Source organism: Leopardus geoffroyi, chromosome A2 (assembly GCF_018350155.1).
Source record: "Leopardus geoffroyi isolate Oge1 chromosome A2, O.geoffroyi_Oge1_pat1.0, whole genome shotgun sequence".
NCBI lineage: Eukaryota > Metazoa > Chordata > Mammalia > Carnivora > Felidae > Leopardus > Leopardus geoffroyi.
Genome location: NC_059331.1, coordinates 151,794,972 through 151,867,060, shown reverse-complemented (window position 1 = coordinate 151,867,060; position 72,089 = coordinate 151,794,972). Strand labels below are relative to the sequence as shown.

The following is a 72,089-nucleotide window of genomic DNA, read 5'->3' as shown; positions in this document are numbered from 1 at the left end:
TTGAATATAAAAAATTACACATAATTCAGAACCAAGAAATGCAAAAGTCTTAGAAGAGTAAGTGTTTACAAATAACAGTCTACACAGTAAGTCTAAGCTCCCTTATCTCAACTAAATGTCTCTTTTTGGTCAAGTTGACTTACCGTCTTCCTTAAATGGCGCATCTCCTCTCAGCTAAGCCAGTCAGAGTCTGAGTCTGCTGTTGCCACCATGATCCTGTCCTTGGAAGGACTTTCTGAAGGATCAAAGCTATAATTTCCGGGCCCCTGATGTTCATCACCATCCACATTGAGGCCACTTAAGTCTCAGCTCTAAAAATGGGTCTAGATCCTTTGAAGCAGAAGGACCTAGGCAGCTCTAGCATCACACTCAATCACTCTGGTTGTGTGTCCATCCCAAATACAGCGGCCTCCAAGATTCATGGCCACACACACAACATGGCCGGGATGCTGGTCCTCTGACCCAGCTCTGGTCTTGGACTATTGCTCACTGACTCATCTGCACTTGCTGCCTGGAACTCAGTGCTGATACCATCCATTTATTTTAGAGGGCTTAATCAGGACACGTTGAAGCACAGGGTTCCTTGAATCTTCATCTTGAAAGTGTTTAAACTGTAAGGGTCCTAGCTGTTCATGACACTGAATCTGCATGAGGCACATGACCTAAAGGAGAGCTTGAGAGAAGCAAGAGAAGCGGGAAACTGAATTTTATGCTCAGGTAGACACTCTGTGTGAGGCTAAAGTCATGTTAGTGCTGTGTTGTTCTTCAGCACTGCATTTTCACATTTGAAAAGTATCAGGAAGAAAGCAAGAAATCAACCATACTCCCACAACTCAGAGAATGACACGATTAATATTTGATTCCTTCCAGTATATTTTTCGAAGTGTGAGTATATACATAGACATTTACATATATGTGTATGCACATACACACATAATTAAGGGTTCTGCACCCAATTCCACCATTTGTGTGTCACATGGAGTTTGGGGTGGAGGGGTGCTCTCTGTACCAACGAGAAATGTTTGGACACCAGCTAGATGTCCTACAATTCAACTCAATTCGGACACTGTCTACCCAGAAATGGCATCAGATTCCACACGTTAAGGGTTTAGTCCTACAAAACTGTCCCCTCAACACACACGTACAACTTCAGACTCCAGTGCAAGCCCAGGGGGTCACTTGTGCTTCTGACTGGCTATAAATTGGAGGGTCCCACGACCCCCTCCTTTGGTTCAATTAATTTGCTAGAATGGCTCAGAGAACTCAGAGACACGTTCTACTCTAGATTACCAGTTTGTTATAAAATAATAAAACTCCGGAACAGCCAGATGGTAGAGCTGCAGGAAACAGAATGGGGAAAAGACAGAGAGCCTCCATGCCCTCTCCAGGTGTACCACCCTCCCAGCACCTCTGGGAGGTTCTCGTCCTCAGACTCACCAGCCCAGAAGTTCACCAATCAAGTCCTTTTGGGCTTTTCTGGAGGCTCATTACACAAGCATGGTTGACTAAATCATTAACCATCGGCCATTGATTCAACCTTGAACCCCTCTTGTCTCCCCAGAGGTCAGAGCTCAGCCACAAGTCCCATCCCTCAGTGGGGTCCCCAAACACCTCGTTAATGTAACAAAGGACACCTTTATAGCTCTCATCCCTTAGGAAATTCCAAGGGTTTTAGGAACTCTGTGCCAGAAACAGACAAAAACCAAATACATACTTCTTATAAGTCACAATATCCCAATAATACTCTCACAGATCCATTTTTACTGTCTCAAATTAAAGGTGCATACTATAGGGGCACCTGGGTGGGTCAAAGTCAGTTAAGTGTCCCACTTTGGCTCAGGTCATGATTTACAGTACGTGGGTTTGAACCTCGCATCGGGTTCTGTGCTGAGAGCTCAGAGCCTGGAGCCTGCTTCAGATTCTGTGTCTCCCTCTCTTTCTGCCCCTCCCCCCTCCACTTGTTCCCTCTCTCTCTCTCTCTCTCTCTCTCTCTCTCGCTCCCTCTCTCTCTCTCAAAAATAAATGAACATTTAAAACAATTGCATACTATAATTCACTATTTCTGCAGAACACTATTGGTGGTAATCTACAGGAAGTTAAGAGGTGTGGTTTAAGAGAGAGATCACGGACTGCAAGAAAGGGTATTTTCACATTTTACTCCACATACCATGATGCTTTCTTAAAAATTTAAAAATAAACACACATTCGTGTATTGCTTTTGTAATATGAAAATAAAAGGACATGGTCCCAGTTAAAATTGTCATGGCCCCCTTCAAGATTATGATTTTGTGTGTGTATGTTGAAGCAGGTCTCAAATTCTTTTAAAAAACTATTCAGACCCTGTTTGCATGCGTTGTCTTGGCTCACCACCATGAAAAAGTGCGATGAGTATCTATTCAGGCATGAATCTTGGTTGTTAGTTAAGGTTCTGAATTATACTAAGACAATTAACCCATTCGATAATTCAAGAAATATTTTGAGCACCTGCTAAGAGCCAGTGTAGTGATAAATATTCAGTATATAACTTAGAGCGAGATAGACAAGGTTCTTGTCCTCATTAAGCCTATCTTCTAATGCAACAGGCAAACAATAAATTGATGTTCTATTCAGAATATGCTAGATTATTCTGTAATGATATACAATCCCCCAAATCTTAGTGGCCCAAAACAAAAGGTTTATTTCTCACATGCCACATGTCTATCACAGCTTGGCAGGGGAATTTGCTTCTAACAGATACTCAAAACCCAGGTGGAGGGTTGCCTGTTGGAAAAAAAATACATGGGAGGAGGTCAAAATGGCATTTAAATGCTTAAAAGTTCTGACCTAGAAGTGATTTCATATCATTCATGTTCATAACTCATTTGCCAGAACTAGTCACGCGGGCCCATGTAACTGCTAGGGGGACAGAAAGTGCTCCAGAGTGGAAAGCATGCGCAGATGAGACTAGTGACAGCGGCCTGCCCTTCTGATCATTCTTCCCATGTGCAAAATATATGCATACCCTGCGCAGGGAAATAACCCCAAAAGGTTTATCACAGTGTCAAGCTCAAAGTCCAAGATCTCACAGTACTTGGGCCCAGACATATCTTCTCTTGATCTGGAGATATATCCACTAAATAAAATGTCTGCACCATTATTCCCACCTCCCCACCCCTCCCACCCCACCCCATCCTATTAGGAATAGGATAACCATCATAAATACTCCATCTGAAAGCAAGAAGATGATTATAGCCATCGTTAGTCCATGGCAGTTGTGGAATTCTGCCAGGCAGACATTGAGGTCCTAGACACTAGGGTGAGGAATGTTCCTTGGTGAAGCACCAATTCTGATCCATAGTAGTCTTTCGTCTCCCATTGCCTTGTCTCCTGTGGTCGTTAGTTCCACCTTCCACCTTCTAGAAGCCTTCTTTTCCATTACCCTCCATGTCCTTAGATTAAGTAAGCATTGGATGGGGCGCCTGGGTGGCTCAGTCAATTAAGTGTCTGTCTTTGGCTCAGGTCATGATCTCACAGTTCGCGAGTTTGAGCTCCGCATTGGGCTCTCTGCTGAAGGGTCAGAGCCTGGAGCCTGCTACCGATTCTGTGTCTCCCTCTTTCTCTACCCCGACCCCATTTGTGCTCTCTCTCTCTCTCTCTCAAAAATAAATTTAAGGGGCGCCTGGGTGGCGCAGTCGGTTAAGCGTCCGACTTCAGCCAGGTCACGATCTCGCGGTCCGTGAGTTCGAGCCCCGCGTCGGGCTCTGGGCTGATGGCTCAGAGCCTGGAGCCTGTTTCCGATTCTGTGTCTCCCTCTCTCTCTGCCCCTCCCCCGTTCATGCTCTGTCTCTCTCTGTCCCAAAAATAAATAAATGTTGAAAAAAAAAATTTTTTTTAAATAAATAAATAAATTAAAAAAAAATTTTTTTAAAGATTAAGTGAGCATTGAAGAATATGTCCTTCTTGGTTTTTGAACAGCTTTCTCAGACTACTTCCAGCCCACAGAAAGTTGAGGCCCAAGGGTCATTTAAAGTCTCATTTACAGTTTCCTTTAGCACTCGCTGCTCGATATTTCGGCACCACCCTAAAAATTGTGGCCAATTTCTCCTACATTTGATTCAAGTCCCTTCCATGTGCTATCATCACAGCCACTGTGCTTTCTGAGACACAAATTTTTCTCTTGTTTAATTTTTCTATTTATTTAGGTAGCTTGAGCCCATCAGGCTTTGTCAGTGAGAAGCCCTGTGCCGTTTTATTCAAATGAAAGGCTTTACTGGGTACCACTTTAATCTACTCAGAGGCTTTCGTCATGAGTGTGACTGTCATATCCTTGATTTGATCCTTGCCACAAGGCTGAGGTCTAATCGGCCTTTTTGCTCATCTCAGTTTTAGATGAGAACCATTTGTATCTTCCAAATGCAAGCTTCCAGATCTCTGGACACTATGATCTCTTTCAGTTGTAATTGAAAGCTGGACAATTACTTCTGTTTCATGTCTTCCTGTAGTATCTTATGTATTCAGGAGTACCAACACCCAAATGGACCTATCAGACACATGCAGAATATCCCATCTGGCAGCTGTAGGATATGCATTCTCATCAAGTGCACATGAAACATTTTTTAGCATAGATCCTACGTTAGGCAATGAAACAAGTTTCAACAAATTCAAGAAGATATGAATTATATGAAATATCTTTTCCAACCATAGTGGTATGAAACTATAAACAAAAAGAAAGCTGGAACAGTCACAAATATATGGAAATTAAACACACACTCTTTTGTTTTAATTTTTTAATGCTTTTTTTATTCATTTCTGAGAGACAGAGAGAGACCGAGCGTGAGTGGGGGAGGAGCAGAGAGAGGGAGGGAGACACAGAATCTGAAGCAGGCTCCAGGCTCTGAGCTGTCAGCACAGCGCCCGATGCGGAACTCGAACCCACGGACTGTGAGATCATGGCCTGCACCGAAGCTGGACGCTTAACTGAATGAGCCACCCAGGCGCCCCTAAACAACACATTCTTGAACAACCGATGGATGAAAGGAGAAATCAAAAGGGAAATTAAAAATAATCTGAGACAGGGGCACCGGGGTGTCTCAGTCGGTTAAAAGTCCTACTTCAGCTCGGGTCATGATCTCACGGTCCGTGGGTTTGAGCCCTGCATCGGGCTCTGTGCTGACAGCTCAGAGCCTGGAGCCTGCTTCAAATTCTGTGTCTTCTTCTATCTCTGCCCCTCCCCTGCTCACTCTCTCTCTCTCAAAAATAATGAATAAACATTAAAAAAATTCTGAGACAGATGAAAAGGGGAACACAACATACCAAAACTTATGAGATGCCACAAAATCAGTTCTAACAGGAAAGTTTATAGCTATAAATACATAAATTAAGAAAAAAGAAAGATATGGGGCACCTGGGTGGCTCAGTCAGTTAAGCATGCCTCTTCAGCTCAGGTCATGATCTCATGGTTCTTGAGTTCGAGCTCCACATCCGGCTCTGTGCTGACAGCTCAGAGCCTGGAGCCTGCTTCCGATTCTGTGTCTCCCTCTCTCTCTGCCCCTCCCCACTCGTGCTCTGTCTCTCTTTCTCTCTCAAAAATAAATAAACATTAAAAAATTAAAAGAGAAAAAAGAAAGATCTCAAATAAGCTGAACATTATACCTCAAGGAACTAGAAAAGAAGAACAAACTAAGCCCAACATTAGAAGGAAGGAAATAAAGACTAGAGCATAAATAAATTGAAAACAATAGAAAAGATTAACAAAATAAGAGCTAACTCTTTGAAAAGATAAACAATTTGTGGGTCATAAATACATACAAAGGGTCATAAGAGACTGTTATGAACAATTACATGCATAGGTTGTTCTAGGACAACTTACAAGAGTGGATAAATTCCTAGAAATATACAACCTACCAATACTGAATCATGAAGAAATAGAATATCTAAACAGACCAATAATAGGTAGGAAAGTAAGAGATTTGATAACTTATCAAAAACCTCCCAACAAAGCTTAGGACCAGACGATTTCAGTGGTAAATTCTACCAAACACTCAAAAGATTAATTACAATCCTTCCCAAGCTCTTAAAAAACAAAGAAATGAAGAGGAGGGAATATTCGCAAACTCATTTTACAAGGCCAGAATTACCTGGATACGAAAGCCAAATGAGCACACTAGTAGAAAAGGCAGCTACAGGTCAATATCCCTGATAAATATAGATGCAAAAATTCTCAACAAAGGACTAGCAAACTGATTCAACAGAACATTAAAAGGCTCATACACCATGATCAAGTGGTATTTATCTCAGGGTTACAAAGGATGGTTCCACATACACAAATCAGTAAATGGGAAACATCACATCAGGAGAATGAAAGATAAAGATCCTGATCATCTCAATCGATGCAGGTGAAGCACAAAATTCAACATCTTTTCATAATAAAACTCTCAACAATTGGGTATTACAAGAATGTGCCTCAACATAATAAAAGTATATATGACAAGCCCACAGCTAACATCACAGTCAAAGGTGAAAGATTGAAAACTTTTCCTTTAAGATCAGGAACCAAAACAAGGATGCCCACTTTCACCAACCAGAAAACTCAGGCAAGAAAAAGAAATAAATACAAGACATCCAAATTGGAAAGGAAGAATTGCAAGTGTCTCTGGGTGCATATGGCATGATCTTACATATAGAAAACCCTAAAGACTCTACCAAAAATGGTTAAAACTAATGAATTCAGTAAAGTTGCAGGGTGCAAAATCAACATATAAAAATCAGTTGCATTTCTACACATTTAACAATGAACTGTCTGAATAAGAAATAAAACAACCCTATCCCCAATAACATCAAAAATTATATAAAACTTAGGAATAAATTTAACCAAGAAGGTGAAAGATCTGTATACTGAAAACTAGATGACATTGGTAAAAGAAATTGAAGAAGATACAAACAAATGCAATGATGCCCACGTTCATGGATTGGAAGAATTAATACTGTCAAAATGTCTATACTACTCAAAGCAACCTTTACATTTAATGCAACTCCTATAAAAATTCCAAAGGCATTTTTTACAGAAATAGAAAAAAATCCTAAGATTAGTATGGAACCACAAAAGATAGCCAAAGCAATCCTGAGAAAGAAGAACAAAGCTGAAGGCATCACACTTCATGATTTCAACAATATTACAAAGCTATAGTAATCAAGACTGTATCATACTGGCATAAAAACAGACACGTAGAACAGAATAGAGAGCCCAGAAATCAACCCACACATGTACAGTCACCTAACATTTTAAAAGGGATCCAAGAAGATGAACTGGGGAAAAGATAGTCTCTTCAATTAGTGGTGTTGGGAAAACTGGACAACCACACGCAAAAGAGTGAAATTAGACCACTATCTTACACCACTTAAAAATTAACTTGGAATGGGGCGCCTGGGTGGCTCAGTCGGTCGAGCGTCTGACTTTGGCTCAGGTCAGGATCTCGCAGTTTGTGAGTTTGAGCCCCACGTCAGGCTCTGTGCTGACAGCTCAGAGCCTGGAGCCTCTTTCAGATTCTGTGTCTCCCTCTCTCTGCCCCTTCCCCGCTCATGCTCTGTCTCTCTCTGTCTCTCAAAAATGAATGAACGTTACAAAAAAAATTAACTTGGAATGGATAAAAGACTTAAATGTAAGACTTGAAACCATAAAACTCCTAAAAGAAAACATAGAAAAAATGCTTCTTGACATTTGTCTTGGCAATGATTTTTTGGATATGATACCCAAAACACGGGGCGCAAAAGTAAAAATAAACAAGTGGGATTACATCAAACTAAAAAGCTTCTGCACAGAGAAAGAAACAATCAACAAAATTAAAAGACAATCTACAGAATTAGAGAAAATATTTGCACATAATAGGGGTTGATATCCAAAACATATATGGAACTCATACAACTTTATAGCAAAATAACAAATATCCAACTTAAAAATGGGCAAAAGACTTGAATAGGCATTTTTCTAAAAAATATATACAAATGGTCAACAGTTACATGAAAAGGTGTTCAACATCATTAACCATCAGAGAAACGCAAGTCAAAACCACAATGAGCTCACACCTCACACCTGTTAGAATGGCCATTTTGAAAAAGACAAGAGAGATAATAAATGATGGCAAGGATGTGGAGAAAAGGGAGTCCTTGTACACTGTTGCCAGGAATGTAAATTGGTGCAGCCACTTGGAAAACAGCATGGGGGTTCTTCCAAAAATTACAGATAGAACTACCATATGATTCAGCAATTCCACTTCTGGGTGTATAGCCAAAGAAGACAAAATCACTATCCTAAACTGACATCTGCAGCCCCATCTTATTGCAGCATTAACTAGAATAGTCAAGAGATGGAAACAACCTAAGCATCCATTGACAGATGAACGGATAAAGAAAATGTGGTATATGCACCCAGCAGAATATTATTCAGCCATGAAAAAGGAAATCCTGCCATTTGAGACAACATGGATGAATTTGAAACATATTATGCTAACTGAAATAAGTCAGACAGAGGAAGACAAAAACTGTGAGGTCTTCATCTTACTTATATGTGGATCTAAAACACCCAACAGGAAACAAACAAGCAAACAAACACACAGAAGATTGGTGGTTGCCAGAGGCTAGGGGTTGGGGCAAATGGGTGAAAGTGGCCAAAGGGTACAAAAATTCTAGGTATAAGGTCAATAAGTTGTGAGGATCTGATGTACAGAATGCTGACTATAGCTAACAATACTGCATTGCATCCCTGAAAGATACTAAGGGAGTAAAGCTTAAAAGTTCTCACCACACACACACACACACACACACACACACACACACAGTAACTTTGAGGTGATGAACGTATTTACCATCCTTACTGAGGTAATCATTTTGCAATATGTGCATACATCAAGTCATCACACTGTATACCTTAAATTTACACAAAGTTATATGTCAGTTATATCTCAGTGAAGCGGAGAAAAAAATTAAAACATGCCCCCCCCCCACCATACGCACACAAAAAATAGTTACCAACACATGCCACCAGCTTTCCATTTTCCAGTCTCTTCCACTAGAGCTCCAAATGTACAGGGTACATTAGCTGCCTTTCAGGCTTTACTTTGCTACCGCAGGAGATTGTTTTGCCAAAGGTTTCACTCCTGTAGGTATGATTCATCATCCTTATGGCTTCTAATATCACTTCCTTTGTTGTGTACTACCTAGCCCTTAAGTCAATGCCATCTATTGAGGTGTTTTGTTCTAGTAACAGCTCTCTTCTGACAATAATTTCTGTATCAGTCAAGATAGGCCCAGTGTTGGCTGCGGTCGTAAACACCCAAATTTCAGCAGCTGAAACGTTTAATTATTATTTTACTACGTATCCATCGTGGGATGGTAGGGGAGCTCTCCTCAATATAGTCACTCAGGGATGCGGGCTGACTATAGCCACTGCCTTCAATATTCCTGGTTGCCGTAGCAGAGGGAATAAAGAGCTCTGAAGGGTCTCGTATTGGCAAGCATGGAAATGACTATTACTTCTGCTCATAAATAATAGGCCGAAATTAGTTACATGGCATTAGTCAACCACAAGGAAGCCAGGGAGATCAATTCTCTCTTATGCTCAGGATGGTAGACAGAAGGAAATATTTGTTGAGTGCCATGAATACCTACCAAAATAGGTAAATAACAACAACGAAATAATGCAAAATCCGTGAAAAGCGGGGCAAAGGGGGGGGGGGACTGGACTATCTGGCTATATTTGCATTGAGACTTCAAAGTTCAGAAGGAGTAAGCAAGAAGGAAAAGAATATTCCAGACAGGAAACAAGGACAACGGCCCTCGGGTGGAATGAGCTTGGTTTTTCCTACAACTGATTAGAAGACAAGATTTTTGAGGAACTGAAGAAGCAATACGGGTGGGAGGGGAGTGTCATAAGATGCGAGAGACATCAGAGTCAGATCACAGAGGACCCACCATAGCAAATCAGTAGAATTTTATCCTAAATGCAATAGGAAGCCATTGAAGGGCCTTAGGGCAAAAAGTGTCTGTTGGATTTCTGTTTGAAAAGGTACCTCTGGCTAGGTGAGGGATTCCTGGGAGAAGGGTAGGAGTAAAAATGGGGAGACCAGCTAGGAGGCTACTGTGGCAGTGCAGACAGAGATGACGGGGCTGGGAAGGGTTGTGGCGGGTCATCAGTAGTGAAGATGGGAAGTGGTGAACAATTTAAGATACATTGGGAAGGACTTACCAATGGATTGAATAAGAGAGAAAGATTGGGAATGATAGGGGTTATTTATGACTTCCAGTGTCCAAGACGATCAAAGCTGCACAGTTAACATGATAAGTGGTAAGGACAGATTTTTTTTTTATCAGTAATAACTTGTTAAAATCAAAGACAGAGACCAGCCTTGAAAATTCCCTGAGCAGACAGTACCAGTTTAGTGATATGAACAAAGATTAATTTAACGTATTTTGTAAGCCTAACTTGACCTCTGAAAATCACAAGCAAAGCTTAAACTGTCTCCCAAGGTTGATATGAGGTAACCCACTAACCGGTATCTTATCATTTAAGCAAATTCTAATACGATAACCAGTCACTGTGAGGAATAAACAGTCTGCTTTGCCACCATATAAGCTGCTTTATACAATATACCCCTGAGCCTCATTTCATGTTTTGGTTTGAGGGCTCCTGGCTTGCAAACTATCTTTTTAGCATGAGCACAATAAACTTTTACTAATTACTACTCCTAGTGATTCATTGGTTTTACTCCTTTTATATCTGAACTTTTGGCAAACTAGTGCCGTAGGGAAAAGAATCCAACTTGAAATGAACTCAACTTTGACCTGTACAGAGATGATTGGGTGTTTTAAAGGAAGAATGGGGGAGTAAAGGGGAGCCAAGTAGGGGCTCAATAGAGTTAATGCAAGTAGGCCAGCTGTGTATGCCAGCTGGCAATCACTGAGGTTAGGATTCTACCTTCCAACAGAGATGGGGAGACAGAAGCCCTAACCCCAGGTGTTGGATGGAATGAACAGTAAAAAAAAAAAAAAAAAAAAAGTGGCAGCCTTGAGTTTTCTCAGGCAGGCATTTTAAGGGGGACTGGGGTCATCTTAGGATGTGGCCTTGAGCTGTTAGGAATTACGTTAGTGTTTGTTCAACTTTTTAGAGATCAAGCTTGAGGCATGGTTAAGAATAGGGCTCAGAGTAGCCTGGCTACAGTTGGGCCAAGGAGAGAATCTTTGTCACCATGTGTTCTAGTGACGCATGGTTGCTGGTGTCTTTCACAGAGAAGGGGGAGTCTATGGGGACAACTAGGCTTAGATTCCAGAGGAGATCAAATCCTATGTTGGACGTGTTAAGTCTGACACATTTGAATGGCTAAGAAGTTAAATATAAGAATGGATCATAGTAGAAATCTGAGCTAGAGATATAAATCAAGAGCTGTCAGCAAGATGTAACTCAAAGATCACACAGGTGGGAGTGGGAGCTCAAGAAGACATAGGGACTCCAGGATTTGCCTTACAAATCACTCCTTGAGAGTTATTTGATACAGAAATGTATCACCATTAGGTAGATGGATCTGTGTTTCTAATTGTCAGAAAGTGAAATTAACAGAACATCAATCAGGGTAGCTATTAAATATTTGGAGATTTTTATTTTGATTTGAAACCTCTCTCTATTTGCTATTTTTTTTTAATGCTTGTTTATTTTTGAGAGAGAGAGAGAGAGCACAAGCAAGGGAGGGGTAGAGAGAGGGGGAACCAGAGAATCCCAAGCAGGCTCCACACTGTCAGCAGAAAGCCCGATGCAGGGCTCGATCCCACAAACTGTGAGATCATGACTGGAGCTGAAATCAAGAGTCGGGCACTCAACTGACTGAGCCACCCAGGTGCCTCTCTATTTGCTATTTCTAAATCATAGCCAAAAAATTACATTTATTGAACACTATTGTTCACATTTAACAAATGTGGAAAACCGAACAGAGAAGGGTCAAATAATTTTTGTCTTACAAAATTAGTAAGGGTTGGATCCTGTATTCAAAACTAAGCAATCTATTTCCAGAGGCTATAATCTGAGTATTACTATATGGTAAACATAGTAAAGTAGTTTGCCTTCTTTATATAGTGGGTTGTAAATAATAGACTTGATATATATATACATTTATAACTATTTATATATATACATTTATATATAACTATATATAGTTACACATATATATAGTTACACATATATATGTATAGTTATATATAAATGTATATATAAATATGTGTATACATATATATGTATATATATACACACATATATGTATGTATATATATGTATATATATACATACATATATGTATGTATATATATGTATATATACACACATATATGTATGTATATATATGTATACACATATATAGTTATATATAAATGTATATATATATAAATATGTGCATACATATATATGTATATACATATATATTATATACCTTATATATGTGTATACATATATGTGTATATATATTTATATATATATATATATAAGGTATATAATATATATATACGTATACACACACACACATATATATATAAATAGTTCCAGTAAGTTTTTATTGAATCTTTGTTCATGTGTGCATGTCTGGGTCATCAGTGTTGGGGCACAATTCACTTGGATTCTGTGCCCCAAGGTATTACACCCAAACTCTAGGAAGAGTAGAACCGGCTTCACTAGAATAGTCCTGAAGCTTCAATCCACTGAAAACAAACAGAAAATTTAAAAAACACAAATTATACGGGACAATTGGGTGTGCTCTGGCCTATGGCACCAAACTGAATTCTTAGTCCTGGAAATAAACTTATTGCATCTTTTTTTTTTATTATATCCTCCGTGCCTAGCAGAATCTGGCATGGAGGAGGAGCCCAAGGGATGCTTGATAGTGGAGAAAGAAAGGGAAGGAACAAGAAAGGGAGGAAAGGAAAAAGAGAGGAAGGGTGGCAGGAAGGCAGGGGGAAGGAGGGGGGGGTGAAAAGGGAAGGAATTCAAATCAAACATTCCTACTGCACACTTTTAGAAGGTGAGCAAGATGCCCTCCAAGGTTGTGTTTTAAAGAAAAAGTTCTTCCCACGTGTAGTGTGCAGAAACGTCCTGGTTCCACCTGAAATACCCCAACCACCCCTCCACTAGCTGCCCTCCCCGCCTGCGGCCTCGCTACGCTGGCCTTTCAGTCCCGCCCACTCCCGACCCCGTCAACCAGCCTGCCTAGCCACTGCGCCTGCGCCCATGGAGCGCTCCGCTGCGCGCCGTCGGGGCGGGGTCGAGAGCGGGGCGTTCCGCCGAGGGGAAGAGGAAGAGGAAGTTGGGGGAGGATCCTAGCTGGGAGTGAACCGGAAGTGTAAGCGCTCTTGCTTCTCTTCGGCCAGGCGGAATCTGCTCTGCTGGGCCCGGTGGCCGCAAAAGAACTTTCTGTTTCCCGCCCCAACGGTCGCCGCGGCCAACTGCCTCGCCCGCCTGGCAGCCTTTCCCACCTTCTCTTCCCTTCGGCTCCGCGCGGCCCTGTCTCCCTCTCGCCCCGCGGTATCCGCTTGCTGCTACCACCGCCTCCTCGTCTTCTGCCCGGCCGAGCGGCCCGCCCCGCTGCAGTGATGTGCGACAAGGAGTTCATGTGGGCCCTGAAAAACGGAGACTTGGATGAGGTGAAAGACTATGTGGCCAAGGTAAGCGGCGACGAGTGGAGTACGCGAGAGCACGGAGGTGGGATGCCGATGGATGGGGCTGAGGAAGCTGACGGGAGCTGGGTTGGCGGGGGTGGGGGCGGCGGGGGGTGGGGGGGGAGGAGAACCAGCCGGGATGGAGGTGGCACCGTGGAGAGAAGGGAGTCCGGGAGCGTCTATATTGAGGGAAGGGGTCCTGATGACGCGGTCGCGTTCCGTGCCAGGTAAACTGCTCGGTGGTTCAGTCAGGCTCTTGTCTGCCTGCCTCCCTGGGGGGAGGGGAGGAGTGGTCACCCTCTGTTAGGGTCCCTTCTGAGCCCTGGTCACTTGAGTCTGGCCCTCTTCTATGCCTGAGTTACTTAAACCTTGCTTTGAATGGGGTAATTCTCCATCTTGGACCTGCCGGTTGCTGAATGAATCAGAGGAACGTCGTCTTGAACTTTGAGCCGGTTAAGAATTTAAAGTAGTCATTGACCGTGAAAAAAGAGTGCCGAAAATAGCAATGGTTAAAATTCTGAAACTTGGTATCACTTCACTGTGAAGCCTTCGCTTTGGGTGTGGCCTTTTTCGTCTCCCACACTACAACACATACATCCTTGCTTCAAGTGGTAACGTTGTCCATTAGCGCCGGGGGGTGTTTAAGATACAGAATAGTTTTCCAGCAGGCACGTTGACTTCAGTTACTCCATGTTGATCCTTGATCCCATCTGAAGTGAAATGCCTAAACGTGTAATAAATAGTGTGCCGTTCATTCACAGTATATTTGGGGGTAGGATCATGATGAGGAAAGCTCATCTCAAACCTACACTCAAAATGCAAAATTGAATCTGCATGGTGGTGGAGTGGTAACATTCCAGGCCGACCTGCCTCTGGACCCCAGAACTGTGCCTTTTGTAATTAGGAGAGTACTTACGTATTTTTTGTTTTAATTCGGTGGTAATGTTAAAAAAAAAAAAAAAAAAAATCCCCAAAGTGTAACCTTAAGACATAACCTTGGAGGACATCTTCTAAAAAGTGTAACTGTAGGACATAGCCGTGGGGGGCATCTGACTCACCTTCTAAGAGTGTGAGAGCTGGTTCTGGATTTTAGTTCTTCAAAGGATATGCCCACCGATGTGCTGCTTTGCCTCCAGAGATCTGTTAGGAAGCAGCTAAGCAGAAGCAGAGTTTCTTAAAACTTGCAGGATTGTGCAAGGCAAGCTGCTGCTGGTGTTTACTCTGCTTAATAAATACCATTACAATTTAGACTTTCTGCTTGCAGATCATGTGTTTAGCTATTTGCAGTGGATTTGTAGGACGCCTTCTCACTGCCCTCTCAGCTAGTGGTAGTCTGAAACCTAACTTACGGGATGTTTCAATACAAAGTTTAAAGGAAGAAATTACTGGGGCGCCTGGGTGGCTCAGTCGGTTAAGCGGCCGACTTCGGCTCAGGTCATGATCTCGCGGTCTGTGGGTTCGAGCCCCGCGTCAGGCTCTGTGTTGACAGCTCAGAGCCTGGAGCCTGTTTCAGATTCTGTGTCTCCCTCTCTCTCTGACCCTCCCCCGTTCATGCTCTGTCTCAAAAATAAATAAACATTAAAAAAAAAATTTAAAGGAAGAAATTACTGAGACACTTCGATGCCTGGTACATTTTTCAGTGATGGGACGCCGCAGTACTCGGGAAGTTGAGTGGGCTCTTGTTTTTCTGTTATGGAAGAAGCTCGGTTATTTGGTTAACTTGAAATATACAAAGTTGGTAAGTAGTAAGGGAGCTTACACCTACAGAACCAACACCATTTATGTGGTGTTTTCCTGATACATTATTTTATATCATTCTTGTGAGCCTTGTGAAATACTTTTATTAGTCCTGTTTTACAGAAACGCAGAGTACTTAAGACAAAAGTCCAAAGTTGCAGAGATAACAAATGAAGCCAGAACTGGACTGCTGGCTCCAAAACTTAGGCTCTTTAACTGCTGCATGCAGCCTCCCTGTATAAAATGTAATTGTGAAAGCATATAACGCCAAGATTTCTAGTGGGGCATTCCCAAGGTCTGCCTCAGGCAGATGAGTTACACCCACAGTTCTCAGTTACGCAGAAACACTCACGTTAAAATAATGATGGGTTGATTTTTGTTGGTTTGTTTTGGAATCAGGTCATTGTGTTGAGTTTAATTTTGTTTTTTCCCTATTACTACCAAACTGCCTATTCTCATCAAAAGAGATGTGCATGAGGGGCGCCTGGGTGGCTCAGTGGGTTAAGCATCGACTCTTGGTATCTGCTCAGGTCCTGATCTCACAGGTTGTGGGATCAAGCCCTGCAGCAGGCTCTGCACTGACAGCATGGAGCCTACTTGGGATCCTCTCTCTCTCTCTCTCTCTCTCTCTCTCTCTCTCTCTCTCTCTCTGCCTTTGCCTTGCTTGTGCGCTCTCTAAATAAACAAACAAACAAACAAAAGATGTGCATGAGGAAAACTAGACATTCAAAGAAAAGGAAGTATTAACTGGTTTATCCGAAAAGGTTTGACTGCCGTGTAGTCCTACGAACAGTGAGCTTTTTCCTTAGTTTTATTGAGCAATTTGAGTCTCTTAGAATACCGTTTGTTTTGTTAATGAAAAATAACAAAAACCGAAACCGCCAAAAACCGGCACTCCAGTTTTTACTGACTGAGTTCCCTTCAGGTGTCTCTTCACACTCTCAGGTGCTTATAACATAGTTTCTTCTGTTCTGCAGCCGTCTTCCCTGCTTGCTCATTGACTCATCTTTTTCATCCGCCAGTTTATGGTACTCTACTCATTATGACACTCTGAACTTACGTAATGTGCATTTATCTAAGTAACTGCAAAGAAAGTACATAAAGCACCGTTTGGAGTCCTCTAGTTTTCCTTGTAAGCAGTAAGAGCCTTTAAAATATTCTTCTCTACTGTGAAGATGTCTCACATAGTTAGTATACACGAATGGACCTGTAGGTGAAGCATTTTAGTATTCTCCCTCTTTAAAACTAGTATTTAAAAAAATCAGTAATTTTACTTTTCTACCTGCTTCTGACATATACAGAAATCTAAATATGGAGAGCCATAAATTACTGGTTTGGGGTGAGTTCATGAACTCTGAAAAGTAAGTTCAGAGTCCCTAGACCATTGAAAATTGTCTATCTCTAAATGGAAAAAGCAGCATATAGAGAAGATTTTAGGTTAATCCGTATTAAATGTTCATCTGTAACATTAAAACAATGTCTGAGACAGTTTGGCTTCTTGACTGACCTAAAGACCCTACTTGGTTCATTCGTTTTTCGTGGGCACCTTTCAGGTCCCAAGCACTTTGCTAGGCCAGGCCTGATAGTGAAGAAATCGGACACAGTGCTCAGGAAACTTAAGCATCTGTATTCAGCAGAGTTGTGTGGGAAAACTGTCATACCTTTAAAGAAGTTTGAAAACCGTAAGTAACATCTCACATAAAATTTGGTTTGTCCATTTGGAAAACGAGAAAGCCGGAAAGTAAGATAATCATGAGCAGCAGTAGTAGATACTCGTAGCCCCATTTTCAATCTGTATACTTCTTCTGGGTGACATTACCCTTGCCTTGTCTGCCATTTTTGCCTGTGTGTTAATTTCTTCCATTGGACTTCATTCTGCTCTCACCTGAGCTCCAGACTTTCTAATGGATAGTTCTGTTCAGATACATTCGATTGACCCCACATTGCCCTCTCCAAAACTGTTTTCATTTTTGTTGTCTCCATTTCGACTAATGACATCACGACCCTGCCGTTTCCCCAAATGAGAAATTGGGGGATCTTCCCAAATTTCTGCGTGTTATCAAGACTACCTTCTTAGTCTCTCGTCCATTCTTTACTCTCCACTCTTATCACGACCTTAGATTAATTGGCTGTGTCTTTCCCACCTGGACTGTATTTTCCTTGACTATAGTATTCCTCTCTTTCCTCGTCAACTTGCACATCTTAGGGGAGGGGATCCCTCTGTCACGTGAATTCTGGGCATGTTGTCTTTTTCGGCCAATCTCCTTCACTGCCCTTAAAATACTTTTATGATTCCCCATTATTAGTTTTTTAAAAAGCCATCTATTCCGTAAGTACACTCTGATCTGGCCGGGGCCTGCCTTTCTGCAAGCACTGTCTACAGGTCCTCTGCCCCAGACCCTGCCAGCTGTTTCTTACTTGTACGTCTTTCTATGCACTCTTTTCTTCCTCCCTGAGCAGGTCTGCTCACCTCAATCCCTAACCCCCAACCTCGTGAGCTCCTCTTAGTGCACATGTCACTTCTTCCAGAAAAACATTTGATTTCAAATGGTACACTGCTTCTTTTACTGTTTCACTTACCACATTGCTGTGACCTTGTTTACATGTCTGTCTTTAATTAGGCTCTGAGCCTCTGGAGCTTAGATATTATATTCTTTTTCATCTTTGTATCTCCAGTACAGTGCCAGGGAATTTCACACATTAAAAGCATATGTTCTGAGAAATTCTTTGTCTTCACTTAGCTACAGTTTCAACATACTTGATTAGCAATATAATTGCTATTGATTACCATTGACAGAGTGATTTATATTGCCAGGTACTAGACGATACTCTGCAAGATCTTTACCAAAATTTTCATTTGCTTTTTACCAAAGCATTTCAATATAGCTAATAGTATCCCCATTTTAAGGATGAGGAAATTGAAACCTCAGAGAAGTTAAGCAACTTAACAAGGCCACAAAGTAGCACAACTGGGATTTAAACCTAGAGCTGTCTGATTCTACAGCCCATATTGTTTTCTCACTGTATCAGTCTTCCCTGAAATGGTTATCTGGTGTCTTACCTCAGAGTAGCTTAGCATCAGCACCTTAAGAAAGAGAAAGGGGCTTATAAGAAGTAGGCACAAGTTATCTCTGATTATGAATAATGACATAGAAAAATGGCTACAATTAACAGTTTGGAAATAGCATAGAAACAGTATCTCTTATAAACTTTAAATCTCACTGGGGGCTATCTTTGCTCAGTGTACATCTATAAAGAGATGGATAGTTTGATAGCTTATGGAAACTTGTATTTATAGTCACACAGTTCTGGGGGCTTTTTTTAAGATTTTTTAAGTTTCTTCTACACCCAGTGTGTTACTTGAACCCACCACTTTGATACCAAGAGGTGGATGCTCCACCGACTGAGCCAACCGGTGCCCCACGTAGTCACACAGTCTTAACAATCTATATGTGTAATTATGATCCTGCGCGGTACAGAAAAACTTAAATTGTGTCTGTTTGCTTTAAGAAACAAAAGTTAAGTATTGAGATTTCTTTTCAGTGGTTTAAATTAAACAGACTGCAGGGGCGTCTGGGTGGTTCAATTGATTAAATGTCCGACTCTTGATTCCTGCTCTGGTCATGATCTCATAGTTCATGAGTTCAAGACCCACATCAAGGTCTGTGCTGACAGTGAAATGCTTGCTTGGGATTCTGTCTCTCCCTGTGTCTGTGCCCCTCCCCTGCTCGCTTTCTCTCTCTCTCTCCCTCTCCCTCTCCCTCCTTCTCTCTTTCAAAATAAATAAACTTTAAAATATATATAAATTAAACACATTGTAATTTTTTCAAAAAGTATGTTCTTAAAATTTTGTATGTTTGAGCACTGTGATGCCAAGTGTAAGTATAATTTCACTTACACATCATATAATTTCATTTACTTATCACATCAACCCATGAGCATAGTTAATGTTGCTAACCCCCATTTCAGAGACTAAGAGACTGAAGCAAAGATTAAATAGCTTGCCCAAGGTCATAAAGCTCTTGACTAGTGAAGCTGAGATTTGAACTCTGACTTCATAGTTCCTTGCTATGATACTTCAGCATGCCATTGACCTCCATTTCTCAGTAATGCTAGGTAACTCAGGAGATGCTGTATTATTGAGTATACAAGTGTTAAAAATAATCACAGCAGGATGGTAATTATCCATTGAGACTACTTAGGGGTGACTTTTTTGGTAGATTTTGAGGATCCAGCTGTCCTAGATAGAGGTGAATGCTTATGAGATGTATTGATAAGTTGTCCCTTATAATCTCCAGCAGGTCCCATACATGTAGTCTCTTGTTTACATGTGCTTCTTTTTCACTTGCTGTGAAATACTATACATCAGGTCTGTAACTTCCCTTTCTCTGTGGTTTCCCTTCTTTCTCTGGCCCCCATTCTAATTACATCTACCTTTGACACCCTGCTAGGTTTTAAAAGCAACAATTGTGCACTCTTTGAAAGGATAGGATCTCTTGAACCTGAGAAAAGTATCAGCTCTAATCTTGAGAAATTGCCAAGACTTATTGGGATCACTTTTCACTTTCCTAATAAAATCGGCAATTTAAAAACAGTCCTAATTCAGTCTGTCTTGCATTTATTCATTTTAGGTGGTTTCCCTTTTCTCCATTCCTTTTTTAAATTGCCAGTTTCTTATATCGAAAAGATTTGTTGCTGTGTTAAGTATGCCCTTTCTGCATCAGGGCTGGTGACTCCGTCAGAAAGCAAATATATCAGCTTGTATAAATATAGGTGCCCCCAGAAGGTATAGAACGTTTAGTGTAGATACTTTTTTTTTCTATTAGTCTGGTGTTTGTTTTGTTTTGTTTTGTTTTGTTTTAATGCAAAGGAAGACCTTTCTTATATTGGAAGGCTCATGTTCACTCAGATGTCCATAGGCTATATATAGTGTTTTGCTCTAAAATTTTAGACAGGATCCTTACACTAGTGCAGACAATTAAAAGCGCAATAAGTTAAAGAGAATTTAATTATAAAAACAACATAAGCTTATTATTTAAAAGACAACTCTGTGTTGAATAAAATAAATTGAGACGAAGTCTCTCATTGCTCAGGTTTCTTTAAAGTATTGCTCGTCAGGTGCCTGGATGGCTCAGTCCATTAACCGTCTGACTCTTAATTTCAGCTCAGGTCATGATCTCATGGCTGAGAGTTGGAGCCCCATATGGAGCTCAGTGTTGACAGGTTGGAGCCTGCTTGGGATTCTCTCTCTCTGCCCCTCCCCTACTCGCTCTCTCTCTCTCTCTCTCTCAAAAAATAAACTTGAAAAAGAAAATAAAATATAGGTTGTAGTAGGTATTTTCAAGACAGAAAAGCATAAAAAAGACAAAAATTGACCTATAATTCTATCTAGATAATTGCTGTTAACTTTAAAAAGTGAAATTCAGGAACAGATTAAAAAATGCAACAGCTATGGCTGGCTCCCTTCCCAGGTCTCTTTGAACAAAGTGAACCATTCTTAACAGTTTCACCTAATTGCAGAAAAGCACTGGAAATTTACTTATCTATTTCCCCACTTAAAAAATGATTCTGTATATACATACCTTCTGCACTTTGCTTTTTTTAATTCCTTAATAATTCATCTTAGGTTCCACATTGAAATTTATTCATCCTCTCCTTTTTTTTTTTTTTTTTTTTTTTCCCCGGTGGGACACAGCGTTCTGTTTTCTGTTTCATCGATGTACCATAGTTTATTTGACTAGTGTTCAATGCAAACATTTTTTCCGGCCTATTTTTGTAATTAAACAGTGCTGTCATGATTACCTATGTATAAACCTTGACAGCTTTTGAGGCTATATCTGTATTACCCTCCTGAGAAAGTTTTATCAACCTAGCCACAAATCAGTAAGCACATAAGACTAATTATTCTCTCACAACAGCAGCACTGGCCATCATGACACTTTGTAGTTTTTGCTGTTTGAATAGGTGAGAAATGATACGTTGCTTCAAATTGCATTTCTTTAATAAGAAAATCCAACATCAGATCTTTAGCATTTGTGTTCTTTTCCCCCAATTTCTTGTTTATTTCTTTTGTTCAGTTTTCTGTTAGGTAGTTGGTCTTTTTTTTATTGATTTGTATGAGCCCTTTATAAATTAAGGAATTTAGTTTTTTATCATATGTTTTGCAGATATTTTTTCCAGTATGTCTTTTGACTTCATCCGTTTTGTTTTTCTATAACAGTCTTTACTTTTTATGTGGTAAATCTCACTTTTTCCCCTTGTGTGACTTGGATATTTTCTATTACAGAGATCTCTTTCTTTATAAGATTATAAATTTGGTCTTCTAGAACTTTTTTCTTTTTCTTTCTTTTTTTTTTTTTTTTGGCATTTTAGGCAGTTGATACTTCTGTTATTTATTTTGAAGTAAGCCACAAAACAGGAATGTAGTTTGTGTGTTTTTCTGACAGTTTGTTTCCGTACCATTTATTGTGTAATTTTTTAATTTGTTCCTGAATTAATAATCTGAACTACTGTCTTCATCATAAACAGAATTCCAGTATGTGTTTAGATTTCTTGCTCTATTTCGCTCCATACTAAATTGTTTTAGTTACTGTAGCTTCATTATTTAGTATGGAGTAGAGCCGTTTTCCTCTTATATCCTTTTTAGAATTTTTGTAGAAAGGTGCCTTTAAGATTTTTTTCCCTTTTCTGTTGTCTCAGGGAAAATGGGAGCATTTTTTGAATGACTTCAAACTTAACCCTTATGTCTCCATAAGCATTAGACATTTTTTTTCCTAGAATGCTGGTATCATGTAATCTAAAGACCATAACGCTTTAGATTTTAATTCATTATGAACTATCTTAAGATCAGAGGATATAGTGCAGCATGGGAATATTCTATATCAAAGTATTTGTAACAGTGAAATTGTGTTTAGGCAATCAAATCACACCTGAATTGATAATTAAGAGTTAATAGGTACTATAACAAAGGCTACCTTACCGTAAGAAATACGACTGAAATTAATTTTTTTGCAACTGTATCTTTATTAATCTGATAAGCTTGGGAGGTTGGTTTTTCTTATTCTTTTTTCTTCTCTTTTCTTTATTTTCTCTTTTCTTTTTTCTTTTTTTAGTCCACAAAACATTACAAAGATGGAGAGGGGCTGTGATTACTGAAAGCAATGAGAGAAGAAACAAAAACATGAGCTGACCCAAGAAAATGAAGGGCCAAGAGTCATATTACCTTAAAGTTCTAGAGGCCCATACAATAATGAATATGTATGAATGTAACTGTGAGCTTCATGAATAGTTTAAATTTGGTCCACTTTTCTCTTATTTAAAAAATCAGACACGTGTATATTTTGGAAAGATTTCTATTTGACTATATAAAATAAAGAACATTTTGATACTTAGGTCTAAATTCTTGACCTTCTGAAAAATTTAGGCATCCAAATAAGGGGGTTTTAGAAGCTAAAATACTCTCCTTAGGGAATTTGGAATTTTATTGTTGATTTAGCTATTATGTTAATGGCTTTGGAATTAAACCCTCTAGCTGTGGTTCTCTTAACTAACTGGATCACTTTGAGTGAATGAGTTAACTGCTCAGAACCAGAGTTTCCTCAATTGGGAAAAAATGAGGATGTTTATAAGACCCTCTTGATATATTTAAACTGTGTACCTTTTTCCCTGGCATGTGGTGAAGTGTTAGCCAATAAACGTTAAGCCGTTGTTACTCATGATAGTGACCATAAATATGTTTAGAAGCAAAGCTACTTAAATATCCATCTAGTCCACCTCCCTTATTTTGTAGAGGAGGAAAAATTAGATGTTAAAGGGCTTGACCCAGATCATACTGCTAACAGGTATTAGGATTTTAATGCAGTTTTCTGGAACCAGAACAGATTTTTTTCACTATATTATGGTATTTTATAATAAAGTACTTTATACTTTATTACGTCTGATGGAATATTTTTTGCCTACCCTATCTGCTTAGTAAATTTCTGCTTATTTTTAGGTTCTTGTTCCGCATAGCATTCACTGTGCAGTTAATTCCTCATTTATGCCAATGTGGTATCAAATATAGAGTCTAATATAGAATATAAATATCTAATATAGAACTTTTTCACTGTGTTTATGCTGTAGTGCAGTGTTTCTTACACCAGAGAGCTATGGACTCCTGATTTGACTGACAAGTCCCTAGACTTGAATTTGAAAAACAGTGGTTGAGAAACTCAGATCTGGTTCTGTAGAACTCTTGCTCGTGTCTTTAAGTTTTGAATGTTCAAAAAGAGTTTTTGTCTTACTGACTGGTTTAAAAAAAAAAAAGGCGCATGTGTAGGAGTGAATCGCTTGTTACCATTTAGATATTGAATAGTGCCTCTCGAACTTGAGAACTCAGAGATTACCTCCCCGCAAGAATATTGTGTAGATCTTTTTTTATAACTTTTTTTCAACGTTTATTCATTTTTTGAGAGACAGAGAGAGACAGCATGAGCGGGGAAGGGGCAGACAGAGAGGGAGACACAGAATCCGAAGGAGGCTCCAAGCTCTGAGCTGTCAGCACAGAGCCCGACGTGGGGCTCGAACTCACGAACTGTGAGATCATGACCTGAGCCGAAGTCGGACGCTCAACCGACTGAGCCACCCAGGCGCCCCAATATTGTGTAGATCTTGATTTAAGGTGCAGTGTTTGTAGTGGGGCTTTTGTCTTTTTAGGGGTGGAGGTTCCCAGAATTTGAAGGCCCTTCCTTCTTATATAGTAGGAGTCTTGGTGAAATGCAAGGCTTGGCTCCTACCACAGTAAAAGCCAAAAAGGACAAATAACTTGCTTCTTCCTGCCTGCACTTAAGAAATGGGCCCATAATCCATAACCCTAATTGGATGCTTTTACCTGGAGCTGATACAAAGACTCAGGCACTGTAACGGATGCAGTGGCAGCAGTAAAACCTGCAGCTTCAAAAAGAGAAGTAGTGTTGTGTCCATTGTGGCCTCTCTTCTGTGCCCAGATGATTCTCTGAACATCTTGGTTTTATTTCTTGTTTTTAAGCCTCTTTCATTGCTGAACGTTTACTCAGCTTGGTTCTTCAACCTTCACAATAATTCTGATACTTTTATTATTTGTTTAAGGCATTCCATTTCTGTTCATCATTATGAATTGGTTTCCGCTGCTTGTAATTAAGAGCCCCGTATGAATTTTTACCTGCCTATTCTCCATTATTATGCCGTGAACTTTTTGAAGATAAAAAATCATCTTGTGTTTCCAGTATTTATCACATTGTCTCTCTTCTGCCGTATAGTTAAGTTTGGGTTGAATTGGTATTCTAGGAACTAACCCTTGCTTTGTTGTTTCCAAAGTTGTTTTACCATATTCCTCTTTGTGACAGTTGTTTTTCGTATAAATGATGTTCCTTCATTTCCTCTCTTGAAAATGGCTGTTTTCAAAGTCTTTGTTTTAAACTCAATAAGTTCCGCCCAACTTTTTCACACTATTACAATAGTTGTGGAATACAATGATAGTGACGATAGTTGCCTAGATATAACACCACCTTCCGCTTGTAACCTCTCATGGCCATCACTTTAGAATTTCAGTGATGAATTTTTAAAACCATACAGTCTGAGTAAAAGTGAAGGTAGTTTTATGCTTGTTTTCTTGTGAAGAATAAGCAGCATCATTGCTTTTTCATTGGTAATAATGAACAAATATTAAAATCTATACTTAATGCCACATTGCTTAAAACAGTATGAAAGCACGTGGACCATCAAACCAATAAAATTGAAAGCTTTCCAGCTGCAGACCAATTCCTTGGAAAACACCTTTATTATTTACTTTAAAGCTCTCTTTAGAAGAGTAATTATACTTTCACTTTGCATTCCAGCACACCTGGCTTTGAGTGCCAACCCTACCACGTACTAACTTTGACCAAGTTGATTAATTCCATGAGCCTCAGCTTTCTCATCTGCAAGTAGGGATTGTAGTAATAACCAATTCAGATGTTTTATCTCATTTTTAAAAGAGATACTGAATGTAAGATTCAGCATAGCATTACCTAACAGATTATAACTGCATAGCGCATGTCTGCTATTTGAGTTGCTTTTATGTAGATCCATTCCTAAGAGGAGTCTTAGGCCAAGGCTGTCTTAGGTTTTGTGAGCTCTACAGTCTCTATCATCAGTATTTATCTCTGCAGTTATGCAAAAGCAGCCATGGATGATCTATAAGCAGATAAGCATGTCCCTGTTCCAGTTACACTTTATTTACAAAAACAGGCAGCAGGCCGGATTTGACCCATGGGTCAGAGTTTGCTCATCCCTGTATAACACCGAAGTTACAAAAACTGGCTTGTCTAATAAACTAAATTTTATTTCTTTCTCCTCAAGATTTTGAGATCTAAAGTAATTAACATGTGTGATCAAACATAACACTTATTTTGGGGCTCAACATTTCTGAAAATATGATTCAGAAATCTTTCTGCTGTAAAAATATTGAAGGAAGAACAAGACTTGGAAAAGCCACATGTAGATAAGGGGATGAGAAAGAAAGTTCAATGAAATTCTCTAAAAGAAAAAGCAGAGTCTTAATAAAGCTTAGGCAAGAGGCCTAGAATTATTCTGAAAAATAAGAATCATTGCTTGTATACATGCAGATAAGAACTGATTTAAATCATTAAACTGAAAGGGAATTCTACAAAATCTTTTCGGTTATCAAAGGTCATTCTTCACCAGAATGTTCCAGAATTATTCTCTCTCCAGTCCTAATGCCAGCCCCACAACCTCACTTGATTTTCAAACTCTGGAAGAGAAAGAGAAGGCTAGTTAGTACAGTTTTCACTGGTTCATACATAATTCATTCAGCAGATACCATTAAGCACCTATAGTGCTTAGTAAGCATAGAACTTAACAACAGTGAATATTTCTGAGGATCCATTTTCTTCAGTAGGTTCATTTAAAAGGCTGTACAGGGGGCGCCTGGGTGGCGCAGTCGGTTAAGCGTCCGACTTCAGCCAGGTCACGATCTCGCGGTCCGTGAGTTCGAGCCCCGCGTCGGGCTCTGGGCTGATGGCTCAGAGGCTGGAGCCTGTTTCTGATTCTGTGTCTCCCTCTCTCTCTGCCCCTCCCCTGTTCATGCTCTGTCTCTCTCTGTCCCAAAAATAAATAAACGTTGAAAAAAAAAAATAAATTTAAAAAAAAAAATAAAAAAAAAAATAAATAAAAGGCTGTACAGGATAAACAACAAATAAGGTAGTTGTATAGGTTCTGAATAAATTATTTTCCTATTTAAAACATGGCATACAAATAAAACTTAGAAAGCAACTATACAAATGTGTTTAAATTCTACAACTATATAAAAATAGTAGACTGCTTTAAGAGCCAAGAAGTAGCCATATTTGATTGCAGTAGAGAGGAGAATCAGTGCTATAGAACATCAAATTCAAAATGGAAGATAATGGGGCACCCGGGTGGTTCAATCGGTTAAGCATCCAACTTCAGCTCAGGTCATGATCTTGTTTGTGAATTTAAGCCCCACGTCAGGCTCTGTGCTGACAGTTCAGAGCCTGGAGCCTGCTTCGAATTCTGTGTCTCCCTCTCTCTGCCTCTTCCCCGCTCACACTCTGTCTCTCTCTCTCTCTCTCTCTCTCTCTCTGTCTCTCTGTCTCTCTGTCTGTCTCTCTCTCTCAAAAATAAACATTAAAAAATTTTTTTTTGAAATGGAAGAATGGGAACAGAATGCCGTCTCTTTGAGTACTTACCCTGTGCAAGGAATGGTCCTATATAATAATATAGATACACATACAATTTAATCTCACATCTACCCAGGTAGGCTTAATCTCCATTTTATAGTTAGAGAAATGAAAATTAAGCAACTTGCTGAAATCCTATAGCTCGTAAGTAGAAGGACAGGATTTGATCTGACCCATCCAGGAGAGTACTCTTTTCCCATCATTTGCATTGAAATTTTTCAGAGCTACAAATGAAATAGATAGGGGGAAAATTGAAGATTATTACAGTAGGTAAAGCATTGAGATGGAACCAGCAAAAGATAGGGAAGAACATACAAGTTTGAACCGATAAATAGAAATACAAGTTTTCACAACTGAAAACACCCAAAATTGGACATAAAGGGTCCCCATCTTTTATTCAAAATCAGTAAACACAAATGAGGAATAAGACACATCTTAGATAAAATGATTATGAAGTTTTTGTTTTTGTTTTTTTAAGTCTGTATGCTCATGGGAAATATTACAACATTAATTTTAAGGGGTTAAGTCATCTTTCCTTTATTTATTTTTTTTTTTTAATTTTTTTTTTTTTAACGTTCATTCATCTTTTGAGAGACAGAGACACAGAGCGTGAGCAGGGGAGCGACAGAGAGGGAGACAGAATCCAAAGAAGGCTCCGGGCCCTGAACTGTCAGCACAGAGCCCAACGCAGGGCTCGAACTCACAAACCATGAGATCATGACCTGAGCCAAAGTCATAATACAAAGGTGCCCCCCTTTATATTATTTTTGATGGTACTGGAAAACAGTGAAACAAGCATTTGTGTCAGGAATAAAACCTATAACATGAATTCAAGTTGTCACTCCTGTACGATGGTGACAGAAAAACAAATCTTAAGAAAATATGTACACCCTCCCCTTCCCACTCAATAGATTTCTGTAGAGATTGCGTTTAAAATTGTAGGAATTGAATTACTCTTCCCCTTCTTTCTCTCTTGCTCCCTCCTTTCCTTCCCTTCTCCCACTCCTTTCCTATCATGGGTTTATTTACAGATACAGACTTTAGGAATGTAAATCATTGGATCCTGACAGAAGATATTTCCCTGGCTACCTAAGATTTTAGGAATAAATTCCAGCTGTGGAGCCATGAATTAGTTTTCTTGAAAATGAGGCTAATTTTTGATCATATTAATTTTTCCAAATTGAGATACTAGTAATAATGTTTTGAGTGGATTTTTAAAATTTTGGTAGTCTTTCTAAATATAAATACATGCATTTTGTAAAAATTTCAATTTTATACCACCAGTAAAAATTTTAATACTTCACTGTTTCCATAGCAAAATTTCTAAGTATGACTAATGGCTTTAAAACCTGCCAAAGAAGAGGGGTAATTGGGTGGCTCAGTCGGTGAAGTGTCTGACTTCAGCTCAGGTCATGATCTCATGGTTCGTGAGTTCGAGCTCCACTTCGGGCTCTGTGCTGACACCTCAGCCTGGAGCCTACTTCAGAGTCTCTGTCTCCCACTTTCTCTGCCCCTCTCCCGCTCACTCACTTTCAAAAATAAATAAATGTTAAAAACAAAAAATTAAAGAAAAAAACCTCCAAAGAAGAAAAATAAAGTGAGCTTTTATTAAGTAAATCAACTATATAATATATAAAACTAAGTGACTGAAATAGTCATCTTGGAAAAAAAAAAACCAAACTTACATTAAAAGTTCTATGTTGGGGCACCTGGGTGGCTCAGTTGGTTGAGCATCCAACTCAGACTCAGGTCATGATCCCAGGGTTGTGGGATCAAGGCCTACATCAGGCTCCACAATGAGCATAGATTGTGCTTAAGCCTGCTGAAGATTCTCTCTGCCTCCCCCCACCCCCCCAACCCCTGTCCCCTGCTCACGCTCTTTCGTGCTCTTTAAAAAAAATAACAAAGTTCTGTGTAATATATAGATAAGGGAACATACCATAAAATTTGGGGCCTTACCTTTCATGGACCTTCATTTAAAAACATTTTTGTTTTAGTAAAGAAGGTAAATGCTTAACACTTTTATTAGTTAAAAATACTTACAAAAATAAAAAGTTACGCATTACATTCGCATTTAAATTTTTCTCTGGTTCATATTTTATTTGATTTTCATTAGTTCTGTGTGATACTGGCGAGTAACTTAATGAACATGAATGTATAATTTGAACATATAATTCCAGAACCTTGAGTAGTCCTAAATTAAGAATCCCAGAGACAGAAAAACATAGCTATTTACATGAACTATGTTAAAAACACAGGACTTTGGGTCACCTGGGTAGCTCAGTCAGTTAAGCGTCCGAGTCCTGATTTTGGCTCAGGTCATGATCTCACCATTCATGGGATCAAGCCCCGCATGACAGTGAGAATCCTGCTTGCGATTCTCTCTTCCCGTCTCTCTGCCCCTCCCCCAGATGCACTCTCTCTCAGAATAAATAAACTTATTTAAACAAAAAAAAAAAAAAAACAAAATAAAAACGCAGGGCTTTGTTTTATTTTGTAGTTCTCATCCTTAAACAAGTTATATGTGTTTTGTTTTTTTACCATGAGCAGGTTCTTTGTTAAAAAAAATTTGTGCCAAATTATCAGGCATTATTACCATTGAAGTTTCTTAACATTACTACTATTTGTAGTGATTTTGTCAGTGAAAATAACCCTCAGTAGGTAACATGTCTGGGGTGACTGATCCTGGTAGCTTTTAGGTGACCACTTTGGTCAGGATCATCTGAGTAATGGTTTTAACTAACTAGTAATAAGAAGCTATTCAAAACAAATTTAAAATGTTTTCAGTGGATGCATTATTACATATTTACTAAATAGGTGCCCATTAAATGATTATATTATGGGTATTATTACTGTTCATTACTTTGAAATGAGTTCATATTTATAATATTGAAAGTTTGATGCATTTGGTGTGGCAGATCTCTTCTGTTAACTTTAAAGAAAATATGTAGAAGTAAGAGCAAGTTGATTATATATTTCTCAGACCTGCTTTTCTGTTGTGCCATCTACTTATATAATCACCTTTTTTTATTTGCTTTGCCTCTCAGTGGTAAATTATACGTGTGAAGCCATTGCTATGTTGTAATTTATAACTCTGGTTCTTTTTATCCATTAATGTCACCAGTGCAGTAATACATGATTTTTATGTTATGTTATGTTATGTTATGTTATGTTATGTTATGTTATGTTATGTTATTGGCAAAGTTATATCCTAAGGCAAGGACTTTTAACCTCAAAGAGCAGGGGAGAGAGGACAGAGGGATAATTGTGGGAGGAGGGGCCATAGCATTCATCCAATTTCTTAAAGGCTCTGTCATTACAAAAATACTAAATACCATAGTCTTAAGGAAATTCTGAACTCCAAGTGAGGAAAGATAATAAATACTTAGCTGTAACTGGATTACTGGGAACATTGACTCAACATTATGGAATTTGTTAAATTTAATAGTTTTATGCATTCTTCTATCAGTTAGGTGTCCAGTATTAACTTACATGCTGTGCTACAAAATGGTCACACATATGCTAATTTAGTCTAGTCTCTGTTAAGTAGTTTTTGAGGACACTGGTTTCTTGTGACAGAACAGTATGTGCTTATGCCTTAGAACTCAGTTGCAGCAACATGTAGGTATCTTGGAGATCAAAGGAAGCAAATTACTTGCTTCTTTTCCCCTGAAAAAAGTCCTAAAAAAAGTTCTCTGCAGGAGTCAGATGACCGTTCCATTTGGAAATATTATAAAGAATGTTATCTCAATCTGAATATTTATTATTCAAATGAACCTAACGTGTAGTAGAGGCCTGAAAGAAGGTCTGGATCTAGTAAATATCTCCACCAAACCATACTTCTGAAAAGCATATAAAAGGTTTGCTATTACAGACAAGACATCTGAAACTTTTCAACAGTATATACATATTTTATTTGTAAATGTGTTTTTATTGCATATTAAAACCATTTAGGAGACTAGATAAGGCAAACTTTTAAAAAATCTGGAAGAATCTAGTGAGAGCAAGGTTGAGACATGCACAAAAATAGAAATACTAAGTAAACTACACCAAGTAAATTGTACTCCTCTGTTTGCACCGTGGATGTTAGAGTTGAGCACTTCCTATCACAAAGCCCGTTGAAATTTTTTTATTCACCATTGTACCTAACCTGTTGTCCCTTATTTGCCTTAAACTTCCAAAAGCTGTACTTAAAGTGAAGTAGTATTAGCAGCCCACCAGAAGAAATTTACTCTCTGGACCACGTAAGTGATTAGAATAACAATATCCCTAGAATATAGATAAAGCACTAATACTTGCCCTGTGTTACAAGTAAACATAATGAGCGGCGCCTGGGTGGCTCAGTTGGTTAAGCGTCCGACTCTTGATTTTGGCTCAGGTCATGATCTCGTGGTTCGTGAATTCAAGCCCTGCATCGGGCTCTGCGCTGACAGCGTGTAGCCTGTTTGAGATTCTCTCTCCCACTCTCTTCCCCTCCCCCGTGCGCGTATCCACGTGCTCTCCTCTCTCTCTCAATAAATATTTTTAAAAAAACAACAAATAAACATAATGATACTCTAATGGCCACCATGTAATATTAGGTTATTTGCTGAGTACTTTGTCTACATTTTCTTTTAATTCTCATAAACATTTGATTTTAAAAAGATACCATGAAACATGGTTTTTATGGGTAATACCGGTAAATGAAGATTGAAGAAATTTAAGTAATGTGCCCAGGGTAACCAGGCTAGTAAATGTCAGACCAAGATTTGTCTGTAGATCTGTTGGATTCCATAAACCACTCATTCCATTATATGATGAGTATTTTTGAAAGACTGAGGGAATAGAGAAATGGACTTTCGGTTTTTGTGTGACTTAGTACAAACCTGTCATCAAGAGAAAGTTTTGGAACCACGGTGACCGCACAGCTCATGCTATGTGAATGACAGCCATTACTTGACCTCATGAACTTGTCTTTTTTGTTCACTTCTGTATGTTTCTACCATGTAGAATGATGTCTAGCTCTTAGTGGGAACTCATAAATATTTGTTGAATAAATGACCAAATAAATGGCTAGTGAATGAAAAATATCTTTAATGCTTGAAAGTTTTAGAAAAGATCTAGAGCTGTGCATATGATGCTAAGAGTTTATATAGAAAGAGCTTGTAGCTATTCTCTATCCAGAAGATGAAATCAAGGATCAGATTAAGGAGTATCAGCTTGAGCTGAAAGTCACTGGCAAGATTTGGAATTTAATGGCAGGAAAAGAAGTGTCCACATTCTGAACAGGAAGGAAAGTGTTAACAGAGACAGTGAACCAGTTGACCTTCATCTTGGCATTAGCAAACTGGCAGAAAAGGGGTCTGGATCTGGGTGGAGGTGGGGGAAGCTGGGACACTGTCTTGGGATTTAACTCTTGTCACCCAGTACATTAGGGATGTTCTGTGTTCATAAATGCTTTTAACTGCTTCTCAGGTGTAATACAAAAAATAAGGAGATCAAATAAAAGAGATGCCGGGCCACTTTGATTTAATCATGTAAATAATCATTTCAAGCTTCATAATTAAAAAATAGTTTGTCATTATAAGACTTCTTTACCTTTGGCATAGAACATTGCTCACTGTTTCTTTTATAATTTGTTATTCAGGAGGAACCCGTCAAATTATTAGAGTACCTCCAAAACCAGGTATTAGTTGGCCAGTTTGCTTAAAATGAAAGATGAATTCAGCACCTGCTTGGACTCCTAGACTTTGACTCAAAATATTAAGACTTATTTTTTAAAATAAGCTTGGAGATTTCTGCAGTTAGTCCTGAAAGTGTTGTACATTGTTCTTAATTCTTGTTCGTTCCACATGCTTTTTATAAGGATATATTTTGAATAGGTTTGTGAATAATTATTCTAAAGGAAATAATGGAGTGTGTGTGTGTGTGTACATATAAATACTGGATTTTTTCCTTAAAATTGTTAAATGAACTCTTACTATTGATTTTTACAAAACTAGAAAAATAGACCTTTGAATTTGAATTCAGATGTTGTGAGATTAATTTTCTTTGGAAACAAGGTGGATTGGATGAGGTTTCTTTACATTTTTTAAATGGATTTTTAAATTTGTAAAAATTGTCATTACCTTGTAGCCAATATGGAAAGTTATCAGAATTAGTACTTAGAATTTTTGTTGTTGCAAGATCGTGGTAAAATTATAAATGTTTTCAAAGTCCAGTGTGAAGCAAAATACTGACTTTTTAAAAATTAATTTGAGAGAGAGAGAGAGAGAGAACCAGTGGGGGAGGGACAGACAGCGAGGGAGACAGAGAATCCTAAGCAGGCTCTGTGCTGTCAGCATGCAACTGGACGCGCAGGGCGTCATCTCAGGAACCCATGAGATCATGACCTGAGCCGAAATCAAGAGTTGGGTTTTTGTTTTTTTTTTTAATTTTTTTTTCTTTTTTTTTAATTTTTTTTTTCAACATTTATTTATTTTTGGGACAGAGAGAGACAGAGCATGAACAGGGGAGGGGCAGAGAGAGAGGGAGACACAGAATCAGAAACAGGCTCCAGGCTCTGAGCCACCAGCCCAGAGCCTGATGCGGGGCTCGAACTCACGGACCGCGAGATTGTGACCTGGCTGAAGCCGGACGCTTAACCGACTGCGCCACCCAGGCGCCCCTTAATTTTTTTTTTAATGTTTATTGATTTTTGAGACAGAGAGAGACAGAGCATGAACGGGGGAGGGTCAGAGAGAGGGGGAGACACAGAATCTGAAGCAGGCTCCAGGCTCTGAGCTGTCAGCACAGAGCCCAATGCGGGGCTTGAACTCACGGACCGTGAGATCGTGACCTGAGCCGAAGTCGGACGCTTAACCGACTGAGCCACCCAGGCGCTACAGTTGGGTATTTAACTGACAGAGCCACCCAGGCACCTCAATAACTGACAGATTTTTAAAAGCCATGTAATTTTACATTAATTTAACTAGCATTTCACAACAGCTGTGGTTTTCCACGTTTTTGGGTCTATCCATAAGTAATATTCTTACCTTTAATATAATAATTTAATATTTTTACCTTTATTTTCAAAATAGTAATTCCAGTATTAAGCTCTTCTTTGCTTCATTGGTAATTTAGAACATTTACTGTTGGTTTGGTTGTATGTTATTTTTGTTTGTTCCTTTGGTTTTTTTGGTCCTGGTTTGTGTTTGTACTAAAGCTTTTAGTATTAATTTTTAGTTTTTATTGCATTGGGATTAGAGAACCATAGGTTCTCTATGGTTTAAACTTTGGAATGTATTGAGGTTTTCTTTGGTCTGTTATAATCAAGTTTTGTTAATCAGTGGAAGTTAAAGGTGTAGTTTCCATAAAGCACAAAGTTCAATATATATTAATTCCATCATAGTGATTATTAATCACGCCTGCCATATCCTCACCCACCAAAGACTGAGCTTATGATGATAGTCCCTCGCTACCATGCTATTTTTGTCACGTGTTTTCTTGGTATTCTTCAGGTAGATTCACGACTAACAAACATTTTTAAAATGTTGAATGGACATCTTTTTTGCATATACTTTCCTTTGTCTTGAATTCAACTTTGTCGTGTATTATTTTTTTTTTTTTACATTTTAAAATTTATTTTTGAGAGAGAGAGAGAGACAGAGCACAAGTGGGGGAGAGGCAGAGAGAGAGAGGGAGACACAGAATCTGAAGCAGGCTCCAGGCTCCGAGCTGCCAGCACAGAGCCAGACGCGGGGCTCAAACCCACAAACCGTGAGATCATGACCCTAGCTGAAGTCAGACGCTTAACCGACTGAGCCACCACAGGCGCCCGTATTAATATTAATTTTTTAGAATATGTGCCTGATATATTTTTGCCCATTCATTTATGTTTTTCACACTTTCTCATATTTTGTTTGTAGGTGTGCTCAAGTAGCAGCTTCTATTTGGATTTTTGTTTGCCTTTCTTTTTGTTAATGTTGCTTAACAAAATCCAAGATTCATTCTTTATCTTTAAAGATAACCTGACCTAGTTGCCTTTTTTGTGGAGCAAAACCCTGCAAGTTATTAATTTGGTTATTCAGACCTTGGGTATTTGGCAGATTTTTTTTTTTTTTTGATGTTTTATTTATTTTTGAGACAGAAGGAGACAGAGCGTGAGCAGGGGAGGGGCAGAGAGAGAGGGAGACACAGAATCCGAAGGAGGCTCCGGGCTCTGAGCTGTCAGCACAGAGCCTGACACGAGACTCGAACTCACGAACCGCGAGACCATGACCTGAGCCGAAGTCAGACGCTTAACCGACTGAGCCACCCAGGTGTCCCAGCAAATATTTTCTTGAAAATGAAGTTAGTGAGCCTGTCAATTCAAGGAAAACAGCTAGTAGTTTTTATAGCCAGTGGTAAAATTCAAGCTTTAAAAGAAAATTCAAATTTTGGAACATTTATATCTGCCGGCTAGAGCCTGACAGCTTTCCAATACTTAGTTTACTGATGAGATTGGAAGTGTCATCAATGAATATGATTGTTTTGATATTGAAGAAAGAAATGTGTCAACATTTGGAAGATCTACATCACTCAGTAAACCAATATTTTCTAAATGACCAATGCATGACGTGACAAAATCATGATATATAAAAGATCCATTCAAATTGTAAATTGATGGTTTTAATGTAAGAGTATGAAATTCATTGATACAGTGTCAGATTTCCACAATGTAAATAATTAACAAACTACCACTTGTTGAGTTTTGGTGTAGTGTTAGAGAAAAGCCATAATTAACTGAAAAGGTTGTTAAAAGCATGTTAAATTTTTTACTTGTTCAACTACATATCTGTGAGAGGCCAAATTTTCATCATATATTTTGGCCAAAACAATATGTCAAAACAAATTGAATGTGGAAGCAGATATGAGAAGGCAGCTGCCCTCTATTAAAACAAACATTAAAAAGATTCCCCACCCCCCCAAAAAAAAGTAATACAGTGTCACCCTTCACTTTTTGGGGGGAGAAGGAGAGGAGGAATATAGTTATTTTTTATTTTTAAAAATCTCATTTATGTTAACATCCAATGTGCTGCTTTTTGTTATTTCTAAATGAATGAGTAAATATTTTAAGTTTTTTACTTTAATTTCTAACTTGATAAATAACCATAGATATAACCATTATAAACAAAAACCCTTTGGGATGCTGAGAGTGAAGTGCCCGAGACTTCACTGCACTAGACATCTTAAGGTGCCGCTTACCTCCTCCTTCTCCCCTCCTGGGAACCGCAGTGGTGTATTTTCTGATTTGCTGGTACCCAAGGCTGCCTTTGCCTTCACATGAGTGTTGATTTGCTTGGTGTGGAATGCATGAGTCATAATTTATTCTCTCTCAACTGCAGATCAGAGATTCTCAACCTTCTGCCTACCTTCAACATGTCTAAAGGACACCTCATACATCCCCCATTAGTGTTGCTGTCAGTAACTCTCCTCAGAGGGTTATACCTGATCCCCAAGTCCTCTCTGGATATCATTACTATACGTAGCTTCTTCCTCTTGTCCTCTGGAATCCAGTGTTGTAGAGAGAGACCAGGCTAATTTAATTTTCTTTAGAGTTAATGTATTTTTTGTTTGTTTGTTTGTTTCTGTCCTTGTAAAACAGAAATTGCAAAACTGTATTACTGGGCAGGGGGAGTGGAGTGGCGGGGGTGTTCTATTGAATTTTGTCCATAATACAGTGAGCTTTTACGATCTGCAGATCTGCGGGCTCAGGTTTTTTGTTTGTTTGTTTGAGCCCAACAAAGTTTACTTTTATAACTGTTTCCCTTTGTTCTGACTTTGTATCATTTATAGATTTTTACTTTACTGTCTTTATATCATTTTAAGCATTTTCATTTATCACCTCAGTATTCTGGGAGAATTTCTTAAGCTTATTGTCAATTCTTTAATTACGTTTTCTTAATTTAGAGTTGGTAGGGCTGCCCAGCTCTCCTGATGTAAGTGCAGATTTTAATCTTTCAATTGCAGTTTTAATTCTCCTGCCAGATTTCACTTTCTCAGCCAGCTTCCTGTTTCCATCATCCTGGATCTCATTTTGTTCACTTTGCATGTTTGCTTGTTTTCTTCTTAAGATACTTTTTTCATAGAAACAATGTCTTTTGGATTCCATCTTGATCACTCTGAGTGCTTTCTAAAATTAAGTTTCTTGAGTCTTCAGTATGATTTTTCTTTTGCTGTAGTTTTCTTGTAGTTTTCATACACACACGCCCCATATTGTTTTTCTTCTGTTACTTATCCTTGAAAGGGAAAGAAAGCTGTCCAGACTGAGGGTGTGCAGACACACAGGACGTGAAGATTGCTCCTGACCACACATATCACCTGTCTTACACTAGAAGAATTCTAGTTTCTGGTGGCTCTGTTGGCCTGATGTGATATCTTTTATATTCTCTGTTGCCTCGTTCTAAAACACTACTTAAAAAATTCTAACTTGAGGCAGGAATGTGCCTTCGGTCTCTCTGTGACTCTGTCTCCACATAAAGTGGTTGATCCTTCGTGGGTAGAGAAATAGTGGATCACTTTTGTTTTCCTCCAACGGAAGTGGATTCTGCCACTAAGAGGAGACAGTGGGGGAGAAGAAACTTTTAATAAACCTTTTCCCAGAGGGAATAAATGATTGAACAAGAGTGACTTTTTTTTCTCTCTTGTAAAAGAAATCGAGAAGCAGGCAGTCCACGCCTGGTGCAGTGGCTTCATGGTCATGAGGTACTCAAGCTCCTTTTCGCGTGAGGTACTTGAGCTCCTCCGTTCTTAGTCACTTCTGTCTTCAGGATCACCTCATGGTCAGAATCGCTGCTGGAATTTCAGCCACCATTCTCTCATTCAAACAGGAATAAGAGAAGTAGATCTTCCAGTAAGTCTTTGAGGCACCATTCAACTTGTGTTCTCACCTATCAGCTCCTCCTAGGTACTGAGTTGCTGGGAAATGTGTGGTAGCTGAGCACATTGCCAACTTAATAAAGTCAGGATTTGTTGATAAAGAGGAAGGATAGAATGGTGATGGAACAGGTAATCTCTTTGCCGCAGTGGCACTATGGTAGGGCAACATGTAAGTCAATCACAAGGGCATGCTTCAGTAACACTGTGTAGTTCACGTAGTTGGCCAGTACAGTTGGTTTTCTGAGCTTTTTTGAGTTGTCTGTCTCTGTTTTCACAAAGTTGAGGCAGGCACATCAGGAGTGTGTCCCTGAGAATCTATTACTTGTACTGGAGGTCAGTCTGCTTTCCTTTTCGAGTTTGTGGACACAACTTGGATGAAGTGAGAACTTCCAGACATTTAGGATTAGCATTGGGGTTTAATGTGTTCCTATTGGTTTTAATTTTTTACTATTTTCATTACATTTGGTAACCATGAGTTACCAGAGTGGGGTAACCATGCCAAGGAAAGAAAATATGGAATATTCTGGTTTAATTTAATGTGAGCAGGTCTGATTTTCTTGGAATTTCGCCATTTTATGTTCTCCAACTTCAGCATAGTATAATTCTGTACTACACATTCTGGTATTTTGACCCAGTCATATTTTAGTTTCTGTCGTAAAGCCAGGCATAGGCAGTGACTGTTCTTGTTTTTCTAAAACACATAATCAACCTGTAAGTTACCCTTCCCCCTTTTCACCAAGGCACAGTGGTAAGGCTTTCCTCCACCACCACCCCCGCCCTGCATTTTGTGACCTAATTTCAGAGATGTTAAAATACAGGAAAATGTGTGCTTTCGAATTGATGGAATGTGATATTGTTATGTTCTATAAAATAAGAACTTCAGTGGTATAGGGTATTTGGTATTAATCTACATGTCCAGAATTAGGAAAATATTTAGGTAAACTGGGGCACATCTGCTTGACAGAATATTATGTAGCTTTCAAGAAAGATAGCAAGGTATCTCATATGATGTATAATAAGTAGTGTGATTATAACTTTTTTAAGTAACTACTTTCACAGGAAAAAATGTAAACCAAAGTACAGCAAGGTAGTAATAATGGTTGTATTTTAGATGGCAAGACTCACTACTAGGAGAAAGATCTTTTATTTTTCCAAATTTTATTTAATGACCGTATTACTTTTTAAGTGTATTTGTGGTGGTCATGGGGTTGTTTGTAACACTTATGAAGGGATCAATTAGAAATAAATCCTGCTATGCTAACTTCCCTTTTTTTTTTTTTTTTTTTTTTTTTTGTAGTTCCTAGACCATTAGATAAGGGAAATCTCAAACATTTCATTGAAATTTTTATGTTTTAATGTTATGCTTGGATGAATGATGGTAAAGGATGGTTGGATAAGAGTGTAATGAATGAGATTCAAGACTGAATGGCGGTGGTATCTAAATGAGCTCTTTCTTTATGTAGCGAACTGAAGGAAGTTTCCTGAATACTGGTGGGGCTCATTCCTCAGTCTTTTCTCTTTTTCTAATAAATGTCTTAGGTCACATGATGAAGATACGTGAGGTACAGCTAGATGGAGGGTGGGGATCAGAACTAACAAATTCCTTTTAATAAGAATCTAGAAAGAACTTGGCAGCCTAGAAAAATAAGATGACCATTATAAGATGAAATTTAAGAGCAATTAATATAATGTCCCTACTTGTATACTCACAAATACCAGTAACTGAAGGTCAGGATAACAACAAATCATATAAAAAGATTTCACTTTAGTTATAATGTGATGTGGCTGCTAAACATAATTGGTATATTATACCTGTTCCATGTGTCCCCAAGGAATAGAATTAGAACTGGTAAACAGTGGATTTTCCAGCATTTTAAAGGAATGAGCTGATCAGTAAGATCTTGAATTGCCTTTCATTAGAGAGGTTCAGTTTTAGGTTGGGCATACACAGGCAAGGATTCAAACACAGAGTGAGTGGTTGGGTTGGATGACCTTCAGAGTCCTTTCCAACACTGAGACTCTGACTTTTAGACACACTAATAATGTTTTTAAAATACCTCTGTGGGGAGTGATAGTTGTTATGGTAAGCAACAGGTTCCATAGTGTGACAAAGATGGTATAAATGACTGCCCCAATTCGTTAAAATGGGCTGTAAGGCACAAGTTGCCCATAGACATTACATAGGCAGTATATATAAATAAGGCATGGCCCTTTTTTTAATGGAGTTTTCATTGAAGTATGTAAGTAATAAATACATGATTGAAGAAAGGTAAATGTAGTGTAGTAAGAGCCATCAACAAGAACTTTGAGGATTAAAAGGAGGGAATTATATATCAAGAGTATCAAGGAGAGAAAAAAGAGTATCAGGTAAAAGTGTGACAAGAGAAAAATAGGTCTTGGAGAGTAAGTGGAATTTTAGCAGATCAAGACACGAACGGAAGTGGGGTAACCATGCCAAAGAAAGACAACAACATGAAGTTTCCCGGAAGTGGGAAAGCACTGATGTGTTGGGAGCATTGTATATATGAGATGAAACAACCAGAATGGCAAGTTGGTGTTGAATGGAAGATGACTTGAGTGTCACGCTGAGGATTTTCTGTTCAACAAAAGGGAGTAGTTGAAATTTTTTGAGTAAAGGAGTAGCACAATCAGTCTTACTTTTTAGGAACATTGATTAACTTGATTCACGTTTGTTGAATTGTTGAATGTGGAGAAATTGGGTAGAAAGCTATTCAAATGAGAACTGTTGAGGCCTCTATTAATATTAATAAAAGCATTTGGCATTATTGAGTGCTCACTATGTGCCAGGAACTTTACATTATTTCAGCAAAGACTCACAAATGTCATGGGATCCATACTTTTCCAAAGTATCACCTCCTAGATTTCTGGGAGGAAATTCCTGTGGGAAATCCATACACCATAATAATTAATCTCTCCAGGCATATTCTCTTGTATACACATGTGCTGCATTTACCCACACTCTCCAAGTTATGTCTTAATATGGCATTTTATAACCTGCTATCATAGTAATTTAGCAATCACAACAAATAATTATTGAGGTTGAGAAGTACCACATTTGGCGTTGTGGTAAAAATACGTGTAAGATGTAGTCTCTGACTCCTAAGGTAGGCATAGACCCACAGTTCGACTTTTTTGTACCATTAGCATGCCCAGCTAGGAATATGGCTTCTTAGTAAATACTAGCTGATTTATTGATATTAAAGATAGAACTAGACCGTTACACCAATCATTTTCTAGACAGATAAGAACATATCAGAATAACAGAGGCTCTTAGTTATTGAGAACAGTGATACTCGAGAAATGAAGCATGGTTATCTTTCACAAATGCCAGTAATGTCATTTAATTTTTAAGGAAGTTGGAAAAGCTGTCCAGTGTCCAGCCCTAAAATGTCATGCTCTAGTGTTGAAATAAGTGATATTATAGTAATTAAGCTCTTCCCTTAATATAGACTCACCAGTGTATTGACATAAATTAGTCATGCATTATCACTTTTTTTTTTTTTAATTCTATGAATAATTTTGATTAAGGAGCAAGGTAGAGTCAGAGAAGGTAGTCTGCAGTTTGTTAGAATATAGGGTAATCTTAAAACTCTTCTTGGGTTCCATTTGATTTAGAATTTCACAGAGACTTTTTCCTCCACCATAATCTAAACCCCCCATATTTGAGAGGCACCAGGAATCAACCTATCCTAAAGCATTTCATAGTCACTAACGTGGTTCTGGATAGAATGTATTAATTTAAACTCTCACCAGAAAATATTGTGAAGTAGAGGGCGCCTGAGTGGCCCAGTTGGATAAGTGTCCAACTTCGGCTCAGGTCATGATCTCACGGTTCATGAGTTCAAGTTCCACGTCGGGCTCTGTGCTGACAGCTCAGAGACTGGAACCTGCTTTGGATTCTGTGTTTCCTCCTCCCTGGCCCTCCCCCATTCATGGTCTGTCTTTCTGTCTGTCTCTGTCTCTGTTTCTCAAAAATTAACATTTAAAACATTTTTTAAAAAAATATTGTGAAATAGTATTATATCTGTAGTATATATTACTTACATATATTACATATGTGGAATATGCCATATATAGAGAAAATAAGAATAGCTTCATAACAACTTAGGAGAAAAATAATGGCAAAATATAATTTTAATAAAAATCTTTGTTGTGTATTTAACGGTTAACAGGCTTCGCTGTTGCAGTAAAGAAAAGAGAGTAAAACAAAACTGGATAAATTACTCATGCTAAAAGGGAAAGGTGAAGCTAGGCAAGCCTTGATGTGATGATAAATTAGGTTTGTCAGTCTGCATTACCTCAACTGTGTATGGTAAACAAAAGCTTTGTGCAGAGTTATTTGTAACCTGCATGGTTCTTTACACACATACCATGATGAGAATTTTATTTCTGCCAGACTCTGTGACACAATATTATTGCATGGTAATGTCTTTAAAAACATAGGTACACTTTGTTGCCAAGGAAGTGTTTTGTTATTCCAAAAAACTTTATAGTCAGGGTATTCTGATGTAGATACTGTTACAAGACCGTATAAGGATGACTGAACTTCTCAGCTATTTAAATTATATATGATGAAAATCTGAACTCATAATCAAGATTCCCCAAATTTGTTTTAAACACCTGGTAGACATGGGTGAGTCAGGAAACAGAAGCAGTAGTCAGGTAGGAAGAAAACTACCAACAGTGTGGTGTCACTGAAGCCAAAAGAGAGTCTGTTTAAAAAAGGAAGAAGTGATCGACTTAGTCACTTTTGGGAGGTCAATTAAGGTGAGTACTGAGGTAACCTCTGCATTTTGCAACAAGGAAGTCATTGACCTCAGCAAAAGTGGTTATGGTGTAGTGTTGAGGGTAGAAGTCAGATTAGAACAGAAAGTGAGAAATCGGAGATAACAAATACAGACGATGCTTTTGGAAAATTTAGCCACGAAAGGGGGAGGAACAACAATAACTAAAAGGTCTAGGAATGGGTCTAAGGAGAGGTTGATGTGTTGCACTTTGCTTTTTTAGTCAGAGAGTGTGTGTGGCAGGTACTGATGAAAAGGAGCCAGTACAGGAGTAGAGGTTGAAAACACAAAAGGTAGCAAACAGAGGAGTAAGTTTTCTCAAAAACCAAGAAAGGATGATATCCAAAACATAGGTGAGAGATTGGCTTTAGATAGGAGGAGAGGATTTGTCAGCTGTAGGAAGGTGAGGTGGAGAAAAGTTCCTGAGAGAGTGCCTGTCTGAAGGCAGTCTTCTGTGTAAAAAGTATATGATGTCGTTATCTGCTGAGAATGAAAGGGAAGGAGGAGATAGAGAAGTCTAAGGTCTTTAAAAAGTGAAAGAAACTTAAAATAGTCTCCGTGGAAAGTGTAAAAGCAAGGGAAAAAGGAAAACATGGTAAGATTGCCTTGTAATGCTAAGGGACCCCTTGAGATTGTACATCTTTCTCTAACCCCAGAATCTGGGAGACAAAATTAGTGTTAGATTTTTCTCCGTAGCTGGTAATGTTTCATTAAGTTGGAATCAAGATTACAGAATAGGTGTCTAACTTCTCTCTGGTGATGTCACTAATGTCTACTGTGTGGGCAGAGGGTAGGGAGAAAGGAGCTAGATACAGGACTATCATCCTTCCCTATTTTACAGCGACTACTGCGGTTACCACGTATCAAGACTGCTGAAAACCTAGTGAAATTGTCATTCAGATCCCCTACATCAGTAAACACGCCATTGATCTCAAGTTACTGCTGCTGCTACCGGATAACTAATGTATTGTCCGTGTCTGCTTGAAACGGAAGGTGTTGTATATGGCTTACTTCCAAATCTAGTACTTGAGCAACCTCACCATTTCTCCAAACGGAAGCTTTATTATATCAATGTTCACTATATGTTAGAAACTATACTAGGCATTGGAGATGCAAAAGTAAATAAGAGAGACGTGGTATCTGACCTGTGTTCATAGAGGATACAGATACAGACAGTTTGAGTAGAATGTGGTAAGTGTTACAACACGGGGAGATGCAAGGTGTCTTGGGCACACCTGTGAGCTCACATTACTCCAAGTTGAGAAGGTTAGAGATACTTTCCACGAGGTTTATTAAAAACCGGCTTCTGAAGGACTAGTAAGAGTTAACAAAGGACAGGGGTGGGGCGGTGAAGTCAATTCTTCACTGTGAGAATTGAAGTTGAAAAGGTAGTCACCAGATAGATCACTCTAGATCTTCTGAACTGTGTTGTTCAGAGCAGTGAATAGTCATCAGAGGACTTTTTAAAAGGTAGTGCTGTGATCACATTTTGTGTTTAGCAGGTTCCCTGTCGTTGCCTGTAGTAGCAGTTTCCCTGTAGTTGTAGTAAAGAATCGAGTAGGCAAAATAATGCTAGAAGTACTGATAAGGAGATTTTTCCCAGAAGTTCAGACAATTGTTTTGTTCTCTGAAGCTAGTAGGGACCACATTGATGATCTCTCATACCACTTTAAAACTTCTTGTTCCATATAGTTAGTTGAGGTATAGGACATAGAAGGCAAGAGCTTTCCTTTCATCACTACCAGGGAAGGAACTTGACCTCAAATAGCTTTTGCTCTTTAAGTCTCCCATGAAGATTGTTAGTCTCCCTGCCCCCATTCTACCTCAACTGTTGCTTTGTTAGCATCCCATTTTGTAACAATGAGCCACAGAAATTTGATTTCAGGAAAATCTGTTATTGAGGTATAATTAAACAACAGACAGATGTTAAAGTGTACAATTTGATCAGTTTTGACGTGTGTATATTTCTCTGAAATCATCACCTCAATCAAGATAATGAACACATCCATCACTCTTACTGCCTGCCCCTTCGTAGTCCCTCCCTCCTATTGTCCTTCCCTCCCCTTCCCCCAGGCAACCACTGATCCACTTTCTTTCACTATACATTAGTGATAAAAGTTTGCATGTTTTATAATTTTATGCCAATACTGTATTTTCTTGATTAGTTTTTAATAATTCTTGGAATCAGGCAATACTACTAGCCCTCCAACTTGTTCTTTTTCAAAGTGATTTTGGCTAGTCTAGATTCTTTGCATTTCCAGAGGAAATTTAGGGTCATTTTGTCAGTTTCTTTAAAAAGCCTGCTACGGTTTTGACTGGTATTGCATTGAATCTACACATCAGTTTGGGGAGAATCAACATCTTTACAGTATTAGGTCTTCTAACCCACAGACATGGTATCTCTCTCCATTTCTTTAGGTCCTCTCTAATTTCAACAAATTTGGTAGTTTTCCGTGTGTAAGTGTTCCACATTTTTGTTAATTTATCACTAAGTGTTTCATCTTTGGATGTTATTGTAAATAATATTGATTTTAGGTTTGATTTGCAATTATTCATCAATAGTATATAAAAATGCAGTTGATTTTGTATGTTGGTTGTTTTGTCCTGTAGCATTCCTAAAGTTACTTATTTAGTAGCCTTTTGGTAGATTCCATAGAATTTTCTACATAGATGATTGTGTAACCTGCAAATAAAAATAGTTTTACTTCTTTTTTCTAAAATGGATGCTTCTCGTTTTTTGGAAGAATTGATATTACTCTCTTTTCTTAAATGTTTGGTAGAATTTACCAGTGTAGCCCTCTAGGGCCTGGGAGTTTCTTTGTGGGAAGATAATCAGTAAAGTCTGATAGTAGCACTTTGTGTCTTCACTGTTTATTTTTCCGATCACTCTGGCTAGAGATTTATCAATTGTACTGATCTCAGAGAATTAGCTTCTGATTTTTATTCTTTTTCTGTTTTCCATCTCATTGGTTCCTGCTCTTTTTTCTTGCCTCTGGCTTACTTTGAATTTAATCTGCTTTTCTAAAAATAAACTTTACTTTTTGGAGCATTTTTAGGTTCACAGCAAAATTGAGTAAAAGGTACAGAGATTTCCATATACCTTTTGTTTTCGCCTTAGTTTTTTTTTTTTTTTCCTTTTTCAAGTTTTTAAATTCCAGTTAACATCAGTGTAATTAGTTTCAAGTGTAGAATTTAGTGATTCATCGCTTCCATACAACACCTGGTGCTCATCCCAGTGCCCCCTCCTTAATCCCCGCCAGCTGTTTCCCCATCCCCCACCCCGTTCTCTCTGGTAACCATCAGTTTGTTCTCTGTGGTTATTAAGTAAAGGGTCTGTTTCTTGGTTTGCCTCTCTCTCTCTCTCTTTTCTACCTATGTTCATTTGTTTTGTTTTTGAAGTTCCACATATGAGTGAAATCATCTGGTATTTGTCTTTCTCTGACTTATTTCACTTAGCATAATAGTGAAAGTCCAAAACTCATTATTTTGAGGCCTTTCTCCTTTTCCAATACAGGTCTTCCCGTACCATAAATTCCTCTATAAGTACAGCTTTTGCTAAGGCCCCACAGAAGCAGACCCTTTCTTTCCTGTCAGTCATGTAGAGCCTTTCTGGTGTCGTCATTTTTTGTCTGCCAAAATAAGAACTGTAAAGGCAGTGTCTGCAGCGATAAAGGAGAAAGTTTAAGCTCACAAGTCCATTTCATATGCATTTTCCAGGCTCCTACCAAGTGGGGAAGGAAGAGGTCACTTATTTGGATTTGGGAAAATATCTTTGACAAAGCCGTCTTATCGATGACTTACTACAAGTAATACTTTGCTTTTCTCACTGAAAAGACCTATCCAGTTAATGCTCTGTAGTTAATAATGGAGGGGACCTATTACCAACGTAAGGGGAACTAGTTTCATCGAGAGTTGTTTAAGCAGTGTCTCTTTTTGCCTCAAAGGCTCCCATTTGTGCAGTTGTGAATAAAGGCTAAGGTGGTACACCAGATTTCCCAGACTATTTAAATTTGTTTCTGGAGAAAAAGTATATTACATTCAATCATACCTTTAAATTTCAGCTGTTCTGCAGAAACCTGCCTTAACTGAATTTTGGAATAGTCTCTTAGGGCCAGTATAAACCAACATCAGGGATCCACAGAAATAATAGTTAACCCTCATTAGACATTTTGCCATGTGTCAGGACCTACGTTAAATATTTTGCGTGGGTTGTCTTAATGACATAAGGTGTAAAACCTTATGAGGTCTAAGCATTTTTATTCCCATCTTACAGATGAGGAAACAGATTTGGAAAGTAACCCGTCTAAGTCCCACAGCTCAGTAGTAGTAGAGTCAGAGCTGCAGCCCAGCCTCTACTGGCATTAGGCAAGTTGTACACCTGTCTCCTATATTGGTGTTTGAAAAGGCAGCTTGTAGTGGCCGTGAGATGATAGGGTTCTGAACTGCTTGAGTCAGAATATGACTTGATGAGTTAAGCAAACCAAGGTAAGTGAATAATACAGTAGTTGAGGATATAAATTCCTTCAGGCATTTTGCTACTCTAAAATCTGAACTTTCCTTAGGAAAGAAGGGGAAAATATGGGGCACCTGGGTGGCTCAGTCGGTTAAGCGTCCAACTTGGGCTCAGGTCATGATCTCACGGTTTGTGGGTTCAAGCCCCGGGTCGGGCTCTGTGCTGACAGCTCGGAGCCTGGAGCCTGCCTCAGATCCTGTGTCTCCCTCTCTGCTCCTCCCCCACTCTCACTTTGTCTCACTCTCTCAAAAATAAATAAATGTAAAAATTTTTTAAAAAAGAAAAGAAAGAAGGGGGAAATACTGCATTGGGGGCAACATGGTGGTATAGGAAGAGAATGAGTTTAGATCTCACTTGTTACTAAGCCCCATTAAAAAGTTAGGTAACCTCTTTTCGCTTCAGACTTTTCATTTATCAAGTGGAGATTTTCTCCTTTTAGGATAATTTAAAGATTGGAGATTATGTGTATAGCACAGTGCCAAACCTGTATCAGCTGATCAGTAAAGAGCCTGGTTGCCTTTGTTATTGTTAGAATCTGTTAATTCTCAGTGAATGAAAACTTTCCTTTTTTTGAGGCCTTAGTAAGTTCATTTTCTGACACAAGCCGCTCCCCATCCATCACCAAGATTCAGTCCTGTTCTTCTGATAAGTGTTTGTATAACACTGAGTTCCTTTCCTTTTTAGCAATTCTGTTTTGACATTCTGTTTAGTCCTGTGATGAGCCAGTTAATGTCTGCCTCGCCACACCAGATAGTGAGCTCTGTGCAATCAGAAGCTCTGATCTTGTTCACCTTTGTCTTCTGTGCACAGTGCAGGCCTTCAGTCAATGTTAAACGAGGGAAATGATTCTTAGTAGCAGTACTGACTACCTTGTGATGATGATGTCTGCTTCCATCAAAGGAGTGATGCTTTCCTTAAAGTAGAAGACAGGTCCTGTGATCTGGGTAAAATCTCAGAACTTACCAGTCTTTTCTGGCCACATCTTAACATTATGCTGATTGAACCCCTTGGAAATAGAGCACGGTAACATATTTCATTGCATTTAGCATCATTGTCTGTTTCCAGTTTGACTGATCACGATTGAATTACTGCCGTACTGCATATGTGCTGTTGCACAGAATTTAATTTCAACTTCTTGGTTACTTATTTCACTTTGCAGGAAATGTGATTGTTTCATGGAACTCGTAGGCTTTTAAGAAAGTGAAAATACTGGGTATCTCATGTCCCATCTTCCATCTACCATCCATCTAAATACCATTTTCATTTGGCTTCTCTTATAAGGGAGAAGATGTCAACCGGACACTAGAAGGTGGAAGGAAGCCTCTTCATTATGCAGCAGATTGTGGGCAGCTTGAAATCCTGGAATTTCTGCTGCTGAAAGGAGCAGATATTAATGTATGTAAAGAACGTGGTCATTCTAGAAAAAAAATCCTGTTGTATGCCTTGGGTAATTGTTTTCTAGTCCTGTAAAATAGAAATATAGTCTGAAATTATACCAAATTTCCTGTGACCTAGAAATATATAGTTGGCATTTTTTTTTAAATAAGCAGAACAAACAGACTTTCTTAAATGGATAAAACCGTGAGTTAGGATGCTTCATTTTTAAGTTCTACAGCAACTTGAGAGTTAACACTGTCACTGTCTATAGGTGGCAAATGGCTGTCACGCAATGGAGGATAGGACTATGTAGTCCTAGAATAAATCCAGACTGGAGTTTTGGACAAAGGTCAGTGGGCAAATGGTCAGACAGGAGCGGTCACCTCCTGGCTCTTGCCTTTTACAGCTTTTCAGGGTTTTGGAAAAATGTTTAGCCATGACAGCAAGTGAGATGAACTTTACACATTTCAGGGGACACTATGTCACCCGGCCCCATTGTGGCAGCCTTGTCCCTCTCATTGGCTATTTTCTACCCCCTCTCTTCCCTTCCTGGGCCTCATTCGCATTCCTACCACATCATGAGGACTTGGGGCTCAGAGAGGCCAAACAGTTGCCACAGTGTAAGTGGCAGAGCCAAGGTTTGACCTGACGTCAAAGCTCTGTGCCCTCTACTTCACTAGGCTGATACTCAAGGAGACGCTGCTTATGGGCTTGGGCCCCGGCAGCTCTCTAAGAGGCTGAAAACTTGTAGCCTTGAAGGGATTTTGTGTAACAAGGCAAAGAGGTAAACGTTGATAGTTCTCTGATCAAATCTAGAAGGAAGGAAGAAATGAAAACTAAAGTCGTTTTTTAATCTCTTATTTCACAGGCTCCGGATAAACATCATATTACCCCTCTTCTGTCTGCTGTCTATGAAGGTCATGTTTCCTGTGTGAAATTGCTTCTGTCAAAGGTGAGATCAATTGCTAATTGTCTTAAAGTTTTTATTTAAAATTCCAGTGAACATCCAGTGAGCATCAGTTTCAACACTACTTCATATATCACCTAGTGCTCATCACAACAAGCTCACTCCTTAATCCCCATCACTTATTTCACCCTTCACCCTTCACCCTTCCCACCTCCCTTCTGGTAACCATCAGTTTATTCTCTACAGTTAAGAGTCTGTGTCTTAGTTTGCATTTTTCTTTCCTCTCTTGGTCATTTCTTCTTTAAATTCTACATATGAGTGAAATCATATGGTATTTGTCTTTCTCTGACTCATTTTGCTCAGCATAATACTCTTAACTCCATCCATGTTGTTGCAAATGGCAAGATTTCATTCTTTTTTATCGCTGAGTAATATTCCATTGTATGCACCCGTCTTTATCAATCAGCCACTTAAGCTGTTTGCATAATTTGGCTGTTGTAGATAATGCTACTGTAAACATCGGGGTGCATGTATCCCTTTGAATTAGTGTATTTGTATTCTTTGGGTAAAAACTTAGTAGTGCAGTTGCTGGATCATAGGGTAGTTTCATTTTTAACTTTTTGAGGAACTTCCATACTGTTTTCCAGAGTGGCTGCCCCAGTTTGCATTCCCACCAACGGTGCAAAAGGGCTCCCCTTTCTCCACATCTTCACCAACACCTGTTTGTTTCTTGTGTTGTTGATTTTAGCCATTCTGACAGGTGTGAGGTGATATATCATTGTAGTTTTGATTTGCATTTCCCTGATGATCAGTGATGTTGGCCATCTGGATATCATCTTTGGAAGAATGTTCTTGTCTTCTGCCCATTTTTAATCAGAGGATTCGTTTTTGGTTTTTAAGCTTTGGAAGTTCTTTATATATTTTGGATACTAACCCTTTATCAGATAAGTCATTTGCAAATATCTTCTCCCATTCTGTAGGTTGCTTTTTAGTTTTGTTGATGGTTTCCTTCACTATGAAGAAGGTTTTTATTTTGACGAAGTCCCAGTAGTTTATTTTTACTTTTGCCTAAGGAGACATCTGGGGAAAGAAGTTGCTATAGCCGATATCAAAGAAATTACTTACCATGTTCTCTCTTAGGATTTTTATAGTTTCAGGTCTCAAATTTAGGTCTTTCATCCATTTTGAATTATTTTTGTGTTATGGTATAAGAAAGTGGTCAGTTCCATGCTTTTGCACTTTGCTTTCCAGTTTTCCCACCGTCATTTGTTGAAGTCTTTTTCCCGTTGGATATTCTTTCCAGCTTTGTCAAAGCTTAATTGACCATATAGTTGTAGGTTCATTTTTGGGTTTTCTGTTCTATTCCATTGATCTATGTGTCTGTTTTGTGCCAGTACCCTACTATTTTAGTTACTACAGCTTTGTACTATAATTTGAAACCCAGAATTGTGATGCCTGCAGCTTTGTTTTTCCTTTTCAAGGGTGCTTTGGCTATTCGGGGTCTTTTGTGGCTCACAAACTGTTACCAGTTCATGATGGATAAGAAGGTTGGGCTAGAATAAATCAATCCAGCCTCCTTCATCAAGAGTATCTTGCGGGGCGCCTGGGTGGTGCAGTCGGTTAAAGCGTCCGACTTCAGCCAGGTCACGATCTCGCGGTCCGTGAGTTCGAGCCCCGCGTCAGGCTCTGGGCTGATGGCTCAGAGCCTGGAGCCTGTTTCCGATTCTGTGTCTCCCTCTCTCTCTGCCCCTCCCCCGTTCATGCTCTGTCTCTCTCTGTCCCAAAAATAAATAAACGTTGAAAAAAAAAAAAATTAAAAAAAAAAAAAGAGTATCTTGCGATGAAAAAACAAGTTAGCTGAACTAAGCACTGTACTTAGTGATGTAGAAAACATTCTGAACTCCTAACCATTTGCAGACTGGTACCAGGTTTAGAGACCACAGTTTAAGTAGCCCTTGTATGAAATTTGTAAGCTCCATTTTCTGTCGTACATACTGAGTGAGATTGTTATTAGAGGCAGTTTGCTGTAAATAGGAGCCCTCCAAGTCGTCTGGTGTCTTGATGTGCTTGAGGTCCTGGCAAATTTGGAATTTTCTGGTGTTCACTCTTAGAGGGCGTTCAAAATCCAGCTTCAACAAACCAGTCGCAGCATTTCTAGCCGTGTTACATGGAACCTGCAGGTGTTGGAAGACAAGAAATCTTTGTAAAATAAGGCACCAGGATTAATCCTAAGCTTATCATTTCATTGGCATAGACTGGAAAATGCCCTTTATAGCATTTCACTTGGGATTTTAAAATAAGTCCTGTTGAAGGAAGAAAGATAGAAAAATGAGTAAATGTATATAAAGCATTTTGCCACAGTGCCTAACACATAAGTGTTCAATAAATAGTAGCTTTTATTTTAACTAAGACTGAGGAGGATTTTTAGCTTCATAGAGATAGCTTCAGTAAGATTTAGAAAAAATTGGGAAAGAAGGTTAGCATGTTTGTCTCTTAACACTTTATTGATAATTTTTTTAATTTACCCCTAGCTGCATGTTAAACACAATTACTAAATTTCTTTAGGTGTGTGGTTGTTACTGGTTTGGTGTTGGGTTTTTATTTTGGGAGAAGAGATATATATTAATCGTAATTTTTAGATACTACACATTCTATTGATAGGAATAATGTGGTTCTCCCAAAGCCAAAACAAATGGAAATATTCTTGGTTACTGTAGAGGATCTACAATCTGTTGTAGGATGTGCTCCCCCAAATTTCCAGTCACTATATCTCCTCACTGTCCATCCCTCCCCCACACCCATGACAAGATTTTTTTAAGTACCTTTGAAAACTACTGGATAATTTCATCCCTCGGAGAATATTTTTGCTTACCATATTCAAAACTGGTTGTCACAGGCTGCAACTATTGATTTACAGTTTGTTAAAGATTTGTGTAATTCCAATATTTTATTAGTTAGAACTCTTTATATTGCAAGTAACTAAACCCAGCTCAGATAGGCTGAAACAGTAAAGAGATCTTGTTGACTCACATCACTCTACCGTTGAGGCACATAGCCTCACCCTGGGCTTGAGCCATGTTACCAGGATCTGATTTCTGTTTGCCTCTCAGCTCTGTTCCTCAGCATAGACTTAATTTAATGCCCTTGGCCTCGATATATCTGCTAAGCGTATGGTAAAAGAAACCGTAATATTACTATCTTGTGTATTTGAAAATTGCTAAGAGTAAATCTTACAAGTTCTCATCACAAGAAAAAGACTAACTCATGTGAGGTATGATAGATATTAACGAAACTTATTGTGATAATCAGTTTGTAATCTATGCATGTATCAAATCATTGTTACAACATTTGTATTAGTTTAAGGGATACATATGTCACTTATGCCCAAAAACTTAATTCGTAAGTCACAGTAAAAGATAAAACACACTTTCTTCCTCCCCCTTTCACTCTCCCTGATATTTTTCTACCCAGCTAAGGTTTTGTTCTCTGAAAATAAAAACCTCCATGGGATCCTTTTTAGCTTAGGCTGTATCTAATGTTTATTAAATGAGAGGCTCCTAATAAGCATGCTCTTTCTTCTTAGCCGTATCTCAAACTCTGTATTTCTTTCTGGTAAGTTTCTTTTTCCTCACAGGACAAACAAAAAAACCCAGTTATGGTCATGTCAGAGAAGTCCTGAAACCCTTGTTCTGTATTCCTTATTCCCAAAGCATGGTGCTCCAGGTCCCTGAGACATGACTGTAAGATTCCATTGTTAAGGAATCTTCTGGCTTGATGTGTATATCCATTAGGCCCTAACATGGTTTCTTAGAAGGGTCTCTGTAATTATGTACTCTTCTGCTAAATTATTGGTTGTAAGTTGAGTTGTTTGACTTTTAACTAGCTTATTTATTTTTACTTGTAACTGTAATACTGTTATTTTATTTGTGTATGAGTCTTGATTTTTGGAGCTAAGTGACATTCAGAGGTGGCTCTGTTGATGGCAGATCAATTGTACCCATGCAGAGCTATTATTTTAGATGAAAGGGGTTTTTTTACCTTTATGAAAACAGCATAGGAAAATTTAGTTCTGCTTTTTCAAAATTACTTTTTTTTATTATTGCATAACCTTCTTTAATGGATACCCTATAGTTTTGTTAGCCCGATTTTTTTTTGGAAATTGATTGTGCTTTCAGAAATCCTTAGTTGCTAAAATAAGGCTATTCCAGTGCATTTTTTTTTTTTGTTACGATCAATGCTTGTATTATGAAATCTCGTTCTGCCTTTTATCAAAAGTTAGAATCCTTATAGATTATTACGAATTTGTGTTAAAAGTACTTAGTTTGAGAAGTTTACCAAATTGACGTTTTTAATTTATTATCCAGCTGGTATATCATTAGTATAGGAAAAAAACAAAATAAAGTTAAAAACTCAGTGTGATCACAACTAATAGGGAAAAAAGAGAAAACCACTAAAACAAAAGAAAGGAGGGTTACTAGAATGATGTCAAATCAGTAAGTGATAGTATATCACATAGTTGGGACAAGTTTTCGTGTTTGGTTCTCCTTTAGTGCAGTGGAAGATGAAGTCTATGACACAAGCGGGAATTTAAAACATTTAATCCTTGATTGTCCATATAGTAAAAGAAACAACTTTTACAGGGATAGTTATGAGAAATGTAACACGTATATTTCTGTACGTAAAAGTTATTTGGCCTGATTTTTGAGCTAGAAATTTAAAAAAAAAGAAGATCAATACATGTGGGACTTCCACTTCGAGATGGAGGCCTGAGCACATGCCATGGTATGAGGTTCATTAGAGAAGACATTGTAATGAATCCTTCAGACACAGAAAGCAGAGAGGATGGCACTGAGGAAAATAACATGCCCCGACACGAGCAAGAGAGTGTCATTGCAAAAGGTAGGAACTGATCCAGGGTGGCTCCAAGCCTTGAAGTGGTTAGTACCCTGAGCAAGAAACAAGTGAAGACTGGATACACCATAAACCCAAAGAGAAAAACCGAGAGGCAAGAAGGATCGTAAGAAATTAGCATATGAAAAAATCTAAGTGAATATTAAAATAAAAAACAAACACTAAAGTTAAAAAAAAATAAGCTAGGAAAACAAAATTGAGGTAGGGGTGCCTGGGTGGCTCAGTCAGTCAAGCATCCCACTTTCATAGGTTTGAGCTCCGCTTCGTCCTCTGTGCTGACAGCTCAGCCTGGAGTCTGCTTTGGATTCTGTGTTTCCATCTCTCTTTGCCCTTCCCCTACTCTCTTTCTCTCTCTCTCTCAAAAATAAATAAATATTTTTAAAAATTTTTTTAAAAAGCTAAAACTACATAAGTGCTGAATGGTAAGATGGTGATCAAAGTTCCTGGTACTTCCACAACATCCAGAGCACATGAAAAATACTATGCAAAACTGGTGAGAAGAGACAAGGAAAAGAGACAGAACAGGTCAAAATGCAGGCTCGAGAAGCCTCCTGAGTAGCAGTAGCAGAGGAGGAAGAAGCCCAAGCAAGAGTGTGAAACACACATCCAGGATAGAGAACTGGCAACCAACGAGCACAGCAGCAGTGAAAAGGCCAGACCTGATAAGACTTCTACCTGTTTTTATCAAAGCAAAACAGACTGTTTAAGTATATATCATTTTGAATTGTAATGATCTCAGTTGAATAAAGGTTTTTGGGTTTTGCCTTTAAAATCTTAAAAAGTGATACAAAAATATCCTGTGGTCCAGAGGTTGGCAGACTTTTTCTTAAAAAGTCATGTATGACTTTGAAGACCATGTGTTTTCTGGCATAACTCTGCCACTCTAAAACTGCCATAGGCAAACTAGAACAAATACTGAAATTTGTGTGGAATCACAGGAGACCCTGAATAGCCAAAGCTGGAGGCATCACAGTCTCTAATTTCAAGATACCTGCTACAAAGCTTTAATAAAACAGCATGGTGTTGGCACAAAAATACACACATTCTGTCCAGTGGACTAGAATAGAGCCCAGAAACAAACCCATGCTTAATATGGTTAACCTTTGACATTGGCCTTAGCAACATTTTCTAAGGCAAGGAAAAGAAAAGAAAAATAGACTACTGGGACTATAGCAAAATAAGAAGCCTTTGCACAGTGAAAGACACTATTAACAAAATGAAAAGGCAACCTACTAAATGAGAGATTTACAAATGATAAATTCAATAAGGGGTTAATATCCCAAATATATAAACCTACAGCTCAACACCAAAAATAAAAAAAAAAAACCACTACACAAATAGACACTTTTCCAAAGAGCACATATAAATGGCCAATAGACACATGAAAAGATGCTCAACATCATGAATCATTAGAGAAATATAAATCAAACCCACAGTGAAATAATACCTTAACACCAGCCAGAATGGCTAGTGTCAAAAAGACAAGGAATAACAAACGTCAAGGATCGGGGGAAAAGGTAGCCATCGTGCATTGTTGGTGGGAATGTAGATTGGTATAGCCATTGTGGAAAACAGTATAGAAGTTTCTTTAAAATTTTTTAAGTAGAACTACCATACAATACAGTACTTCCACTACTGGGTATTTATCCAAAGAAAACCAAAATACTAATACAAAAAGGTTTATGCACTCCTGTGTTTATTGCAGCAATTTAGAGTCCATAGATTAATGGATAGAGGAGACACACACACACACACACACACACACACACACACACACACACACAGTGGAATATTACTCAGCCATGAAAAAGTATGCAGTCTTGCCATTTGTTACAGCATGGATGGCTCTAGAAGGTATTATGCTAAGTGAAGTCAGTCAGATAAAGACAAATACCATACGATTTCACTTATAAGTGAACTTTTTTGCTAAAAAGCAAAACAAAAAAGCAGAAACAGAGTCATAATCACAGAGAACAAACTGGTAGTTGCCAGAGAGGAGGGAAAGAGGAGGATGGGCAAGGTGGGCAAAAGGGAGTGGGAAGTATAGGCTTCCAATTATGTAATGTGTAAGTCACAGGGATGAAAGGTGCCGCACAGGAATATAGTCAGTAGCGTCATCATAGGGTTTTATGGTGACAGATGGTAGCTGCACTTGTGCTGAGATTCCATAATGTGTAGAGTTGTCCAATCACTGTTGTATACGTGAAACTAATATAACATTGTATGTCGACTGTAATTCTAAAAAGCTGTCCTAGACAGTACAGAAATGAACAAGCATGGCTGCATTCCAGTAAAACTTTACTTACAAAAACCAGCATCTGGGTCACAGTTTGCTGACCGCTGTTCTAGCTCATGAATAGTTTGGAATTTATAGTGCATGTCATGTTAAGGTTCTAGCCCTCAGTGGGAACATGACCCTTCCTAAGTGATGCAAGTTAAGAATGTAGCTGTCATTCTGGATGCTTTTTTCCAACTCTGCTAGTGCTCATTTGTTGAAAAGTTTTATCATCAACTAGTGTAACCAAACAAGAGCTTACAAGACAATGATCTGGAATTTTCACTGTTTATTCCTGATTAAAATCTCATATGCCTGAGAAATAGCATCATTTCATGAACACATTAGTTAAAAGGTTAAGCATGAAATGATACTCGTGAATTAAAATATTAGCCAGTAGACTTTCGTAAGTCCAAAATTAATTTCTTTTTCACAGCTGTATTTTGATATACAAAATTGGTATCTTCTAGTTTGGTTAAAGATACAATTCTCTGAGAGAAATGTTTGCCTGCAGCAAACTCTCTGTTAGACATTTCCCATAACATTGTTATGGTATATAGTATCTGATATCTATCAACATTTCTACATTAATACTTACTAAAATTCCTTATAATTTATGTAATGCCTCATAATTTATATGTTCATTATTGGATTTTAAGAAGTATCCTTGTTTCCTAATCCTAGAGAAAACCATTTCGAAATAAACCAATGTGGGGGAGAGGGAAATATTTAAATGTTTGCTTGTATACCTCATTTAAAGGTGTTAAGTTTGGGGCGCCTGGATGGCTCAGTTGGTTAAGCATCCAACTTTGGCTGGGGTCATGATCTCACAGTTCATGAGTTCAAGCCCCGCATCAGGCTCTGTGCAGACAGCTCAGAGCCTGGAGCCTGCTTCGGATTCTGTGTGTGTGTGTGTCTCTCTCTCTGCTCTCGCTCGCTCTCTCTCTTTGTCCCTCTCTCAAAAATAAACATTCAAGAAAGAAAAACATGTTAAGTTTGCTACGATGTAGAATGTAGACAGATAAGCTATGTCATTTACTCTGGTGTGTTCATATTATCCTCATGTAAGTATATGCTATTACTAAAAATGACCAACTTCCTGTGAGAACAAGAATTCTTTTAAAGAGAAAAAGTTGTACCCTAGCATGTGAGAATGAAAATCTTGTGAATTGAAAACTTAGCGAAAGTTTTATTTATTTATTTAAAAAAAAATTTTTTTTAAGGTTTATTTATTTTTGAGACAGAGAGAGACAGAGCATGAACGGGGGAGGGTCAGACAGAGAGGGAGACACAGAATCTGAAACAGGCTCCAGGCTCTGAGTGGTCAGCACAGAGCCCGACGCAGGGCTCGAACTCACGGACCGCGAGATCATGACCTGAGCCAAAGTCGGCCGCTTAACCGACCGAGCCACCCAGGCGCCCCTAGCGAAAGTTTTAAAGCACGAATTACTGTTTTATTCCTAGATTACAAACCTACAGCATACTTAAATTATTATTATAAACTGTCATTTGTTATTAGTGATATTTAGCACATTAAGCTATAACTGAGAGGAGGAAATCCAAAGAAAATTTGGCTTTGTTTTCCATTATTTCTCTGCTTCACATTGTGTCAAAGAAGTTACCTCCTTAGCAAGTCTACTGTAACCATACACCAAAATAGGTAACCGCTAATTGTGCGACACCAATTTTAGTGACTCATAGCTGTGTAAAGACCACTCTCGAAGTTACTTGCTTCTGTTTGAGTAGGATAAATGAGTGAGGTACAGACACAAAGGTTTGCTCAGCCACCTTTCCTTTTATTAAAAGGAAGTCAGACTACTAATGTTTTACATAAAGTGTGTCTTAGAGTAAAAAATACTAAAACTCAGTCTACAAAAATTTGGAACACTGATGTTTTTACTGAACATATTTGTGTTCTATTTAAATACCAAGCAGCCAGTTAATGATAAAAACTGAATACCCCCCTCAAACGCCAGCATTATCAAATCCTCCAAGTGTCTGTGGTACCGATTTTTGCCGTTTGAACTGAGAATTAAATGTGTAAGATACAAAGATTGGGAAGTCACCCTTCTCAGCATAAACAAATATGTACTTGAAGTTAGAACCCTTTTTCGCTCTGATTACTCACTGCCCCATCCCCAGAAAAACCTAGACAGCTTTACATATGCTCAAGCTAGGATTTTATGATTGCTCGGAACCCCCAAGTTCTGTTCCATCTAACTTAGGCAGGTTTGGTTTTAAAAGCATTTCAGGACCAGTGACCCTCACTGAACTCAGCGATGCCTTTCTGAATTACTTTAAAAAGAAACTGCATTGTCAGAATTGATCCAGCTCTGAATTTCACCACTTAAATCACGGAGAGACCAGTTGTTACACTGTTGTCCAGATCCCCTACACAAATGTACCCGTTGTAAGCTTGTTATTTTAAACCATTTAGATCTTTCAGCCTGGCGTGGTCAGGAAGTAGTTCTGGTCAGTGACCTACTTACCGGGTGCCTTGGTGCCACACACACCACCCCCAAGTTGAGTTCTCAGTTCTGCCTCATAATCACTTTGTGGTTTTGAGCAAGTTCCTTCACATGTAATCCTAAGCTTGGTCTTCAGCACAGAGCCAGTAGAGTAGTCCCCCGCCCGCCTCATCCAGAGTTTTGCTTTTCATGGTTTTAGTCACCCTCGTCCAGCCACAGTCCGGATTCAGGTGATCCTCCTTCTGACTGTCCTCAGAAGGTCGTTCGTAGCCGAACGCCGTGCGGCCCTGCCTGCGTCGTTCACCCCGTTCGGTACATCTCCCGTCACCACACTTAAAGGGACCACCTGCACCTCTTCCTTTCCCTTGAACACTTAGAGGCCAGTATAGGCTGACTGATTGGCCCACTTCAATACTGTTGTGTTTCAGGGGGCAGGGAGGCCGGAGGATCGGGAGAGAGGGTAACAGCCAGTCGGTGAACAGTCAGAATACACGTAAGGTCATCTGTCGATAAGTTTGCCATCTCACAGGGTCACAGTGAATGGTGTGCCAAAACAGTTGCAGTGGGAACGAAGATCACTGATGCCAGATCCCCAAAACAGAAGAAATGAAAAAGTTTCACATACTGTAAGAATTACCAAAATGTGACACAGAGACAGGAAATGAGCAAACGCTGTTAGAAGAGTGGCACTCATAGACTTGCTTGACCCACGGTTCCCACAGGCCTTTACTTTGTTCAAAAACAAGAACACTGTATCTGCAAAGCACACTGAAGCAGAACACATTAAATTGAGGTGTGCCCGTATTTACCATGCTGACTTATGTTTGCATACGCAATCCTTTCCTTTGTCCTCTCCAGATTATGAACATATGCAGAGAACCAGCCTCTTGTTCTCTTTAACGCCCCAGGATAGGAGTTGACAGTTTCTGCAAAGGACCAAAAATAAATACTTGAGGCTTTGCAGACCATACGGTGTCTGTTACAGCTACCCAGCTCTGCGGTTGTAGCACAAAAGCAGCCATAAGCAACATGTTAAAAAATAATAATAATAAGCATGACTGTGTTCTAGTAAAACTGTATCAAAACGATGTCTGGTAATTCACAGAAACTTTATGAATGTTTGTTGAATAGACAGGAATTGGTTATCTCTGCAAATGTTCTTTAGCTTGAAAGGGTTCAACAGATGACACACTGTATCTATAGTTGTACAGGGTTCTTCATTTCCCTGTAGCAGGAGACACAGAAATGTTGAGAATACCTAAAGTTAATAAATTGTAGAATCTGGGTCTCATCCTAACCTTTTTAGGAGAAAAGCCATAGGTCATTTTTTTTTTTAGTTTATTTATTTTGAGAGAGAGAGTGAGGGAATGGCAGAGAGGGAGAGAGAGTCGTCCCAAACGGGGCTCAAACCCACAAACCGTGAGATCATGACCTGAGCCGAAATCAAGAGCCAAACACTCAACCAGGTGAGCCACGCAGGCACCCCAGCCCTGGGTCATTTTTAACTAAAGCTGGCACGGAACACGAGATGTGGAGTCAGAAAGCTCTAGTTACCATAACTTGCTGACTGACTTTGGGCAAATTTCTTAACCTCTCTGAGCTTAAATTAAATCTCTATTAAAAAGATAACAGTGCCTACTTTACAGGGCTGCTGTGAGGATAAAATGAGATGATATATATGTAGTATTAGGTTAAAAACTCAAAACTGCTACAAAATTTAAGAAACCTAACATTCACTGTGTTGAGTATTGTATTCGGTTTTTGGGGTGCCCAGAAGTATTCTTTACTGTGGTACCTGTATCAATATGTAAATTAAATGCACGGTTAAATCCTGTACCAGTGAATAACATTATACGACATGTGTAAATGTAGGTATTTGAATATTTTTTTAAATGTTACTGTTTTTAGTAGATTCCAGAATTGAATTGTGTAAGTTCTATAGTAATGGTAATATTTAAATGTGTATTCAAACAGTTGAAAGTTCCCAGGTTCTGAGCATCTTATCATACTACAGTGTAACTATGAACAGATGCCCCAAATCATGAGATAATTCTTGAGAAGCAGTATCTCAAGACAGTTCTAAAATGTGTATGAATTGACCGATTCAAAATAAGGAATTTACAGTATTCTAACACAGTGACTAGCTTTGGTGCATATATACACAAGATGGTAGAAAAGGTAGTTTTTCCTTTTAATGTGGTGAATATATGTGATCACTGAGGGTGACTGATGTTACTAATACTCGTTTGCACTGTGACCCACATGTAAATTTTTGTTGAGCATCTGCTGTATCCCAGGCGTCATCCTGCGTGGTAAGGGTACAGAGATGAATATGACAAGACCCCTGCCCTCATGGAGCCCCACCTAATTTGGGGGGGGACAGGTCTGTTAACCTAATTAACAGACTGTGGTAAGAGCCTTAAAAGAAATGGAGTCCAGCTATAACCAAAACTACCACGGTGACTTCAACAAGAAAATGACTCATAACAAGATGTCTGAAGGGATGCAGTCCGAGGCTGGGCATCAATGTCCCACACTCCCTTCTCCTCCATCTTCCCTGTCTTAGGGTCACAAGAGGACTGCTGAACCTCTAGGCATTGCGTCTGTGTTTTGGATGGGAGCAGGAGAAGAGAGCTAAGGACTCTTTGCTTTTCAGGAAAGCCCTCCACAGGGGAGACCGAATTGGTGTCAGATGGCCCTGTGTAGCTCTGAGGGAGTCTGGGGATTCAGGATTCAGTTTCTCTCCCACCTCTGTAGCAGAGGAAAGCCAGGAAGAAGGGGGTGCACTGGACACCAGCTGAGCCAAGCCCCAGTATCTACTTTGAAGTAGAATCGGCAAGTGCCAGAGATATACAGGGGAGGGGAGAGCCAACTGCCTGGGAAATTCGGGTCTTCACAGAGAATGGAACAGTTGAGTAAGTTCAACTCGGGTGGTGGAAGGGGGAGGACAAAGCACTTTTTTGTTCCTTTTTGAATTTTGAGAGTCCTTATGAGACCTGTAATATCAGATAAAAGGAAACATGCTATATTCATTCAGGCATTCATTTTGTGTTTGATTCTAATGAACTTTCTGTCCAGAAGTGAGTTGGCTGTCCAAACCACGGTTGCTGAATTTTTATGTTTTTAGCTAGCTACCTTGTAGACTATTCTATTCAAGGACAGAAATAGCAGAACTTTTTTTTTTTTTTTTTTTTTTTACAATGCCTGTATTCTACAGTTTACTATCAAGTAATACTTGATTGTCTAAGCCTGTGACTTTTCAAGATCAAGAAGCTACTTGTAATGTCTTAAAGCTTTTACTCCCTAGAATGGTAAACGGCCTGCCTGTGTACTTGGGCCACTGGGCCATAACGACCATTTCCTTCTTCAGGAAACGTTAGTCACCTGAATCCTGCTCTAAATATAGGCAGATGAGCCTAGTCCCGATTCTCTACTCAGATGTCAGAACTGAAGGGTCTCCAGTGTTGAAATTACCTGAAGATAATTAAACATTTTATATATTATGCCTAATGAGCAACCTGTTCACAGTGGCAGTACTTTTTGATCTGCTTATAGTAATTTGTAACGAATAATTTTGTTTCTTCCAGTCCCTTAGTGTGTATGTATATTCCCTATCTTTATCAAGTAATTTAATAAACGTTTATTGACCGCCTGTTACTGATCCTCTGTAAGGCCTTGGGAATCCCAAGACTTACAAGCTTGGTTCCTGCTTCAACGTATTTAGTCTAGTAGGGGGAGAGAAAGACCTAAAACAAGCGCATTAAAGTGTTGTGATTGCTGTGGCAGGAATTTATATGTGACATAGTAGGGATCTGAAGGCAGAAGAGGTCAAGTGTGGTCCTAGGGGTCAAGGGGATAGTGTGTTTTGAGTAAGAATGCCATTACAACTTCAGGCACCATGATTCATAAAGCACCTGTCATGTAATTTATAAAAAGCATTTGACACTTGAGCTGAATCTTAGACATTTTTGTGCGGGAATCTAATAGAGAAGTGGGGTACCATTCTAAAGAGAAGCAACAATGTGAGAAAAGTCACAGGGACACAGAGAGACCCTGTGACGTTAGGGTAAGGTAAAAAAAAAAAAAAAAAAAACAAGCTCACAGCTACAGCATTCACTATAAAGGATTTAACAAGAAATAGGACTAGAGAGGTCAGTACTGAGCAGATTATGCCTTCTGTCATACATACTATTTATTTTCATTCTCTTCTTTGAGGATGCCATTAAGACTTTTTTGGTAGGTGAGTAGTCGTGTGATCAGACTTGGATTTTAACGAACATCACCCAAACAGATGTATGGAGTCTGAATTAAAATGGTGTAAGAAGTGAAAAAAGATAGGAAATTATTCAATGTCGTGGCTGCAAGGACATATGAGAAATGTTAAGAATAGTCTCCTCTAAAGACTTGGTCAATTTATGGAAAGAGCCTAAATGTCCATCAACTGATGAATGGATAAAGAAATTGTGGTTTATATACACAATGGAGTACTACGTGGCAATGAGAAAGAATGAAATATGGCCCTTTGTAGCAATGTGGATGGAACTGGAGAGTGTGATGCTAAGTGAAATAAGCCATACAGAGCAAGACAGATACCATATGTTTTCACTCTTATGTGGATCCTGAGAAACTTAACAGAAACCCATGGGGGAGGGGAAGAAAAAAAAAAAAGAGGTTAGAGTGGGAGAGAGCCAAAGCATAAGAGACTCTTAAAAACTGAGAACAGGGTCGCCTGGGTGGTTCAGTCGGTTAGGCGGCCGACTTCGGCTCAGGTCATGATCTCGTGGTCCGTGAGTTCGAGCCCCGCGTCGGGCTCTCTGCTGACAGCTCAGAGCCTGGAGCCTGTTTCAGATTCTGTGTCTCCCTCTCTCTGACCTTCCCCCGTTCATGCTCTGTCTCTCTCTGTCTCAAAAATAAATAAACATTAAAAAAAAAAAAAATTTAAAAACTGACAACAAACTGAGGGTTGATGGGGAGGGAGGGGAGGGTGGGTGATGGGTATTGAGGAGGGCACCTTTTGGGATGAGCACTGGGTGTTGTATGGAAACCAATTTGACGATAAATTTCATATATTGAAAAAAAAAAAAAAAAAGACTTGGTGATTGATGACATGCGAAGCAGCAAGAACTACATGGAGTCCGCACATTTTCCAGAAGATGATGGTGGTCTTTATCATTATAAAAAATACTGAAAAAGGGACAAGTCTGTAGGAAAAGATTAATTATGGTGGAGACAAATGTAGAGGTGAGCTTCAACCAGATGATGAGGACAATAACATGGGAAAAGGGACCTACGGCCTTAAATGATCTTACAGGATAGAATGATCCTACCAACTTTGATACTCTTACCACTAGACTGTCTGAGAGAATAAAATTAATTTACATTGTTAAAACTTACATAAAACCCAAAGTGATCTACTCAGCGCAACCCCAAAATCCAGTGGTACTTTCACAGATACAGAACAAACAATCCCAGACTTTATATTATGGAACGACAAAAGACTCCCAATAGCCAAAGCACTCTTGAGAAAGAAGAATAAAGCTGGAGGCCTCACACTTCGTGATCAAAACACTATAAAGCTTATAGAATTTAAAACAGTAATGTGTTAGCATAAAAATAGATTGACAGATCAGTGCAACAGAATAGAGCGCCCAGAAATAAACCCATACCTGTATGGTCAATAATTTACAACACAGGAGCCGAGAATATGCAGTGTGGAAATGGCAGTCTCTTCAATAAATGGTGCTGGGAAAACCAAACAGCCACATGAAGAAGAATGAAACCGGACAACCATCTTACACCTTGCACAAAAACCAACTAAAAATGGATTGAGACCTGAAATCATAAAACATCTAGAAGAGAACACAGGGGTTAATAATCTCCTTGACATATGTAAAGTGGCTTCCCTAGGCATCAGGGAAATGCAAATCAAAGCGGCAATGAGATACCACCTCTCACCTGTTAGAATGGCTGTCAGCAAAAAGATAAGACAACAAGCGTTAGCAAGGATATGAAGAAAAGGGAGCCCTTGCATACTGTTTGTAAGAATGTAATCGGTGTCACCACTATGGAAAAGAGTATGGGAGTTCCTCAAAAAAGTTAAAAAGAGGACTACCCCATGATCCAGCAATTCTCCTGCTGGGTAGTGAAAGCACCATCTTGAAAAGATACCCACAACCCCTGTGTTCAGAGCAGCATTGTTGACAGTAGCCAAGACATGGAAACAACCTGAGTGTCCATCGAGAAATAAATGGATAAAGAAAATGTGATCTGTAATGCACGCACACAGGAATATTATTATTCAACCATTAAAGGAAATTCTGCCATTTGCAGCAACATAAATGGACCTTCAGGGCATTATGCTAAGTGGAAATAAGTCAGACCACAGTATAGAGAGAGAACCAATACTATATAATGTCACGTGTATGTGGAATCTTCAAAGAAACAAAATACTGTGCTCATAGGTGCATTGAACAGACCGGTGGTTGCCAGAAGTGGGAGGTTTGGGGCAGTGGGCAAAATGGGTGAAGGTCGTCATAAGATACAAACTTAATGGTTGAAAGATAAAGAAGAAGTCCTGGGGATGTAATATACATCACGGTGACTATAAAGGATAAAAAAGAAACTTTTTACAGAACAGAATATAAAAGCTCGTCTTGACAAAATAAAAAAGCTGGCAAGTTAAGAGATAGAAGGAGTGATGGGAAGGCAGAGAATCTTACAGAGGGATGAGATACTGTCAGAACTGATGGAACAAGAAATAAAGGCTTAAATAAGTGTCATTGGTCACACCTGGGTGACTCAACTAGTCAGTCAGACTCTTGACTTTGGCTCAGGTCATGATCTCATAGTTTTGAGATCAAGCCCCGTGTGGGGCTCCATGCTGAGCGTGGAGCCTGCTTGAAAGTCTCTCCCTCTGCCCCTCCTCCCCCAACCCCCACGCACACACATGTGCACACTCTCAAAAAATAAGAGTTATAAAAAGTTTTAAAAATGTCATTTAAATTTATGAAGAAAGAGAAATTGATGTTTTAAAGACAAGAAATTGGGAGGGTCTGGAGAAGAAGGTGATGGTGAGCTAAAGCCTCACCCGTGTAGCAGGAAGTAAGAAGGTAGTATCTAAAGTTAATAATGCAAATAGTACCCTGAGTATATTATTGAGAGCTATGAAAATCGTCACTAGAATTAAAACCAAATGATTAAAAACAGTTTCTTCAAATCAAATACACCAATTTATGTAAGTTTTTTAGTAACTGCATTAAGTACTAAAAAATTTTTTTAATTTTCGTATCCACATTGACAAAACTGGTTCGTCTTTTTCAGAACTGGTTTGACTTTGTTAAATTTATTCCTAAGTATTTTTTTTTTCTTTTTGATGCTATTATAAATGGAACTGTTTTCTCAATTTCATTTTTGGAATTTGAATAGTCAACCTTTTATCTTATGAAATGCCCATGTTTGTAATAATACTGGTTAATTTTAAAGTTTCTGTTGTCTGATATGTAGTCACTCTAGTTCTTCTAGGGTTCCTCATTTATGTTTAAAAGACATATGTTTTCAGCATATGCTTATTTTTAGAACAAAAGTGTAGACAAACAGTAAAATGTTAACAAAAGTGTCTTACAGACTTACGAATTTTTTGGGTTTTTGTATATTCTGAGTTCTGTGATGAGTCAAAATTAGGGGGGAAGTGACTTCGGTGAATCAGCTAGATTTTTTTGTTGTTGCAAATGGCAGAAATTAACAGATATCAGGCTTTTTTTTTTTTTAATTTTTTTTTTCAACGTTTATTTATTTTTGGGACAGAGAGAGACACAGCATGAACGGGGGAGGGGCAGAGAGAGAGGGAGACACAGAATCAGAAACAGGCTCCAGGCTCTGAGCCATCAGCCCAGAGCCCGACGTGGGGCTCGAACTCACGGACCGTGAGATCATGACCTGGCTGAAGTCGGACGCTTAACCGACTGCGCCACCCAGGCGCCCCTCAGGCATTTTTTAAGACTAGTCCAGAACCAACAGGAAAGCTGGAGGACCAGGCTCACTGGGGCGGGAAGATGGCAGCTGCAGGACTCCAGATGGCAGGAAGTCCTCAGTGGTCTCTTTCGGGTTATGCCACCCAAGAAGTGAGCTCTTTTTATTCTCTCTTTTGCTCTCCAGTCAAGATTCAGAATTCAGAAGTGAGAGTCCTGCGTGTGTCAGGTAAATCTTTGACACTCCACGGTGAGGAAAGTACATGGCACCTTGAGTTACATAGTCCCAGGACTCCACACAGCGGGGACAAAGGATTCCCCAAAATGAAATCCGGATGCTGTTTTCAGAAGAAGGGAAATGAACTCTGGCCGCTAAAGTGCAACAGATGTTCGCTATAATATTTAACTTTTTGTTAGTGCCCGATTATAGTTTATAATGCTAATCATGAAAGCAGCTGGGAAGGGAGACGGTTTGAACAGAGCGGTCCCAATTACTGCCGCACAACCTGTGGAGGACTTACCCCATCGAAGTTCTCACCCACACATTTCTCTCCCAGTTGACTAGGAGTTCGGCTGTGTTCCACCAAGCGGTTAAGTTCGATTACAAAATGAGGAAACAGAAACTGTTACAATCGTATTGGGGAGGACTTTACAACAATTTAACTAACACTTCCTAGAATGCCATCTCCTTCTTGGCTTACCTAATCAACTTGTGCTGATTCATCGAGACTCAGCTCAAGCATTACCTCCTCCAGGAAACCTTTTTCCCTTACATCCTCCTAGCACATCCCATTGTGGTTAACAGATCACTCTTATTCTTGTCCCCTCTGTCACAGTGGTTCATGTGTCTGTCTCCCACTAGTCAGACTGCCAGACTATCTTGGTTTTCTTTGATTCTCCTACTCCTTACAAAGTGTCTACACATTCCCTAAATATTTGTTGAATGAGTGAGTGGCTGTCCGAGCAAAGGGGGAAGGCATCTTGTATAGAACCCAAGATGTATAACGACATGATGAGGGGGCCCTACGACTAGAGCAGTGAGACATAAATGGGAGAAGAGACCCCTGGGCTTGACTAGAGTTGGTCTCTAAGTGACCATTTCTACCAAGTTTAGAGAATTCTGTAGGTCTTACAGAGGAACAGTGGAGATTTGGCAGGAGGGAGAAAGGTGAGACGCTAGAGGCTGGTTGATGACTAAACACTGGTTGGGGCTGTAACTAGCGAGGAGAACCCCTGGATGGTGGAATATTGGGGTCTCTGGGAGTTTAAAAAGTTCCGACCTGGCTTGGGAGCTAATTCACCCCCCAGGTGATTGGCACTTTTGTAGGTATTGGGAACCCAGCGGTAATGAATACAGATGGATTCACCCTCCCACGGAGCTTCATTCTAGTAAAGCAGCTAAAACAACAGACACAAAGGTGTGTGTGTGTGTGTGTGTGTGTGTGTGTGTGTGCAGTCTCAAAACTGAAATGCCGTGTTCCAAGTGAAATATTCCAGAGCCACACTCTCCAGGTAAAGCTTTGGAGCAGGCTGGAGAGGATTTCCGTAGGGTACAGAAGGGACCTCCTTCCATAGCCCACGTAGCAGTCATTTACTGCTCAGTTTTTGTAAACATAATGACCAATATTACACAGTGTTCTTTAGGATTGTGTCTAAAATAAATGGTTTGTAAGCTCTGAATTTTAGAAATGTGCCATATTCATGCACTCTCCACAAAGTGTTACAAAGAAAAACAATTTTGTCACAGTAATACTTTCTTCTTTAGCGAAAGTGATTCCCCCATTTTTGTTTTTGTTTGAGAGAGAGAGAGAATAAGCAAGGGGGGATGGGGAGGGGGCAGGGCAGAGGATCCAAAGCAAGGTCTGCACTGCCTTCAGAGAGCCCAACTTGGGGCTCGAACTCAGAAACCGTGAGATCATGACTTAAGCCGAAGTCAGCTGCTTCACCGACTGGGCCACCCAGCTCCCCTCCCCACTGTTGTAGATTATAGACAGAGATGATCTTTTAAAGCTTAACGGGTGTGCATGGTACTATAAAATGAAAGGCAGTCATTGCCTGTTCTTGGCAAGTTGTGTTTGTAATTACAGTTCATAGTGCCCAAAAAATAATTTGGTATTTTTACCACTTAATCTTACAATCTAGCCAAGTACTTGGGGTTGGTGGGGGGGGGGGGTGTTCTTCAGTAGAAGGCACTCCATTAGTTTGGGGATTATTAATTCTGGACATAAACATTAGCCTGTGCAGGTAATGGAGTTCTCTTCTGTCACGGTGGACTCATTTAGTATTAACGCTCTTCCCTCTCTTTTCAGGGTGCTGATAAGTCTGTGAAAGGTCCAGATGGTCTAACTGCCTTTGAAGCCACTGACAACCAGGCAATCAAAGCTCTTCTTCAGTGATGGACGGATGGGCTGACAGCTCTGGAAGAAGGGCTCTCCTGTGGCCTCACACTGCTGCCTGTCTGTCTGTCACTCTCTATCTGCCAGCTTCTTCAGCTAAATACTTTACGAGGGGTGAGGGGAGAGAGAAATTCATAACAAATCAGACTACCAGAAAAAAACATGTTTTGGAAGAGAGGAGAAAACCGTGATCAGGCTTTTACTCGGATTCCTGATCAAGTCCGTCTCTTTTCCATTTCCAACAAAATATACCGCTCATTCCCAAGGGAGAGCCAAGACAAAATACGCCAGTAACATTTGACCTTTTCAGCTCCCTAGCTAGTTTATTCATTAGGTTGTGTCGAGGGTCTGACTATCCCAAGGCCAGCTCTCCGTGTGTGCAGCCCTAACTGTGCGAGCAGCGGCGGCTGCTGTGACGTAACTCTGGGTGCTGAGATCAGCAATCGGCTCTAGCCTTCTGCCTTAAGACGCACTCTCCTGGGGGCCTCCTGGCGGAGTTCAGAGCGCTGCCCGTGGTCGGCGACCAAATCTTCCCTCGGCGACTTTCAGCTTTACGTGAGAGCTCAGTTAAGGTGAGGGGGCACACTCCTAAATTGCTGGATGACTCAACTTTGGATTTCCTCTCCCCTTTCACATGGGTGTCATGTGTCTTTAGATAAAACTGACTAGTTTTATTTATAAAATCTTAAATTTTGGAAGCCTAAAGGAGAAATCATTCCAGTGTGCATATTTTTTTTTCTCCTCTAGATTCAGACGTTTTTAGAGCATTCAAACACTTTCAAACTCCTGCTGGTAGTAAAAGGGGATTGAAACATAGAGTCATAGCCATAGCCTGTGAGTGTCATACAGAGAACAGTTGTCTTAGTACCTACGGATTTTCTTCATTTGCTCTTTGAATGGATTGGCCTCGGTTCTGTTTGGAGAATCAAGGAACATTCTTTGGAAATCCTCTCTCAGACCCACCTTGGATGCTGATTGCTCACTGCACCAAAGCTGTCACTGGGGTGAGATTTACAATCTGGACAAGTTGAGCCCCGTCCCTTCAAAAATACGCTTGTTACCAGGTTTCCCCAAGTTGTCGATAGGCTTCTGCTGAACATCTGCCAACCCACCTACATGATCTATTTTTGTTTTCTAAACCATTCATCACATTAAGTGTGACATCTGCAAAATGTATTCCATGTTCTTAAAATGCAGTGCCCTAAAATGGGTGTTAAGACCTGCAGGAAGTATTCAGACACATGTTCCAAGGTTTATTCCATGAGCAGTGCAAGTAATTAAAACATATACCCTTAAATTTGCTATCCTGCATTTAAAGTATTGATTCCTTTGACTTGCCATCCATAAAAGCTTGCTAAAAATGTTAGGGTTTTTTCCTTAGCCAAATCATGCAATAATTGAATGTACCTCAAATTTTTAAAGGGGGGGGTTGGGTTAGGGACTTCTATTCAGATTGTGGATAACAAAGAATTCATGATGATTTTTTTAAGGTAATGTAGCATTCTAAAACAGGGTTAAACTACTATCAAGAATAGCCAGCTAATAACAAATCTTACTGATCGATTGCTGATTGGTTTGTTAGGGTGTGGATTTATGGGTGTGTGTGGGGGGGGGGGTGTGTGTGTGGGTGTGTGTGCGTGCGCTCTCGTGCATGCACGTGCATGCGTGCGTGTGTATTTTTGCCCCGTGGAGTTTTTTTTAATCCTGTGGCTTTTACACTTACAACTAACCTAACCCTGTAATTTTCCTGCATCCAAGAAAACAATCACAAACAAAATGGTGGTTTAAACACTTTGATATATTTGGCTAATTCTCCACTCTTAACGCAGCCTATTCGCGTTGGAGTCAAAGTCAGTAAACAGTACTTTATAACATCACTGAGCGGAAACAGACCTATCCTCATTGAAGATGGAGGGCACTTTATCAGTTGGTAGCAACAAGGTGTTTTGGTATCTTTGTTTTCACCTCTTGGCAGAATGCTATGGAAAGGCTTGGATTTTACCCTCTAGAATTTTCACCTTTCCTTTCAAACCTGTGGTAGTTGGCTGTTGCAGAGAGTGCACTGTCCTATCATTCCTAAACCTGGTCTGCTCTCTCCCGTCATCAGGCGTGGAGACCATGTGCTTCTTTGTACAGTTGAGCCTGTGTTTCTTGTAGTGCAGTAGAGGCTACCCCGCCTTCCCTCTTCTTTCTCAGCCATTTCAGAAGCCCCATGGTTTTGGAGCAATTGCTTGAGAAATAACATAAACATAGAACCATGTTTATGTTAGAACATGTTAGAACATATGTTAGAACATAGAACACGGCCATAGAACCATGGCCAAGATGGTTGACCATTTTTTTTAACTAGTTTATTTATAATGTATTTCTGAACCACTTGGCAGAGAAATTCACAACACTTAATGTTCATTTTTTGAGTAAAGAAAGCTAAAATCATGTCTGCTTTTTGGTACTACATGCATTAGTAGAAGGT

The 72,089-nt window shown here is 39.3% G+C and overlaps 1 protein-coding gene across 1 annotated transcript; it reads left to right on the top strand.

Moving 5' to 3' along the window:
• Window positions 1–13,233: 13,233 nt before the first annotated feature.
• Window positions 13,234–71,778, top strand: MTPN (myotrophin). The gene is made up of 4 exons (XM_045495783.1): window positions 13,234–13,671; window positions 48,597–48,710; window positions 49,561–49,644; window positions 69,530–71,778. Exons 1-4 carry the CDS (start codon window positions 13,600–13,602, stop codon window positions 69,614–69,616), a joined length of 357 nt encoding a protein of 118 aa, XP_045351739.1. The 5' UTR covers window positions 13,234–13,599; the 3' UTR covers window positions 69,617–71,778.
• Window positions 71,779–72,089: the final 311 nt, after the last annotated feature.

Coding starts and splice junctions, on each gene's coding strand:
- MTPN (XM_045495783.1), top strand. CDS start 13,600: ATGTGCGACAAGGAGTTCATGTGGGCCCTGAAAAACGGAGACTTGGAT. Junction 48,711..49,560: donor TGAAAGGAGCAGATATTAAT/GTATGTAAAGAA, acceptor CTTATTTCACAG/GCTCCGGATAAACATCATAT. Junction 49,645..69,529: donor TGAAATTGCTTCTGTCAAAG/GTGAGATCAATT, acceptor CTCTCTTTTCAG/GGTGCTGATAAGTCTGTGAA.